Source organism: Ruditapes philippinarum, unplaced genomic scaffold (assembly GCF_026571515.1).
Source record: "Ruditapes philippinarum isolate M1 unplaced genomic scaffold, ASM2657151v2 ctg3086_1_1_1_1, whole genome shotgun sequence".
NCBI classification, from domain to species: domain Eukaryota; kingdom Metazoa; phylum Mollusca; class Bivalvia; order Venerida; family Veneridae; genus Ruditapes; species Ruditapes philippinarum.
The window spans coordinates 54,884-126,972 of NW_026852345.1; the positions used below are offsets into that span (position 1 = coordinate 54,884).

Sequence of the window (72,089 nt, forward strand, 5' to 3'; positions counted from 1 at the left end):
CATCCAAGGCCAAGAAAGTAGGTCACAGTCAAATTATCAAGGCCAGCTAATTTGTCCTTCAAGGTCAAGGTCATTTATAAGTGAAGATCAAGGTCTGTTTGGTTCCTATTCAAGAAGACTGTTGTGTAAAAGTATGAATTAATCCAATCAAAAATAACAAAGTCATAGCCACTAATAGATAAAATCAAGCAAGATTTAGACATTTGACTATAGATGAATGAATTTAAAATTTATTCTGGTCTACTTGAAGGTCTTGTCCCAAGGGTTGTTGTGGTCAAGTATAAAAACAATACAGTACAAACTTAAAAAATAATGATCAATGTTAAAAGTTTAGGAGACAATAACACCAACATGACTTTAACATTACTTCAATTCTTTTCTTTGAAAAATAAATGAGCTAAAAACTGGAATTTACTTCTCTTGTTTGAAGCAATATATCAGTCGCTGTTGTTAGTACAATTTCAGAACAGAGAAGGTAATATAGGCTCTCCACTGTTGTATTGGTATCATTACTTACACTTTCAAACTCATGACACTGAATTTGTAATTAATCACAAATTTCTAAGCAATTAGGTTCAGAATGATATACAAGTGTTAAAGTTTCCAATAATTTTTACAGTTCATAAGATTTATGTTACACATCATACTGCTAGTTTCAGTTAATTATAGAAAATATACACTACCTGTTATTTCTCCAAAGACATGTGCACATGTCGGACATTTCTCAGCAAACTTTGACTGTTGCTCTATGCATTCTTTACAAAAGGCATGGCCACAATATAGACGCTTTGGTTCTGTGATTCCACAAAGACATATGTCACAATCTTCTAACTCACCAGGAGATACTTTTGTCTCAACCTTTTACATAAGTTATTCATATACTATATTCAGTTATACTTCATTTTTTTTCAATATTAAATACTATGTTTCCAAGGACGTTTGTTTTTAACAATGTAGCAGTATTGTATATGTAGAGGATATTGAATGAGTGTAAGTTTAATACTGAATTTATTGAACGAGCAGAATAACATTATATTATGCGAGCCTCTTTTATTCAACAAGTGCATTAAATTTTGTATACAACTTACACAAATTTAATATTCTATTCACACATACCCAAAATAAAAACTGTTTAAAGTGAAAAAGTACATTTTCCATTGACGCGCCTATAGAGTAACGCTAACATTTAGCGCGTCTTTACACTATGTTTGTATAACGCAATTTTTGTCACGTCAAAATATATGCACGGCGGTGCAATACCATTTTTACGGGGTCACAAAATCGGCACGGGTATGTGATAAAAAAAAAACAATATGATTCTCAGGATATTTGTTGGTTTTCTTTTTTTTCAAACAATGTAATATCTAAATAAAACAATGTGATTCTCGGGACATACGGTTTACTATAATATTAATATCATACAATTTGGAAATAAATTTGTTGGTATTTTTAACATTTGTAATTCAGCATTGATGCAAAGCATCAAAAAGGCTACGCCAAAAGATATATTTGATCAAAAGTTGCAACAAAAATACTCAACAAAATATGTGGGCTTCATATAGTACTATTACATGTGACCTCGAAGTTAGGACCCTGTTTAATTTTAAACCAAAAAGAAGACCCAAAAATAAAAGACTATTTCTTGCCAAGATGCAATGACAATTTATTGTCATTAACCAATCACTCATAGGACTCATGTCATTAGAAAAAATTTCTTCAACTTCATATTGTTTATATTAGATACTAGGATAAGGAGTCATCAGTAATGATAATTTGCTTATGATTGCTGACATGTCATTGACATATTTTCAGAAATAAAAGAAGATCTATGGACCCTTCAGTAATGGAACAGTAGTTCAATGAATATCAGCCACATCCATCAGTTGCTGTATATCAGAGAGGTAAGACATGAATCATGCAAGAATTTCATTACCTATGCCAGATGCTTCATGTTTCATGTGCAGAATGTTGTGGTCAACTATATCACATGCCTTTTGTAGATCTAAATTAATATGCCTACAAAATTACCTTAGTACTTTCCAAATCTAATATTATCTAATAAATAAATCAATCATTTGTCAGTTGACAAAAACACTTCTAAAGCCTTACTGAAACTGATGAAACATACCCCTAACTGTCCTTAAAATAAGATACAACTTGGTTATATGCAACTTTCTCGAAATTTATTACCTTGCCATTATCATTTTTATTTCCAAAGGGATTAAGAATGATTTTAATTTTGTTCAAGGGTATCCACAACGAAATTATTTGATTTCTTGATTATTTTTTCTAAAATATTTAGAAATTTACAAAATTTTCACCTCACAATACCGTAATGCAGCTCTACTAACTGAGCTATCCTGCGGCTGGCTTACACATTATCTCCCATAAATACCGAAGAGTTCTTAATCATAATATATTCCCCGCTTTATTAAAATTATTCCTCGAACTTCTCAGGGTAAGAAACGTTTGAAGCCTGAACATGGCTCGAAGCTATGGCTGTCAGAATACCCTACCACAGCTCTACCGACTGTGCTATCCGGCTGCCTACACATATTTTAAACAGTGAAATTAGTTCTAATAATACCCCCTTCTGTTTACAGAGCCATGTAAGTTAAAAGGTTAAAGTAAACGTTATGTGCAAGATGTAGTCACATGATGAGGAAAACATGCAGCCTGACCATGACTCGAGCCCGTGATCCACAGATTAATGTACCACGCTTGTAGCGATTGAGCTATCTGCCCGCGTACACATTTTCTCTTTTAAATAGTGAACAGTTCTAAACCTCGACCGATTGTTTAAGATATTTTGATCAACAGATCAGTTTTTATTAATACAAATATATGAAAAAGAAAAACTTACATTCTCTTAGTCTAAACTGAACAATTTTAATATCTGTATAATTATTTTTACTAAAATGACTGAGACAGTAATTGATAGTGACATTATTTATATCAGGCCAATTTTAAAAATGAAAACTGTATCGATATATGTACTATCATTATCTCATTCTTTGAACAGATAAAACACTTTTTCTAGAATTTTATGGTGGCTGGTTTGTGCCATGTTGTATTTTTGCATCAGGGGGCACCGGACGAAAACATGAAAATACAAAAAAGGAGCCACTTAATCGTCTATTCATGCTTTTGTCTTGTGCCCAGTTTCTTTTCTCACTCTTCTGGTTTTCACGCAGAACAAATCAGACACCATAATATTACGCGCATACATTTATTCAAGTGAAAGTCAAAAATCTACACTATGAAAAGTTTGTTTTAGGGTTGGCTCTGTTCGAGGCCTGGAGATTGAGTCCGGTGTCGTTCCATTACAAAATTAACAAAAAAGGTCTGTCCTTTTTCAAACTATGCACAGAAATTCTTTTAAGAAATAGCATTCAGAATAAAAAAATGAGACTTGATAAATTATAATCCTCGATCTAAGTTTAACGGCATTTTCTTTATTCAAAGGACCAATACTGACCTACTAGCAGAGAGTGCGTAGGATATATATCAAATTTGCATTGCAACGACACGGTGGAAATCCACCATGAACCCTGACATCACTGGTTGTGGGCACTAATTTAACCTCAATTCTGGAAAGGTCATACCTGTCGTATCTCACAAGTTCAGAAATTTTTTTTTGACAAATAAGTTATACAGCTGTCCCAATGTTGGCCATATAGTCACAACAGTCATGATAAGTCACCCTTTACAATATTCCTGTAAATAAAATTATCAGCCAGCTAAACTGGGTATAAACCTATAACCTGTATACTAACCAATACATGTAACTATTATCAAATATAAATTTAAATGTTAGTCTCATCCCTTTGATAATAATACTGTAACTCTATCTGATATTATAGAGTCTCCGCGTATCTGTAGAAAATACACGTATGTATCATTTATAATTTCTAGATATTTTCATTTTATATATATTAATCCTACTAACACTGGTACTTGGATGGAAGTCAAAATCTAGTAGAAAGAAAATTATAATGTATAGAGTAAAAGTAAAACAAAAATCTCAGAAAGTGTATATAAAATAAAGATAGAGTGTTGTCCATATCTTTTAGAGTAACAAACATTGTCGCTCTTTCAACCTTCCGTTAAATTTATTATAACGACTGACTGTATAAACATTAAGTGTTTAAAATCGATAACTTAAGGATTTTATCATATTATGTGCAGCCATCAGCATAGCTGTAATTTTTCTACCGTCATTTTTACCACAGGATATTTTATTAACAATTCTAATACAAAAAAAAAATAAGAAAATAATACTTTTGTAATTAATACCACATAGTGATGAGTAGATTGCTGTAGCAGAATACCTGTAGGTATGCACAAATTAGAAAAATCGAGTCTAAACTAAGATCAAATCAGTATCAGTACAGCTTACGCTACAAATGCTAGTAAATTTACAGATAAGTTGTTTAAAATAAAACATATCAAATAAAGTCTTCGGAAATAACAACAAACACATAATGTTTGTGGTATAACATCACTGTTGAAATCTCCTTACAAAATAGATTCAGTCAAATTGTTATAAGAAGAGCAAACACTATCAGGAATAGTATAAAATTACTTTGCTTAAGGGGTCTATATTAAACCTCGCATAAAACTGGTTTAGTTTTTGGTAGAAGGACTTCAATTCATGTGGCTTCAAGTATTTTCATGCTCAAGACCACTTGGCATGATGAAAGAAATGTCTCTTCGTACATATACAGTCTGACATCACTCTGTTAGTTTCTATTCTTGAGCTGTAAATATAGTTATCTATAGATATTTCTTTGTCGGAAATTGATTCATCTAATCGTGTTTCAGAAATGCATATATAGGCAGCTCTAGTCCTACGTGACAGCATACGTAACTCATCAAGTTTTGGAATAAGTTTTCACGTGTATGAAGTGGAGGCCTCGCTTGCTAAACACAGTATATAATATATCCAAGGAGGTATGTGTTTCTGTCTATATATTATCAAAATCAGATGTCTCATTGAATATGAGGATCTTGATGTTCCATAGATCTCTAGCCTAAGAACTTTTACTACATAAGGTATATCATAGTTTCTCAAATACAGACCAATGAAGTGACTTCACGCACTATCTAAACGTCATAAACGTAAGCAAACATCTAAGATATAATAAGTCGCAACAAGGATGTGTGGGAAAAAAATTGGCATATTGATATTGAGCAAATCATGGGTGTTATTAAGTTAATGCAAGCTGTCTGCATACCAAATGTATAACAAAATACCAGCCATCAAGTTAAAATATACGAGTATTACCATGCTTGTAGGTCTAGTAATATGCATAGATGCATAGTGTGTCTCTCTTTTCTACCTTAAGGGAGAAAATTTTTTTTGGCCAAAACAGTCATGTGACATTAGTCTGCTCAGAAACATATATTCCAAAAGCAGTATCAGAAATTCGGCCTTGACATCTTAATCACATGACAACCTTTATCATGTTATGCACGTTTCAATGTTGAAGCGGAATACAAATTTAAGACATAAACATGAGATCTATAGGTGTTACCTGTGCAATGATATTTTACAAAGCATTATCCCTTGAAAGAATAAATAAGCTAAATGACTTGAAAAATCTGATGATTTTGTAATATTTTTTCAACTTTACTACAAAAGCAAATATATTAAAAGACTTAATTATTCTTTGATTTGCATCTACATTCATTTTAAATGGCTATGACATTAAAAAAAACACACATGTTCAATACTAGGCGACCTTGACCATAGTGACCTTTTTATCAAATTGTCCATTATTTTTGTCCATTAGAATAGCTATCACAAATATAGCATGTACAATGTAAAAAAGAACCATCAAGGAATTTGATTAATCCCCCCCCCGCAAACAGCTTGAATCAAACTTAATTGTAGAAAATTTCATCAAATACCTATAAGATCATAAAATTTTAAATAATATGCACTATAGGCAGTATGATAATGTTATAATATTAATCACATTTTGTGTTTTATGAATAATTATAGATTTTATTAACTACACTTCTTTAGCAAAATTAATTGATTTTGCATCACGGTCATCTTGGATAAAGACATACCCTTTACCTTAAAATGACCTTGATAGTTAATGCAAAAATCATTGAATTTTGCTAAAGTTGTTATTCATAGAGGGGTTTGACTTAAATTTGAACTAGCTTCTATCGAGGATAAAACCGTCAAGTGTAGAAATTTATATATGACCTTGATTTTTCGATTTGACTTTGACCTCTTAAATCAATTATCTATTTTCCATAAAAATTTTCAAACTTTTAAAATAGGAATCTTATTTGAATTTTATAAAACATAAATATGATTAATAAGTATATATAAATACGACTAATATTATAATACCATCAGCCTATTGTAAATGATATATCCCATTCTGATATGACCTTAACCTTAAATAGTCCTAAATATTACAGTCAAATAATTGAACTTGCTGAAATTGCCATTCTTTTTTTAACTTTACTTATGGATTTGCAATATGCAATTTAAATGATAGAATTTAAATGATAAGTTGTGTAAGAAAAAGATAATGTTTCCTAAGATAATTTCTTTACTACAATATTCTTCTGCAGATGCGTATAATGCGAACCTCCGATAGTTTAAGATATTTTTTAACATTTATTTTCTTTCCAAGTTACAACGACCAATTATCGTGCACATCACGTTGACTTTAACCCTTTAATGAAGTTTGATTTTATTATTTACTCATTAAGTATCATAAGTTTTTAAATGCAATGTGTCTTTGAATAATGATAAATGAACTTTGTCTTTGAATAAAACTATGAGTACAGCCTCTACAGGGCAACAACCTTTCAGAGAAAAAAAATATTTTAAGTTGTGACTGAGAGGAGTTACTTTACTTAGGTAAAATTCATACATGCCATAATCCCCGCCGGAGGACAAAATCCCTCGATTTTCAGCCTTGTTATCCGATCTCCCACCGTATGTACAAATTTCCCAGATGTTCAAAAACCCAACAATCAAAATATAAAAAAAAATTGTTACAAATAAAACATTATTTCTGATACACTTGGTATTTTCATATCATATTAACAACTATAATTGATCCCTATATTTCGCAAACATTAACAGAATTCATAAAATCAAAGCACAGTCACCGTTACAAACAGACAAAGAAAACGGGTTCATGGAATAGTTTTAAACAATACCAAAAATAATGTAAAAGAGAATTACGTAAAGCCGAATGGGATCATGAAAACAAAGTCATTCAGGTAGACTTATATCGAATGATTTAACTTGGTCGGATCATATTACAAACATTTGCGAAAATGCCAACTCGACACTCGTTTCCTCAGACAGAACTTGAATGTCGTGAATTAGATTACATAGCACTTGTTAGATCTCAACTAGAATATGGTTCTATTGTTCGGGACCCGTATCTCAAAAAAAAATATTGAAAAAAATGAAAAAGTTCAACGCCCTGGCTCTCGTTTTATTTTGAAAAACTTCAAGTCCAAAGAAGAAGGAAGTGTCACTCATAAGTTTGCATCATATTTGTAACCTGGTTGGTCAAAAATATCTAAGTAATCGCATGAATAGATGACATCCGCGTTAGCGTTTAATAATGTTCAAAAAGGTCATTACTTTACTAGATCCTAGAGAAACGCTGTATTACAAAAGTACTACACAAATATTGTTTATGGTTCAAATATTAGGGTCACTTATTTTCGCGATGCTTTCCATCCAGTAAGTATTTCAAAGAATGCTTAAGATAAGTTTCTTTTGTACGTATGAGCCTGATAAAATGGATAATAAGATGTAACCCTTAGGCATTAAGTAGTTGAAATAAATGTGTACTAGGAAAAAAAATTATTAAAATGTATACAAATATAATAGTTAAGATGCTATACTCTCTTATAAAGAAGAACGTGTTCGACATGGCAATAGTCATTAGAGGCATCTAAAATAATTCGTGTTCAGAAGGGTTTTTTTCTACATATTATGTGACAAAGAGCTAATATTCCGCTAATGTTGATACAAACTTCTGATATATAATTTAAGATTAAAGAACAGATGAGTATAACAAACACAGGAAGCAGACACATTAAATATGTTTGAGGTCACTAGATGACGATATTAGTGTAACATTTTGAGTTTAATCGTTCACAGGGAAGGAAGTGTTACACGAAGCTTAAGGATGGAGTTCTCATGATAACTTGTTCAGGAGTTCTTGTGATAACTGTCACGGAGTTCGTCGGAAAACTTCTGTATATTCTACAAAAACACTTGTTAAAAATGGTTACTACTCGGGTATAAATCTGTTAGCCGGTGCTTTATGTTTGCAATTTTGCATTATAATTAGGTAATTATGTATGGCAAGGATGAAGACCAGAAATGAACCGGTCAAAACTTCTGAATAGGCAAGTAATTTGGACATTTTACTGAAAACTACCAGATTTGAAGCAATAGGCGATGAAAAATGGCCTGTGAATTAGTTTTTGACACATAAAACAAGAGGAAGGACAAACTTAATCATTAAAGTTTAATTTAGCACATAAAACTCATTTTTGAACGATGAAAATAACCAATTTTGACGAGTGTTTTTGTGGTATATACAGTTTTCTGACGAACTTCGTGACAGTTATCACAAGAACTCCTGAACAAGTTATCATAAGAACTCCATCCTTCGTGTAACACTTCCTCCCCCGTGTCGTTAGAAACAAATATGCAAAATGGCAGCGAGGTTAGTGAGAAGTAATCTAAACAAGAAAAGTCTTTGACATACCTTGTATAAAGGATCCTTAACTTTGGCCTCTTCAACAGAACTAGTTTGTTTATATTCCTTTTGATACAGATTACCTGCAAATAATAGTTACTGAATATATTATCTGAAAAAAATCAGAGGCAATTACACCGTGTATATCCAGTAACGCCGAAATATGAAAATAACGCCCGATTCGTGCAATATGTAACGCAGAATTGTGCAATTAATTGCGGATACCTGACAGTATTTCCAACATGGTAAGATAACTGGCCAATATATATTCTATTTAACCGAACTGAATTAACTCAATAGCCGCATACGGCTGCGAAGACATAACTCTTTATCTCTCATCAAAATTATTTCCACTAAAATGTTTATTTTTCAAGATCACACGTAAAAATGATGGCTTGACCATCGTTTTGAGCGGGATTTTGGCTTTTTGTCAGCTCTTGTAAGTTCAACAATGCATATTATTCCGTATAATTTCGATTTTCGGTAGGCAAGTGACATATACGTAACTTCTTGTGATATAGAAAATTGAAAATAAACTGATGAAATGTGATTCAAGCCTTTTTATGAGGAAACGCCGATGTACGTGAAATGTACTTCGCGGTAACGCTGGAAAATGTGATTCTTTTCCTTATATGGTACAGAATTCTAACACAGTTTTAACGCCTTTTATCGGCGTATTATCAAGTTATTTGCGACCTATAGTCTATGTATTTTCTTCGTAACTTATTAAGAAATATATGATAATTAGATTTTGACAAACTTTGAACAATTTGATTGCATATTATAACTTATACATTTTGACAATTGCTTCCTGAAATAAAATTATTATTTGTGAACATGCTGCCCACGTCTGATCTTGTTAAAAATAAGAACAATAAACTTAGTTTGCAATCAGTTGAATAAGAGAAGAAGTGTCTGTATATTTTATGCTTGAAATAATGCACTAGTAAAGCTTGTTGAAAGTCTCCATATGTCCTGTTTTATGTTGGCGTGATGTGAAAAGAACCAAAACAAATATTTGGCTGTAGAAATTTGCCTTGTGGACTTCTGTGAAAATGGATTATTTATTTAATTCATTTTTTCTCTTATATAAGGAATAAATTGTATTCAAAAGATATTTAACTTACAAAAACTTGTAAAAGCATAACCTTATTATCCTCTGGTAAAGTTATATATATTTTAACCCTTGAAGTAAAGATTAACCCTACTCTTAAGGTTTCTTATTACATATTAACTTGTATGGGGAAAACATATGAATCTACCGTAAGAGTTTACTTCTAGGCATTACTAGAGACGTTTACAAAACTAACATGACTAATGACCCTAAAAAGGGCCACCAGTACAGAGCAAGGTCACATCCATACAGAGTGACCATTTGCTCACTCAGGTACATGTAGCTCAGTTTTACAAATATATTAAACATCTAACATCAATCTCTCAGACTTTGAATGAACTGTTCCCGGTTCACAGCTGAGCAAAACCATTTCATAAATTTACCAGGTAAAGGGTAACATAGACTTAAGATAGGTTGAACATATTTTGGTTACTTACTCAATGTACATGTATATGGAGAGCTACTAGAGATGTGTTTGTGGAAGATTTCATCTATCTATGCCATGAAGGTCTAAAAGTGGACTTTTTCATGTCAAATAATTAATAACGGGTGAGAAAAATGAAACAATTCTATAATTTAACAAAGCCCATTTTCATAACTACCATCTCAATAGGTATTATGAAATGGCTACCCCGTTGTTTCCTTGAGTAAGAAATGTTTCATGCATTGCTTCATACTCACTTCAACAAAGACTTTATATTACGAAGCTTATAGCTATGTGGTTTCAGGACGGATTCGAGACAGTGTCTTTTTTTCTATGCTATCAAACTAAAGTAAATTCTGTAAAAAATAAATTAAAGTTTCTCCGCAAAAATATATTTGAAAATTGCTAATACTCGCCGATTAATGGCGTTACCACCTGTGTAACAGTTCAGAACCATATATGAAAAAGAACAATTCACAATTCACATACATCGGCGTTACCTCATTAAAACGGTTTGAATCCCATTTCATTCATTGATTTCAATTTTCACAAGAAGTTAAGTAAATTTCACTTGCCTACCTTAAATCGAAATTATACCGAATAATATGCATTGTTGTTCTTATAAGAGTCGACAAAAAGCCAAAATATCGCTCAAAACGGTAGTCAAGTCACTCATGATCTTTAAAAATAAACAATTTAGTGGAAATAATCTAGATGAGGGATAAAGAGCAATGTCTTTGCAGCCGTATGCAGCTATTCAATTTTTTCAGTTCGGTTAAATGAAAAAAAAAATATTGGCCAGTTTACTTACTGCGTTGAAAATCCTGTCAGGTATCCGCCATTTATTGCACAATTCTGAACTTATTGCACGATTGGTGCGTTATTTTCACATTCCAGCGTTACTGGATATACACGGTGAATTATAAGTAAATTAAATTAACAGTACCTCTTGTTATAGTCCATGATTATGGAAGTCATGATTTTCATGATATTAAATATTTAATTATTAAATATAATCAAACAGTTATTAAATATATGTGAATGTGATAGAGTTAAAAATGTCTATGAAAACAAAGTAAACAAAATTATATATATATTAGATGCATCAAAATAACATGTTTTTCGAATTGATTAATATTTGCCTATTTTTATGCTGTGTCTACGCATTGAATATGTATCATAAAAGAGCTTACAAAAAGAACGTACTTGTTTCCTGGTGTTCAAGAAGTAGTCCGATCCCCTTGCTTTCTTTCATCATTTCCTCTAGTTTTTGATCTCGCTTGAATATATATTTGGTCACAGCGTTTTTCTTCTTTATGATATCAATATTATGTTGCGTCCTTTTCAATTCCGGCTTGACCAGTAGTGAAGTAACAAACAGCTTGTTAGGTTGATCCTTTTTAGAATCTAGTAGACTTATTTGGTGTGATATTTCAGCTATCAAGTCGTTGGTTTCCTTCTGAATATCGTCCATTTTTCTCTTGTTATTCAACATAACGTCTTTAGCTTGATTTAGAACTTTTTTCTTCATCGAGTTTATACGCTCAAGAATTTTTCCTGCAAATGTCTCCACGTCTCGGACAAATGTTTCATATAAGTCGGAAAGCTGTTGCCTGTTGGTTGCTATCAAGGATACACTATCTTCAGCCTCTGTCTTACACTTGTTTAACCCCTCTCTAAGATTTTTACAATCAGGACTATTTTCAAAGGTTTCAGCTTTCTTGCTGATGAACTCCATCTTGCATCCATTGTGATTTAAAACTGTACAATCACCACAGCAAACTTGATCGTGTTTTGAGCAATAAAATTTTACAGGTTCCCCAATATGATATTGACATGTATCATATGTATCATCAACTTTTGCTTTGACTGAATTTGAATCCTCAACATTAACTAGAGAATGATTTCTATTAACTCTTCGTCCTTTATGTTTGACAAAACATGCATCACAAATGTAGACTTCGCATTCCAAGCAATACCCATCAGCATATGTTGTTATATCATAATCTTCACAGAAACTGCAGTGTTCAATATTTTTGTCTTTTAACGCTTTTTGACCGGAGACTTCCATTTTTCGTATTCAAATCGTTCTTGTACTAAATAAATTCAATAAATGATTATTTCTCAAAATATCTATTTGACTTTTTCATTTATATCTGCTCTAAAATTTTTATCAATTAATGATCTACTAAAGATATAAACAAGCACATCTAAATTGTATCAGTGTATCACTACTAAAGGAAATAAATATATCTGTCCGGCAAATAATGATCTTTTTAATTTCACTAATAAGAAAGAAAGTGTTCCGAAAATATGAAAGGTATTGCCACATCTGACTGTTATTTCAGATTCCGACAGTATTCTTTTTACGTCTGAGACCGGTTGAAATAATTCTACATTATACCCTGGAATCCTTATGCATAACAGATTCTGTGATCACAATTTGAATGGTGGTCTGAAATAAGAATAGACAGCACTCTGACGATATATTGAAAATAAAACATCAATGTTAACTTAAATTACTTAAAAGACTAAACTAATCTTAATTTACTCTGGACACAAACGTCACAACACACTAACATTACTCTGATTTTTTATGAATTAATGTACGACAATGTTATAAAAGCGTAAACGTGCATATCATTTTGCATCTATCACAACAAGTCATTTGGAAGGTTTTTATATGTAATTCATACATTGTTTAAAAAAATTAAAAGATATTTTTAAAATACATTTCACCCCATACATGATAAACCTTAAAAAAACGTAAAAGACATTACAACATCAGAATTTTATCAATTAGGCCTTGTATTAGAACGTAAAATAAAATATCTACATCTATATTCTACATCATACACTAATTTCTTTGTTATGTTAAGCTTTTAAAAAGAAAGCTTTAAATTTAATTTCTCCAGATAAAGATAACTTTTCAATCTTCCTTTGTGATGTCTAATTACGGCCTTTCATAATGAATAACGTTGGACAAAACGACGCATTTAATTACTATATGTAGATGCGGAGTATACATATTTTATTGTTTTTATATATAAGACTCATTGTCCTCTGTTATCACAGATAAAAATGTCAAACGAATCCAAACATCTCACTCCAACGAACACATCATGACAAATAAGGCAATAGAAATAAATTATTATTTTATTTACATACTTTAAGATATGTTAAACTTGGCGAGATATCTATCAAAATTGTATCACGTTTATCGACTTGCAGCGGTGATAACCTAGACATAGTTTGTTATGTCGGTACTTTGTCAATTATTTAGTAATTCAATACTTTACAATTCATGTTACCTGAATACTCAATAATTTACATAGATTGATTATAAGTGCGCCATAAAATGCTTTAGTAACAATGACAAATTTACTAATAACAAATTTAAAGAAAGATAAAACACATAAACGATTGTTTCTTTTTAAATGGAATGTAAAACATGTTTAATGAATAACGCCTATTAGACATTTGCGACATAACTTCGTGAACGATTATCGAGGAACAGTTACGCTAATATTGAGGGGTTAATAAATTCGGAACTTTTCTCATAAACTCAGCCAATAGTCGTTTGCGGTGACGGCTGTATTGCCTAGTGCGTTGACGTGCATCAGTAGTTTCGTCCTTTGATGATGTCAAAAAGTTTGGGATATCATGACTTCTTGACTACGGCATAGGTTGTGCAGTTCACCTGGAACTGGTCCGGGTTCGAGTTGTCTCGGGACTAGGCGGGAGCGAAGCTGCTGGTCATCTGTCCATGTTGGTCCTCATTTATACATCTGATAAGGACCTAGCAATGACTGTTGCATATGAACCGCTTAATTGTCTTTGGTTTCGATGCCTGATATTTCCATAGGGACTGCACCTAACTTTTTTTATCGGCACTAAATCTTTAACTCAAAATGACGTCTTTCAAGACGTTGTACGGCCTAAAGCTGGAAATAATTTGAAAATATTGAAGTGTGAAATTGAAATGAAGTAGTTTACTGCATCGGAGTTTTTGTACCATGTCCTGTTTTTGTTTGGGGTCCGCCTGGGCTCATTTGCCACTGGTTCTTGTTGCTGGGTCGTGTGGGGTTGCCCCATTGAACGCCGCCTTTCCTTGTTGATCTTGTTTATCATATTTTAACGCGATATTATACTGTCAAGTGCCGCTTATAGCAGTCGTAAAAAGGTGCCCCGTACTTCGCTTCAGTGTCTATATTTTTCGGGTCATTTAGGATAAATTGAGTTCAGCACTTTTAAGTGTTGAGAGTTGAGTCCCGCTTAAGCCGGTGCTAGGGGCGTAAGAGTTATTGCACTTTTTTAATCCATCATGTACAACCCAATCAAACCGAGTCTGCATTTTCGTGATTTCTTTTGCTGTTTTTAATGCTTCCGAGGGATCACTTTTTCCAGATATTTTAACACTTTTTTCAGTCATATACTGATAGTAGTCCGTCTATTGTAGGATCTGAAGAGGTTCTCTTACCAGTGCACGATCTAATTTCCCACATGAAACAGAGGTGGGCTATCGTTTGCCTTCAATATATTAAACATTACTCACTGCTGTTTTAATGTTGAGCACCAAGCCAGGAGTTGTCAGGCCCATTTTTATGTATTTGGTATCACGTGGCTTGAACAAATAACCTTTGTCGAAGAAGACTGTCTACTAAAAGCCTTATGGAGACAGAAATTATTATGGAATATTAAAAATACATCAGCATAATGCCTCAGTTTAATAGAAAATGATTAATTTTATTTGCAATTCACCCAGGGTTTGAAAGCTATTTTATAAAAATGTCAAAATATATTAAGAATTTTGGTGCATATTTAGGGTATTTGATGTATGATGTAAATACTTATGTAGTTTTATCGTTTCTCTTAATCATGCTTACTTAATATCTGGTTCATTTATTTCGGTAGGATTTTTGTTCGCTTATAATCCCACCACGAGTCTCACTGAAGTGGCAAAAATGTATTTCAAATGCACACATAGATACAAGTTCTTCGAGTTACGTTAAGAGACACCCGAAACACCTTACATTATTATTTAAATAAAACATCACAGAAGGCACTGAACACTATCGTTCAGAACATTATTTGAAAAGGTATAAGTGTATCGTCAGTGAAGACGGGATCCGGGCTTTAATTCCATGTTTTTTATTGGAAACGATGAACATTTTGTACTTTCAACAAATGCGAGTACATATGGCGGTCAGGGCTATAATAATTTGATGGGACATCTCACCTAAGGTAGAACCACAGGAATAATATCATTCAGGATAAAGACAATATCACGTAATACAAACACCAATTATCTTTGACAATTCTGGTGTAATCCGTTACTTAGAAAAAATGTTTATTATAAAATGTAAGATTATTTTGAGATTATCCCTCTATATCACTTGTCCTCGATCCCCAATCCCCGTTCCTCACTATAAGCCGCAAATGTCTATTAGAAGTGTATCTGGTATCTCTATAAATGCCCTACGGTAAATGACCTTTGAAAACGAAAGTAGTCAAAACTAATAACTTTAGACTTACAGTAAGTCAGTCATTTCCCTTTTTATCCCTTCAAATCCAGTGTATGATGTGACATCATTTTCCAAAACAAACACTTTATAAATATGAGAAAAATTGATGTATAAAATTAATGTAGCCGGTAACTTTATAAATTTTCTACGGTACATGACCTATGAAAACGAAAGTAGTCAAAGTTAATAAATGTAAACTTACAGTAAGCCAGTCATTGACGTTTAAGATCCCTTCCAATTCATTGTATGAAAGCACTTTCAAAATGAATATTAGGAAATATTGATTTATAGTATTTCATGTTATGCGCATGCTCATATTAAAGTTTATGGTTTGCTACCACTAAATGTGATATATTAAGGATAGTCTATGCGTACTTACAGTATAGTATGTTTCCGTAAAGTAGCTTTATGCCGATCCAAGAATAAAAGTTATCGATCTAAGAATAAAAAGTTATCGTACAGTAAGAAATTTTAAGAATTGAGACACAGACTCCCACCTGGATCCGCTCTTATTTGTTCCTAGTTTTTTTACGTTTTAGGTCCTAACACAAGATGGACATCTGTCGCAGTCATAAACTTGGTTCGATTAAATTCCCACATGATTTTTAAAAAGAAACCCATTTACCACTAAGTTACAATAAATTTATTGAGACTGAAAGTGCAATGAAATTAATTGTGTTTTAAAATTATTTTTATGATTGAGCGTGATGTCCAATTGGTCTTCTCGTCTGATAACCTCGAGTCACCAGTTTCCGTGCTGTTAAATTTGCATTAACGCGGACAATAAATTAAGGGTAATAGAAATAAATCAATTTTTATAACTGTTCATCAATCAAAATACAAAATACATACGTATTACCTTTATATGGAAATGGTTTATTTCTAAACTGGTTAACCTCAATCCGTTGTGTTTAGAAAAATGAATAATATAACGATACCTAGGCATAAACACAAGAAATAATGTAAGTTTACGAATACATATTGATTATTCTTCAAGTAAACAAAACAATATTATATTACAATAACATGGATGTAATGAATGGTAGCCGATTGGGACTATTTCAGCCCGAGAGACATTGTATCGTTTTATCATAAAATGTCGCGAGCAACTTATAAACCCGCGAGAGTTTCTGCCGGAATCATATAAAATGTCGAGGGGGACGTACAAACCTTGATATTCTTTCCCAGTTGTTGGAAAGAGCAAGGGACATTTTTACACCAGTGGCCGCTAGCGTCCATGTTTTCACATAATATATTATACCTCGTTTGTCTATAAAAAGACGAGGAGGAGACAGAAATCCGCGACAATTTTACAATTATTGTAAAAATTCTACAAAACGTCGAGGGAAAAAATTATAGGCCGCAACATTTTGTTCCTCATCAACGGTTTTATAACATATCTCGGCGAGTTATAGCAATTTTCAGCGCAACCTTTTGCGCAGATACATTTTCCGGCATGAAAAGCCGAGGCTTAATGTTCAACCTCGTTTTTTACAATGAGCATCAAAACAGAATATGGCGGATTATAATTGCCGCAATCGGCGACCTAAAATAATCCTTTGTTTGCGTTTCATAGAGTCTTCTATGTGGGTTATGGGCTAGTTATAATGTAACAGATGGACAAGTCAAATATTAATCTGACATTTATCTGAATGCGTATTTGACAGATGATCACCGTTTTTTTTATACTTTCGTCGTCCTTGCAATCCTAAATATTCAAATATTTTACTATTTATCATTTAAATAAATAATAAATAATATAAATAAATCATTGTCGAAGAATTTCTTCTTTATTTAACACCATTGACAGAAGACGAGCAAATAACACTTCATCAAGCCTTTTTTGTAATCTTTGACATTTGTATAAGTTGGATTTCGCAATAATCTCAAAATAGTTTTGTTCGGAATCAGAACAAACCTTATTAACTTAACACACACGCAGATTGTTTCTAGACAACTATAGTACCTAAGACCCATAATTCAATCGGGTAACATTTTTCAATTGTTTCTCTTTATTTGTTCATTTTCATCTCTAATAATTATTCTTTCCTTCTTATTATTTGTCCAGAGTAAAATTTTTATACCATACATACAAATAAATGACTTCAGTCTTAACATATGATTATCAAGGAAAATGCAGTGACCATCTTATTTTTGAAGCTCATGTATGTCCCATTGTTTAATTATTGTAGTCTTTGCCTTATTTTTTAAGCGCAGTATAAACTTGATTTTGAACATGAGATTGGATTGAAAGTAAAAGAAAAATAAAAGGGCAAGTTCTATCTATGAATTAATCAAGAAATATTATGCTATATTGTCCTATTATTGTGGACTGAATCTATTAATGTCAATTGGCACATGTGTACTACTCTTTGATATTTTGAAATGCTCTTCAAATTCGAAGAAATATAAAAGATTATCAGCTCCAATTTAGATATTTAGCATGGTACGCTTTAAGATATCCCTTGATTTAATTTAGTTTAATCTATATTTTTTATCTAGTCTAGAACTGTCCAAAGGGCGTAATTGGAAATTGAAAAATGAATGGATTACAATTGGATGAAGCGCTATAGACCTGTTCAGCCACATAAAAGTAACTTTAAGAACTTTTTCCGAAAGTTTGAACTTTTTATCCACAGCATATATATACTCACTCACATTACTTAGGTGATAAGCTTTTGCCTGAGGTATAAAGATAAACTAATCTTCCATTATGTACAGCTGGACAAGGCTCTATGATGTTGGTACCTCTTGTTTTGTATTTTGATGTAACAAAAACCCTTAAATTTCTAAAGATTTTAAGAAATGCAAATCCAATACACAAATATAAAAGACTTAAATCAAATACGATGTCACTGATTAAAACATGTGCGTTCGTTTGCTTATTGATTAACGACCAAAGTCTAGTTATCTTTAAATAATAATTTCCACAGACCTCGGAGTTCAGAATATGACACCCTACACACTGTCGTGTAACTTGAATCAGTATGACAATCATTATGCATTGCATCTGTGCAAAATTTGATTTCCCTGTGATCTTCTTAAAAAATATACAACTTTTATGATTCTTAATCGTAAATGCGATTTTGATTTTTAATTCATGTTGAAATTCAACCAAACCAATTGTGTTTACATGTGAATGTTAAACTCATCTCGTGCTAATTATTTTCTCAAGAGTACAATTAAAGGGTATGTACTAAAACATCATATGACAGTACATCATGTTTCCCTATTGTACTTCTTGTAGAGTCTCTTATATTAAAATGCATATTGTGCATATAATTATTCTATGTATATAGGACAACGCTACATCACAACACACCATAGTGTATAACTTTAAGCAATTGTAACGTCTTTTTTCAGGTAAATAACCTTAAGATCAAAAGAAAATAAATACATACACTTACATTTACATAATCACTGTCAACAGTTAATATTTTCTATATTTTACAAGCTTTTCTTAAACAAAACCTGTATAATAGGGGAAAATCAATTTGTTGTACGCCATTGCATATTTTGATGACACAAACTTCCTGTTCAATGTGTGTAATTTAATATTACGGCGAGATATCATTTAAAAATATTGTGATACAACAGCAATTAAGCCCATTATTACACTTTAATATAAACGTTATTTTTTCTGTAACATTGCATCATGCTAAAACTGTTTATAAAAATAGCCACGTTCTTTTTTGTCAGTAATTGTATCTAAAAGAGTCATATATATTAATTTCAGATACTAAATGTTCATCATAAAATGATTGTTTGATTATAGAAAGTCATTCAACAAGGTCTCGCGAAGAAGATATAATACATATACTCTGAAAGCAAGCTCAATTGAACATGACTACATACGTGTTGAACAATCTTGATTTTGTATTATCTTGAAGGAAGATTAGACTACTAGTAATTACTTGTGGTTTTCTTTCTTTAAAATGTAGCAGCAATTAAATCTGCTTCTTCTCCAGTTTAAAAGTGGCCAACTCTGACGGCATGATAACCATTTTTTTACATTCAATATATTGTATATGTTGACCTATTTTAAAACAGGATATTATATTAGATTATGATTATATCTTTAAAGAAGAAATAATGAAAAGATCGGAAAAATGCAACGCAATATTTGGTCTCGCTCTTGTTTTCCTATAAGTGTGTCTGGCTAAATGTAGTAGGTAAAATCTGTATACATTTGAATAATTTGACATCAAATGTGTAAGCAAGCATAAAATAGCTTAAAAGAAACTATTACGATCGTACTTTACTACAAAGGTCTCATCAGGTTAAATAGATTATTGTTACTAAAGAAGGAATGCAAATCACAACGTAATTTGTATCCAAATGCTGAATAAGTTATTGCACAACTTGTAGTAAGTTGTTTTTTGTTTGTTTGTTGTTTGTTTGTTTTTTTTTGCAGAAAAAAAATATACGTCAATTTAAAGTATGTCATCATATTAAAAGAGCTAAATTATCCCTACAACCCCCAAATAACGGATTGTTGGAGTAATCTCCCATATATAGATGATAATATCGTTTAGAACAAAACATGTAGAGGAAAGCAGAAGGGGATGTTTACAAACAATCATAAAACAAATTCAAAACTAAAAATGATGAATAAAGAATAAATACCTTTAAGATTAATAAATGCCAAATACGGTATTTTTATTATATTGTAAAACGAAACTCTCGTGATATCTCTACCTGATTGGCGTCCGCGCCGAAACGCGGCGCCCCTTTATGGAATGAAATCAGATTTTGTGAAAGGGCGACAGCAACTTCTCGAGCCTTTTAGTCGGTCATAATAAAAGCCGATCATTCCGATCGGTATGAGGGTGCTTGATTATTATTAATTAAAAATGAAATGTCGCGATATGTACAATGAATAGCGAACTGGAGGATTTCGCAATGCAAACATTTTCAAATGCGTCTCTTCGGTTTTTTTTATTTATCATTTTGTAGTACACAGTGGGTTATCATGGTATGTTAAAATAGAATGATGAGTTGATGACCTAAATATTCCGAAAATCTATTTATAGAGGGATCTATTTATAGATGGATGTACTCTTATCGGTAATTCCGGTCTCTCCCGGTTTATTTTGACCGGGATACTAGTGACCGGCGAATAGTATCACACGTTTATTGTCCGGTCTCCCCGGTTTTGGAGAAGATGTTTGATATCGTTACAGAACAGAACAAATATTTTACAGATAAATAAGCTTTTTTCCAAAATGAATGTTTGTCACTTAGTTTGGTTACAATAATTAATAAACATAGACCAACTCTCAAATTTATTGATTATTATTATACATAAACATACAATTCGAAAAAAAAAAACAACAACAACAACATTTTATCTATATGAGATAAAAAAAAACAATAAATATGTACAATAATTGTGAAAAAAGGTACATTTTTATGGTTTTAATATGACACTATCAACTTTAAAACATTTTATTTAATTTGTCATACGTGTTAAGTAAAGATGCCGAGGAGTTATTCAAAGTTACAAATTAGATTTTATTAATTATTTAATTGATTGATAATTTAAAAATGATGAAGAAAAATACAAATGTACATGTACATGGTTTAAGAATAAACAATATTATAATTATATTGAAAGATTAACCATAATTTACTGACTTTTTCCAGTTAAGTTTTGACTTATAATCGTCGGTCAATATGACAATTGAATTCTTAAAATTCATTTTACAATTTTAATAAAAACAAGAGCTGTCGGTAGGACAGCAACGCTCGACTATTCTTAGTGCTTGATAGTAAAAAAAATGCTTGATATAGTTACCTCCTCCTGTTTACAGGTTGGGGTCATGATGGTGAGCAAGTGTGCAAAGTTTCAAAGCCATATGTCAATGGACTTTGAAAATATTTGAACTATTACAAAAACTTTAACGTAAATTCTAAGTCGAAAAAGGGGCATAATTCTGTCAAAATGCTTGATAGAGTTACCTCCTCCTGTCTACAAGTTGGGGTCATGATGGTGAACAAGTGTGCAAAGTTTCAAAGCCTTATGTCAATGGACTTTGAAAATATTTGAACTATTACAAAAACTTTAACGTAAATTCTAAGTCGAAAAAGGGGCATATTTCTGTCAAAATGCTTGATAGAGTTACCTCCTCCTGTCTACAGGTTGGGGTCATGATGGTGAACAAGTGTGCAAAGTTTCAAAGCCTTATGTCAATGGACTTTGAAAATATTTGAACTATAACAAAAACTTTAACGTAAATTCTAAGTCGAAAAAGGGGCATAATTCTGTCAAAATGCTTGATAGAGTTACCTCCTCCTGTCTACAGGTTGGGGTCATGGTGGTGAACAAGTGTGCAAAGTTTCAAAGCCATATGTCAATGGACTTTGAAAATATTTGAACTATTACAAAAACTTTAACGTAAGTGGTTACGCCGACGCGGACACCAACGCCGACGCCGACGCCGACGCTCGGGTGACTACAATAGCTCTACTTATTCTTATCGAATAGTCGAGCTAAAAAGAGTAGTAAACATAAAATACTCAGTATTAAAATAGCACATAAAAACACAAAAAAGAGAGGAAAACAATATTCATAAAATCTGTATTTTTGTTATTAAGATAGATATTGCAATTATTGTATAATTAACAAAAATGCTCAACATGACATGGTAATATAACCAGTGTCATATTTTTACTAAGTGTGAACAGATACCTTAAGAGGGGGTCTTCGCTAATAGCGATTACATAATAAGGGACAATTCCACAAGTGTGGTGTTGATCATGCGTTACACATATGGATTAGAAATGATTGTATACATGTATATCCGTTGCTATTAATAATCACGATCATAAAGAAATAACAAGTAATATTCTAATCTCTAGCATGCCAATCAAAGTTCATAATGAACAATGTCTTCCGTCCGTTCATTTTGGGAAAAACCAATTAACCATTGAAAAGTTTATAAGAATATCTTGACATCATATGTCTACTAGTTCATCTTTACTTTCTGCATTTCTTGCTTGGACGCCCTTTGATGCTTTGCATCAATGCTTTTCTTGTTTCAATTGTAATAAAAATATTCTTAGCCAGGTCATTTCTTTCTATCGCGTCAATGAAAATGTACGCGAAAATAAGAGTTACAGCTATTACAGGTGTAGGTTACAATTACCGATTTTACTGGAGGAAGATCTGTCAGTATCATGGATGTTAGGATATGGCAGTAGCAACTGTAAAACTGCATTATTCGTGGTGTATATCAGCAATAAATGGCAATCTTAAAGCTGGAAGTAGGTTGCATAAATGAAGTTTACTGATAGTCAATTATGCTGTGGATGTAAGTTTCAAAATTCCATTTAGAAACACCAACATGTATTGATAAAATGGGTACCAATTTTGCAAATGGTATTCATTTAAGTACAAGTATGAGACTATTATACATTTTAACAAAATGTGGCTGACGTTCAAAAGGTTAACTTTGATCGTTCCAGAGTGCAAAATATTGCATAGACCGACAAAACAGGTTTTCTAAAGACAAACGAAAAATACCAGAATGATTTGTTGGAAGAAGGATTAAGACAGTCCAACTATATTATAAATAGTTACAGGAGTCGCCCTAAATATGCCGATATCAGACATACATGACATAAGTGTGGCGAAAACAAGGTTGTTTACGGTAGCAAATAAAAGAATATTCCTAGAAAAAATAATAATTCAAAAGCAGATTGCACCATTAAACTTCCAAAAGACACTTGATGACGTCGTCCTTATTCACTGGGATCTAACAAAGAAAAACAACAAGGAAGATCTCACGCACTCGGGATAATACTAAATAAAAAAGAATGTAGGTGAACACACATCGCTTTAATGTGAAAAAGTGGTAACTCTTGAAGAAAGACTAACCATCATTAAATCTAAATGCCTGTACTATAATTGATTGGATATCACCAAATTTAAAAGTATTGTTCTAAGTTACGATGCAGGGTCTTAGACTCCACCATCCAAATAGTTTGAGGATTAGTTTCAACATCTTGTTACAATTCAAATGCAGCAACGTTATTAAAATGAAATAGACCAGCTCGGACACTTTACTTTAATCATCTTTAAAGGGTAAATCAGATCAATTGTATCTTATACTAACCAACGGAGTGATGCTTTATATGTTATTTATGTAAAGACAAACGTTTTATCTGCGATCTTTTATTTCTAATAATTATTAGTATAAAACTTCTTATTCAGACAATCAACGTTTCAGTTTTGGATAAAGCTCAGTCATTGAAGTTTCTACTTTTTTTGGATTGATAAGTTATCTAATCAAATCACTTCATTGCACTTTACTTCTTAAAAAATGAATATAAGAAATAACAGACTATCATGAACGTTATACAAATCTGTTGTTTGTTAGAATTTATAAAAAGGTTATGGTTTTCTTACTTCAAGTTGTTTTGATTGGCAATTATTTTAAACAATGGTTTGATAGTAAAATTGCAATTTTTGACACCAACTTTGTTCTTATTTAAAATTTTAATGATAACATTTGAATATTGATCAGTTAATAAGACTCTAATTTGTACAATTTTCGAACATATTTTACACTAATTGTCAGACAACCTTAAATGACGTCAGTATTGGTGCCGCAATTTTGAAAAGGACGTCGTGTAAGGTTTCAACGTAAGTAAACGGTAAAAATTTTATTTTAATATTTTGACAATAAAACTGACTTTTTGAAAAAGTGAAAAGCATGCCTTAGGATATTGTGGTCAGTGTTAACATGACATAAATTAAATGATATTACTATATAATATACTACTAAACTATTGCAAAGTACCATGGTTTGAGTGTGAATATTTTTTGAAATATTTTTAACGCCTATTATCGTCCATTAGAATGAACTGACCGCCAACTACTCCAGCATACAACCTAACCTGGTTGTCTAAGATACCGTCTATGTATCGCTGACCTGTTAATGTGTCTCTATTAAGCACAACCAGGTCGGTTTGTCCATCCCAGATGATGCTTCTCCACACCATTACTGACCCACCTCCGTAGCGGTCATGCTCATAAATATTTGCAGCCTGAAACCGTCATCTCGTCTAGTCTGGCATGATGCAGCAGGGGGCCACCTTCCGCCAAGTTAGTGCAGAGCTTAGTTTACACCACTACGTCATCACCAGAGCCAGGGTTCTCGTTCTGCTCTAAACTTAACAATTTAAAGAACACAGAAGGATGAACATTCCAGATTATGATATGCCTGCGCTAGTTCAATGAATATCATACTTTAAGGCAAATGTACCGAATTATCTCTATCCGTCAGACTGTAAAGGACATACTATATAAATGTACTAATTATATAAATAATGACTTCTTAGCAGCTGACCAACCTATGTTACCTAATAGACCTGACTTCAATCTATTAAGTTATAAAGTGTACTTCTCTGGGACATTACTGGTTCTAGATAGTAAAACGTGTGACACAGTTGAGAACTATGCATGCTTGATAGCATGTGCCAGAAACTGCAGCACTATCAATCTAGCAAAATGCTAGAATGTAAGGAAGAAAGATTTTTGACCATGTTTTTATTACAAGCTTAATTTTACCGGCGAATTCTCTGCTTACTTTTATTATCCGTCTAGATATCGACATGTAAATACATGTATTCAAGTTTACAGTCTGTTTTTGAAATAACCTCAGTCTGCAGATCTCAAATAAGTAATATAGGTAATAAATGATTTACTTTCGTTTAATCAAAGCAAATTAAAAATTAAATGCACATTTTACTCGTTTTTAAACAACTGTTTTTCTTTTTCAAAATATTCATAAATATAAGGTAACAACAACAGATTTGTGTAATTACTATCATGAATAAATGTCGGATTCTGGCGTTTGACATAGCATTTTCTATGTGCAGTATCATACTCAACATAGTGTACTAATTTTAAATGCAAATAACCTTTACTTGGCAAAAAGCACTCATTATATCTAATAATACGTATGTTATTGTTGAGCAATCATTTGTCCGTTCAGCAAAACCACAGTTGTTTTATCTTTAAGACATGTGTAACATGCATTAAGCTGTAACAGTTATGAAAAAAAGAATGCTAAAATAATACTTTTACAATTTTATAACTTCATCAATTTCTTCATTTCCAACATGAGTTTTGCCACGTAAATGAAAAAACACATATGATTGATATCAATACAGCTTTTATTCGGTAATTAAATACGAATATAGCCTTTTTAAAGATAAAGAAAACTGTGTAAATGTCGAAAATATTTGCTGCTTATGTAACTTATACACTCAAGCTTACAACATTTGTACAAAAGTCAGTGAAAGAATTATACATACAATAAAGCTACTGATGTTTAACCAAATGTTGCTTTTATCAGCTGAATTTTTATTTTAGTACTATAAGAGGCTGCTTGCATGAAATATATATTTAAAATCCTACAATTTATAAGTAACTGTAAAGGGAAACAATAGAGACACAATTTGTTCTTTACTATTATTCATTTTATTGTGCTGGAACAAATATATGGCTTTGTGATACATGCATACAGTTTATATTACAACAGACCTTTAATGATTTAGATAACCAAGTTACCAACATATATATTTAAACATATACCGGTATATCGTAGGCAGATAATTCGTCTTCTATCTATATAAATCTGACAAATACCATCTTTTTAAATACTTATTAAAGTTTTCTCAGATAAAACAAGAATTTGTGACAGAGTTACCAACGTCCCCCGCCTAGGGGAAGTTTTACATGAAGCACAAAATTGTGCTTTTTCAAAAGATTGAGGTATGGTCCTTTACTTTCAGTGCAATTTATTTTATAAATGCTAGATCTATTCATGCCAGTAACAATAAATTCATTAAAGAAATATAATGAAATAACTCTCGTGTATGTGTCAACAGAAATGCATTTGTATACTTATAATCACTATTTCAAAGCCACAAAATGTGACAAATACAAACTCAATACATGATATGGCCTGTTATAGGGTATATTTTGTGTCCCGTCATCCAACAAGGTATGTGGGCAATTCTAAATGACATTTTATTACAAAGGCCTGACTTGGCAACACACCTTGTAACAGTCTATTTTATGCTTTGACCTCCAAGTACGACTTTGACCTCTGCTATAGGGGTATAGGTATGGCGTATGTTGTCTTATTATTATTACCATTTGTGCCAAATTATTCTAAAATCCCTTAATTGATGAAAACGGTATATACCGGAGACAAAAAATACTCTTGAACAGACCATCACTCAAGTGTGACCTTCACGTTGAAGGTAGGATTTTGGCTGTTGCATATGATACATGGTCCCATTATTGTGCAAACAACCTTGAAAAATACAAAATATTCTCAATAAAAGACCATGTTAAGATTTGACCTCTAAGTGTTGCCTTGACCTTGGAGATAAGAATCCGGGTGTTGAGCATGACAAGTCATGTTATTATTGCTAAGTATTTATAAACTCCCTTGATGTATGAAGAAGTTTTGGGCCGGACACAAAATATACCATTTAACAGACTTTGTTTATCTTTGACCTTCATCTTTGACCATGACCATTGAGCTAGGCGACTGTTGTATGTGCATGACACATAGTATTATTATTGTGAAGTATTTTCAAAATCCCTTCATGGATAGGAAAGTTATGGACCAGACACCAGATATACCCACAAATAGACAATGTCGACCTTTAATCACCAAGTGTGACTTTGACCTTGGAGGTAGGGATTTTGTGCATAATACATCATCTTATCATAATAAACATTTGTGCCAAAGTATTTCAAATTTCTTTGATATATGACATAGTTATGGACCAGACACCTAAATGCGTCGACGGATAGGCGGACGGACACGGACGAAGCCTATTTCTTTATGACCTTTTTTTCGAAAAGGCGGGAGACTGTTGTAAGCATATTGTGTAACTCTGAAATACCATCAGGTGTGCAATATATATTATGAATAACACAACCAATAAGCTCTCATAATGGATAAACTGAAAACTCTACTTAAGATCTTTCTTAATTGAGATAATAATTTTGAAAAGTAAATAAAATCAATAGTAAATGTATATGAAAGTTCAATCAGATTGATTGCTTAACATAACCAAAATGTAAAGAGTGATATCATTGTCATTAACAACAAGAGGGCCATGATGGCCCTAGATCGTTCCCCTGTACCGTCAATCACATCTAAGCAATGTCTGCATCCTGACCAAATTTGATGACAATGGAGTCAATAATGTGAACTCTAGTGTGTTAACAAGGTTTTTCCATATTTGGGCAGTGTCACCTAGCGTTTGACCCCAGGTGACCCATATTCAAACTTAACCTAAAATCATCAAAACAACCTTTCTAGCAAATTTCCAGAAAATTGGGATCAAAACTGCAGCTAGAGTGTTAACACGATTTTTTTTATTTCTAGCTCCTGTCACCTAGTTTTGACCGGAAATGACCCATATTTTATCTTGACCTAGAAATTATCAAAATAACTTTCCTGACCGATTTCCCGGATATTTGGATCAAAACTGCAGCAACTAGAGTGTTAACAAGCTTTTTTCTATTTCTAGCCCTTGTGGCCTAGATTTTGACTGAAGATTACCCATATTCGAACTTAATCTAGAAATATTTAAAACAACATTTCTGACCAATATTTAGGATATTTGGATCAAAACTGCAGTGTTAACAAGATTTTTCTATTTTTACCTCCTGTGACTTAGTTGTTGACCGGAAATGACCCATGTTCGAACTTGACCTATAAATCATCAAAATAACCTTCCTGACCGATTTCCAGGAAATTTGGATCAAAACCGCAGCCACTAGAGTGTGAACAAAGCTTTTTCTATTTTTAGCTCCTAAGACCTTGTTTTTAACCGGAGATATCCTATCTTCAAACTTCATCTGTATTTCATTGAGACAAACATTTTGACAAAGCTTTATGATGATCCATTTAAACTGTGACAGTCTGCTAGACTGTTAACAACCCAATTGTTGACAACGCACGACGCCGGACATAGCCCCATCACTATACCTCACCTTGACCACTTTGTGGTCAGGTGAGCTAAAAACTGTAAATAAATCATACATGCTCCTGTAATGGTCTTTCAGTGGAAAGTAATTAGAAAATTGAAATTAAGCTTGCAAAGTTAATTCAATGTAAATTGATGGTCTTCTTCATAAATCCACATTTTCAAAACTGAAAATATCAATTTCTTTAAGTTCACTTTCTTTAAAACCTTTGTCATTATCGACAAAACCAGTATTGATAAATTCAAAACTTAAACAAACTTGTAGACGTTGTCACTTGCATATCAACACCATACATGAACATAAAATCAGCATAAAAAATAGTGAGAGTAATCAAATATTCAATGTGTATTACAGAAGAAATTTTCTCTAACAGAATACGCATAATAACTGCAGTGCAAAATCATTTGATAAGCTAAAAAGCATATAGATAAATATACTTACATACCAAAAAATCAGTAACGAAATGAATGCATATATGTATATAAAATATGAACATGATTACATATATAAAAATAGCATGACATTTAAAGGCAATTATCCCACATCTAAATGATATAGCAAGCAACTGACGTAAATCAGATTAATGTCTACATCAGGTTTTGCACAGAAAAAGCTGATGATAGACATATTAGCATAACATGAGAACATACCGCATCAATTCTGATTTTCATATTTTAAACCGCTATTTTTGCTTTTTTCTTTTTATTTATTTATTTTTTTTATTTTTTATGGGGGTGGGGGGGGGCATCCATGGCCCCTAAACCAACCATTGACCCACATGTTTCCTTATGGAAATATTGTTGAGTCAAATTATCAAAATCTTTCTCTATTTATCGAACCTTCAAAGACATAAGTAACGCAAAACAGTTTTAGATATGTGAACAATTAGAAAATTTTGTCTCTGTTTATAAACATTTTTTTCCTTGTTTTGATTAACGTTTAAAATGAATTCAAATTTCAAATAATAGTAATAGAAAGCCTGCAAGTTTGAAAATGAAACAACAGCAAAATGTCTATATAGGCCAGAAAAAGATAAGAGCCAGAAAAAGATAAGACTGTTTGCTGAAAACAGGAAAGTATGATCGAACCACACTTAAAGCGTTAACAAATTGGGAAATATTGTGTCAAACTTTATATAAAATCAACTAAGAATCATACGAATATGTATCCAAGATCAAGTAAACAACTTAACTTTGCATGTTTATGTCATACATTACTCACATATAAACAAAAAAGTAATTCTACTTTAATCAGTTGGATAATAAAAAGAAACAAACACACGTAAAAATAATAGAAATGTATATGAGTTCAGTGTCATAAACCACACAAATGCCAGCATGTAGATAAACTGATGAAATAAGTAGCTAAATACTATGCATTTAAAGAATTGAATGAAATTTGTACAATGCAACAGTGCTGAATCAAAAATTAATGTGACCTTGTTGAAAAATCCGTTAATTAAAAAGATAACATTGCACTACAAGGGATTTTAGGTAACCATTTGCAATAATATCGATTGAGGAATTAATAATGAAAACTGTACCATTCATAATACTTCAAAAAAGTACTCATAATTCTCTAATACTTGTGTTCGCAAGATACCTTACTACATAATTATATATTTATGGTATAAGATATGTTACGTCTTACCGCGCTATCTAACGTCAACGTCACTTCTAACGTATGTTATTTTGTTTATAGTTACTACTGAATTTTCTATACCCTGAATTTAGAATGTCAATACAGAATCAAACCTACACAACACCTTTGAATTTGTACGTTTAATATACGAAGCCAGTTTTACAAATTGATATTAATCTTTTAATAAATTTTGGTACAACAAATACTTGGTACAAACAATTGGCAAATTTTGGTACTAGATAATAGCATCACTTTGTACCATACACTTGGTCCAAAACATTTAGTAATTACAATGTAAAATCACTTAGTCTTTAAAAAAAATAATTAAGACATGCGAAGGTTCAACACCTACCTTTACTCATTTTAATAAAAACTACTTTCTATTATATTGATACACTAAGACGAGTACATTATCAATAGATGTATATATAGATATAGTAAACAATGAAGCAAATACATGTGCCTATTAGTAAATATATTGTAAAGACAATTTAGGTGAAATCGCCAAAAATATATTTATTTATTCGAATAATCCGTTTTATTAATTTACTGTATAAAGTAACATATGCACAAAATGTTGACTTTTAGAGAATACTGAATGACTAAGTTCACAATTTAAAAGTTCAATTAAATGTATTTGGAGTTAAAGAAAACTATCAACAGTTATTACAAAATAATGTATTTTCTTTTATGATTCGCATGCTTCATGCAAACTATGACTGGCTTTGCTTTAGTGTTTTACCCAACTTCAAACTTTTTTTCTAACTAGCAACTACTTTGCATATTTTGACACATTTCATACAATTTATGCGTATCCACAATGACTTGCGCTTGCCTAAAAAGTTAATATGATCAATTGACAGTTAATTCATTTTAAAATGTGAAACACTTTATAGAAAGTCAAAAAGGAATGGATGCAAGAAGCGTCGAGTATTATATTAAATGCAAAGAAGTACAGTACGTATATTCAATTTAAAATGAATAATTTTACAGCTGTTGATATTTAAAAAAGGCACACACTTTAGCTACATACATTGTTTTGTTTTGCTGTTTTACATAATGCACATGACTTTTTTCAAGCATATATATATCTAATATTCTTCAATTGTTTTATGATGTAATTCCAAACACTCCTGTTGCAGCAAAATCACCCTATCGTGATATTTGGTGATTGTGTATATCAATAAACACCTAAAAAATTAAAGCATAGCTTAATTTACATTTATTATGAAATCAGATATTGATAAGTATTTATTTGCCTGTTGCTAATTTGTATTTGGATTGCATGATTTATACTTAAGTAATTATTAAATCTTTTTGGTATACACATTGAAAACATTTTAAGTGCTCTGGTCAACGGACGAATTATAAACACAGGGGTAAAAAACTGACATTTGCCAGATTTATCATAATGTTCAAATATAGATCTCATGATCATTAAAATCATCGATTATTAAAGTATGTGAAAGATGTATCACTATTCACTGAATCTTATTAAAATGACTCGATCAAACCACGTAGTCTGATGTCGAACCATTAAATTGTGTTAACATTGTTCTCGAGAGATCTCCACTTAACAGACACAACGGTGCAATTTTTACAGACTTTTAAACGCATACATTTAATTAAACACGGTACAAATGCAAAAAAAAATATAAATACCTCGGTATTTTACGTCTTGCATATATTTCATGAAGACTTCATATACAAGGTCATGACAATGATCTGACTTGCATACAATTGTTATTGCCATTTGCAATGCATACTTTTCAGTCACTTGTTGCTTACAGTAATCTAGGTAACTCTCCAAAAAGCAATTTGCAGCAAATTGAACCTCATCATCATTGTTTGAATCTGGTGAAATAAGAAGACTTTTCAAAGTGAGCACTTGTAAATTCCAATCTTTAGCAATTATTTACTTCTTTATGTTTACCAAGTGTGAAATATTTCACGCATAAAACGAATAATTAAAAACGCTTAGAAAACAACCTCCCACAGATTATCAAATAATGACATTTATCGTGTAATTTCTATATTTCGAAATAACGTTTCAATTGACACTTATTATAGCTAAGTGCCCTGGATTTTGTTTCATAACTAAATGCACTGTTTTACAGATACAAAGCAAACACTTTTTATCAAACATTTAGCAAATTTAATTTATCATTCTAAACGTCTGTTTAGCAAACATTGTTAAAAAATCAACAACTATACTTAAATTCCAAATAATAAAGACTGTATAAAATTTATTTAAAACAAATGATCTATCCCAATGAATAACAACATATTGTTAAAAAATCACACATATTGATCCAACAGATATTGTGTATACAAAACAGTGAGAGAAAGTGAAGTGTCTAAAACAGTAAACTACTTGCTTATATTTTATTATCTCTCTTTACAAGTTTTTTATTATCTCTTTTCTCGTTATTATAAAAGAACCAAAGATTAAGGAATATTTATATCGTCGGCGAAAGTAACCCGAAAAGGAGGAGTAAAGTTTCAGGCTAAAAAATTATTAATTTGAGAGGTGTATATTAGCCGACAAGAACATTTCAGTCTATACATTCAACTGAAGTGTAATGTAAATTAAGTTAAAATTAAGTTCAAAACGAGTATAATGGTTTTTTACATTGTCTTTATAATTCGAAACTATGCTAGTTAAAATAGAAATGTGGGCTATGTGGAAATCAAAGTACATTCTTATTAATACTTCACAAGTCAAGTATACTAGGCCGTAGATGTCCTGGACGTATGGTCACTGCCTGCCAAGACTGTCTAAAGATGGAACGGGCTAAAATATGTTTCTTCATGTTTGCAAACACAAATAAGGTTATTGTGCGAAACGTAAAGTTTTCCATTTATTAATTGATTTATTGACAAACATTATATTTAGTAACAGAAATATTTAAGAATTAAGCAACGACATTGGTTTTGACATTATTGCCGAAATCTAGGTTCATATATGAAACAAAGTCTTCAACTTCACATTATTCTCAGCGACACCACAAGCTGTGGTTAAAACTGTACAGTTAACATAAAAGTTTATTACTCTTTGACTGAGCACATATAATACAACATTTTTGATGTGATGTCCCATTCTCAACATCAACAGCTTGTCTGTCGCTTTTCATCTTGATGCTTTAGATACGTCTAGCTTTCCTAGCTATGGATACATTACAAAAAGTACTGCTTGATAACCACAACTGTATCCACCATTTACTATAACATCTCCTGTCTTGGATCTTTTATTCATTTTTCTTTCAAGTTCACTTTTGAAATTAGGTAAGTAAGACTTTGGTATTTTGTTTTGAAGTGCTTGTCCAATAGCACCACACTTCCCATTTTTATTTACTGATACAACTATTCCTTCAACTTTCACAGAAAATATGTCTTTTACGCAGTAAATGTTTAGCTTTTCTGACTCAAGGAAGCAAAAAACAATTTGCTTCCAACCTTCTTCATATACAAGTGGCTCTGGCAAATCTCTAATATATTCATTTACTTTTGCTTCATGACTGGTATATCTTACACTGTCTAAACCTTCTCCGCTGCTTTTTAATTCGTTATGATATTCTTTGGTCATTTTAGCAATGAATGTATGCTGAACTTTTTTCAAAGTTTCAGGTTTGATGTCGACGAAGTGTATTTCGTTTAGTTGAGCTGGGTTAACTTTTTTTGCAATATGAAATAATGGCACTTGCATATTGTTCCACACATATATCTATGGGTACCCCAAATATACCTAATAAAAAGACACAAAAAATACACTTAAATCGCTTTTAATGATTTTTTAATCTAGAATATCATTTTCAAGAAAAATGAAACAAAAAGCCCTTATTATAGTCTAGGCATAAGTATCTTTAAGAATATAGACCATTACGAAACAATTCGATACATATTTTTGAAAACATTTTACTACTAAATCAAACATGTACACTTTTCCTTAAGTATATTATGAACAACTTAAACGAATTCCTCATTTAAAATTAAACATTACATGGTATCATATGATATTCATGTTGTTGGCATTATAATTATAATGAGTTTTGCTTCGATATCTATATCCCAATCGGGCATAACTTCAAAAACCTGTTGCTGGTACATCGCTAGTTCCACCTACGGAGAGAATTTTCTTTTGAAGTTGAAGGGTGGGCCCGTATAAAAATAAGTATAATTTGTCTATGTATATAAAACAAACAAAAAAGGCAGCAATGCTGGAGAAATATTGTTTGTATCTCAACTTTTTTGAAATTTCTAATAGATTTTCCTTAAAATATGATTTTTTTTTCAAATTCAATGCTGACCCACCAATAAAGAAATTCAGCCGGTTGGTTTGTAAGAGCAATACAAAAAATAAATCAATATTTATTTAATGATACCAAAAAGGGATACTGTTTGATAGTTTTATGTAAGTATTGTCTATATTTCATTTAAAACTGTTTGGAAGATCCTAATTTTATCATGACAAAAATAACAATAGATTTACTTTAATCCCCCCAATCAATATGTACATTTTGTTATCTTTAACGCCAGTAATAAAATTTAGCTCTGGGTAAATATATATATATATATACACGAGTTCAATCGTTTTAAAAAAATCATAACCTTCACAAAACTAGTATAATGATGAAACCGTAAACAAAAAATGACCGGTCAACATTATTTCAAGATATATATAAGAGCTGTCCTGGAAAATCTAGCTACACTTCTCTCTGTGTGACTAGTACTAGTAAAGAACTGGGGTCCAAGAATACGGAACAAGCAAATCCTTAATTACCTATATGCAAGGTAATGATTGGCCTTAATCAACATGCAAATAAATTAAACATATGTTGACATCACATTCTATGTCGCTTAAAGAGATATGCTCTTTTCTATATTTTTACATCTTTTATAACCTTGACCTTGCATATATTAACCTTCATATGTTTCACACCAGAAGTTATGATAATGACCAATTGTGTTTCAATCCCTCAATTAATAATGGCTAAATGGTCGGAATACACATTTTCATATTTTTATCTGAATCTTGACCCCTATGTGTGACCTTGACCTTCGCACCAAGGACCTGAATTTGCAGGCGACACTCTGCCTTACAACGATTAACAATTGTGCTAAAAAATATTGAAATCCCTTTATGCATGTTAACGTTTTGCTCCGGAAGAGCGATTTTCAATGACCTCTAAGTGTGACCTTGACCTCTGACCGGGAGCCACAGTTCATGCGCATGACACTGTTTCTAATAGTGGTAAACATTGTTATGAAGTTTCCTTAGAATCCCTCTATATGTGTAGGATATATGCTCTAGACAAAATATCTATCTTTTATTATCTATAGTGACCTTGACCATCATATAATGTGACCTGGACCTTGCATTAATTAATCTTAATCACATGTTTCACACCAGTAGTCATGATTATGACCATTTGTGTTTCAATCCCTCAATAAATAATGACTAAATGGTCCGAATACAAATTGTCATACTTTTATCTGAAATTTGACCCCTATATGTCACCTTGATCTTGATCAAAGGGACCTAAATGATGTCGCTACATTCTGCCTATCATTGTTGATTATGTGTGCCAAATTATTTTGAAATTCCTCTATGCATGTACAAGTTTTGCTCTAGAAAAGCGTTTGTATTGACCTCTAAGAGTGACCTTTGACCTAGAGACCTGTTTCATGTGTGCGGCACATCTTCTCATAGTGGTGAACATTTCTATAAAGTTACATGCGTGAAGATGATATGCTCCGGAAAAAAATTGGACGCAGCCCGCCCAACCACCGCCTTCCCGTTAGTTTGCCAGGGGGAAACTATAATATGACCCGTTTTTGAAACGGGCGTATAAAAAGATGTCATATAAGTTTTGAACTTATTGACTGTAAACGAGACCTTAATCAAAAGGTTTAACGACGCTGACGCCGGCCCGCCGAGCTTGTCATGACAGTAGCTCTTCATTTTCTTTCAAAATAACATATCATGCTTGGTTGTCATTCATTCATTTTTCTTCATGAAGATTTAATTCACAGTAATATTCTCTTTATTCTTGCTTTTTGCCCACATAGGCACGTTTCGTACAAACAATACCACCAAAAATATGTGATGATAAACCCAATAAATAACCGAAAAATACAGTCTATTTATAGCTACTATTGCCGCTTAAGTAAGCAAATTCAATATCAAGTAAAAACTAAGCTTATTTATACTTAATTATTCAACTTTTAATTAATTTAAAACGATCCAGCTGATTATTTTGCCGACCTGTTACATATGTGTAAAGGAATTCCTCAGAACAGACTTTTTAATTAACATTTTATCAGAACATAATTTACCGTATTTCGTATTAAATTGAATAATATATAAATATAATTTTAAAGTCATTTGACTTACCATTCTTCTATAACACTCATTTTACTACAAAATCCGTGTGTATTTTCCTAATTTCATTTGGTTTTTGGTTTCAAACTACCCGTACTGACACGCAAATGTCCTCTATAACAAACATGTTATACAAACCTGAACTTATAGCTGGAATTGCGATACTTTTCAGACCCCTTCTTTCAGCAATTACGAAACAGTTGTAAATGGCATGAAAGAGATCATCTTTACATCTTTGAACATCATCATGAGAACGACTTTTATAATCATACCAACTTGGACCGACTGTATGAATCACACATTTATAATGGAGAACTCCAGCAGTTGTTGCAATAGCATGACCAACTGGAATTTCGCCATGTTGAGCAATATAATCATCCCCTTCTTTTGTTAGGCTATAACCTGCTGCTCTTGCAATCACTGCGGATACACCTCCACCATGTGATAAGTTTTTGTTTGCTGCATTTACGATACAATCAACAGGGATGTTTAAAATATCCCCTTTATAAACTTTCACCAGTGTGTTGCTAAATTTATAGCATCCCCCTGATTCGCTATGGTAAACATCTTTTGTATTTGAAGAAGGTTCCGATCTGTTTTCTTGCACCTCCTAAAACAATTACCATTACAATCTCCAAAAACATCATATGATTTGAAACACTCCTGTTTCCTTAAAACAGTTTAACCGCCTAAATTTGATCATTTACAGACAAACGTAGGCAAAGAATTATGAAGCTGATATATTCTTTTGATATAGGAACAATGGCTTTAATTCCATTATATTTCTAAATGACTAATTTGGTAATAATCTGTTTTGAAACGGTAAAATTGAAAATGTCGCAGGCTCAGTTTGATTGAGACCTGTTCATGGACGATATTGGTTATTACAAGTTATTGTCAACGCTCCCTTTCAATTGATTATAAGTACAAGATTTCAACAGTCAACCACGAAAATGCTGATTTTTTAATTTAGAAATACCCGCTGATGTGATAATATGGCAGTTATCATGGAATACTTGATTAACTAACACTCGTGCAATTCCATGACTACCGGCGTATAGTCCCCAAGTAAAGGGAGGATTCTATCGTTAACGAGAAAGCAAAATGCAAAACTATCAAAACAATAATTTATAATGGGGGTCAAATATTGTGAAGCCTGCATATGACAGATAAGGCGTCACACGAGACAAATTTTTAAAACAGGCAACATATCTGCATGTACAATTGTGCCAATCCATGGTTATTGCACATGTGAAAGTCAAAATAAATTTACATTTTGCCATAATTCCTTTCAATATTATAACTAACTTCGCATTAACACTAATAATTCATTTGGCACAAGGAAATTTCTGTAAACATCCATCAGACTTAGTTATTACAAGGGGCAGTCTTTTGATTTTTTGGCAGATTCATATTTGCCCTAAACATTTTCAGCTATTGGTCAATCACTTTTATAACAGTTATATTCTCTTTAAATAGTAAGTGCATTCAGCTCAACTTGACAATAAAAAAACATAAGCGTAATGTCAGTTTAAGGTTGTTATATACTATCAAAGAAGGAATACTGGAACCACCAAACTAGAAATAGAGCACTTATAATGAACTCCACAAACTACAAACACAACAATAACTACCTACTGAATGATCTTCGAAGATATGGAATATAACATCTCTGTAGGAATGTTCGGGGCGTCATTTTGCGGTCTCAATTGGTACAAACCACGCTAATATTGCAATAAAATAAAGTTAAACAAAGTTTGGTTTCATTAGTCAATATCATAGTATTGGAAATACCCAACAACCGTCCACGCCAACTTGAAATGGCAAAAGCAGAATTCACCATTTAAACATTATAAGGGTGCGATTTTGAATTTAAAAACAACCATCGGCGGTTCCACTCTGCTGCATTGTTCTTAAAATAGGCAGAGGTGAAGTTATTGGGAGAACACCAAAATTATCAGGGTTATTTCAGAAATAATGCGATAACAACTCTGTAAACTTTTTTCTTGTTTCTTGCTTTGTCTAGACATAATGTTTAAATCTTGAAATAATTGTTAAAGTCCAGGAATTGTATACCCTAAAATGACTTGAAAATCACAGGCCGACTGCTTCACGAGTGCTATTGCACCTTCCATTTTTTTTTATGCGTTTATTTAAGGTCGCCGCCGGAAAGCCCATATGGGCGACCGTACACTCAAGTCGGGTCATCCTAGAGCGTCCCGCCGAGATTTTTCGTCGATTTTTTCCAGCTTTATTGGTTGAGGAAGACCCCAGGTGCCCCTCCGGGCATTATTTCAGGCACGAGCGGGCACCTGGGTAGAACCACCGACCTTCCGTAAGCCAGCTGGATGGCTTCCTCACATGAAAGATTTCGACCCGAGTGAGGATCGAACCCACAGTGGTGAGGGACCTGTGATCTCAAGTCAGCGACTTTAACCACTCGGCCACGGAGGCACCTTCCAAAGACCAATTATTTCTTTTATAGTGGAAGGAATCATTCAAACGGGAGCAGTTCTTAGTGGATAATCTGTTTTATGCATCAATGCTCGTTCTTTGATTTTACTAACGATTAAAACTAAAATAATACTTGTCTTATACATTGCTATTTGATGCTATTGCGTAGTATGTTTTCAACTGTAGATACACATTCCTGCATTAGTTCTTATCGGGGACATCCTGGATCGAATAATAACTTTAAAATCCAGATCATGTATAGAATATAATTTTCAGAACAAAAGGTTTTTTTCTAAGTATATTCTAAGCTTGTCTCCGAGATAGCTGGGATGCCCATACCTATGAAAAAGTTTACAAACCTGCTTAAAGTAATGTTCACACGTTTAACGTTCAGAAAACTAGTTTTTGTCGTTTCTTGTACAGATACAATAACTGTTTATAATGTTTGACCATCATCGCTTTTGTTCTTTAGACTATTGATGTGGTATACAGCAAGACCAACTCCTATGTGCTTTCAGTTCTTTCTTCGAAATGAAAATAACCACTGCTGATGATATCTAAGAGAGAGAGAGGCTCATAATGTATGTCAATCTTCAAATGGTTCAATGGGTGTACGTGTATGTTTTAGAGGCATTTCCACTCAAAACGACCAGGTGGTAATTCGACCTGATGCCTAACACAGTTGTTAAAACACGAAATCCATCTAGAAACTGGGCAGAATGATATCTCAGTAAGTCTGAAAATATCACATATTTCACAGAATCTGTTTAATTATTATTCTCAGTTTCAACATAAGAGAAAATGTCTGTGCTTCTATGACGCAGTATTTTCATATATTGTAATGTGTAAACCTGTTTTTAAACTTTATAACTTACATCAGTTTTTTTTAAATTTCATGCATTCGTAAAGGAAATGTTTATTTTGATTTGAAAATGGTCTAGAATTAAAATTTTATATTTCGTGTTTCTTTTTTTTTCTTTTTTGATATACATATATGACATTTTAAGGTAGTAAGATCAAAGCTATAAAATGTTATTACATGTATTATAGCTGATAGCATTTATATCTATAAATACGCTTATCCATAAAACTAAATTCGTCCTTAGAAGGACAAAACTTTTACATTCAAGTGTAATTGCTGCAAATATGAGTGTCGCAGGACACACTAGTATACAAATGTGTTTTTAGTCGTATATTAGCATATGCTTTAACTTCCTTTTAGCAAGACCAGTGTCTATTGCAATCGGTGGACATTCATTCAGTAGTATGAAGAGGCGGTTCAAAGACCTTGCTGTTTTCATTTTTTGTACTTTCACAGCAAAACTGATGTGGTTATAGATTCGGATGTAATGCGCAAGAAACACCATCTGGTACTTCTATTTTTTATCTAAATGTCACATTTTTGTCTGTCCAGAAAGATAGGTCGCATTATCGAGGGAATCAATAAATGAACATCCATAACAAAACAAAAATAACAAACAAACCCTTACTACGCAATGTAAAATTTATCTGCAATGTACGAACTCAGTACTAGTCTTTAGCCTCTTGCAGGATAAACACAGCAAATTGCAATATTTTTTGCTACATGTCAATTTTTATTAGAGAATCAAGTAAATATAAGAGTGTATTTATTTTCTTTCCGAAACTTGCATTTAAAGACAAAAACTAAATAAATGCGTTCTACCGGGCGATATTAATTCTATTAGAGTTTTTATTGCATCATATCTATAATATAGGGGGTCACCTATAGTCTGTTTTAAAGCAAAGCAGTCGACGGAGTAAATTCCGTTTAATAATATATAATTCATTAATCAAAACATTTATAGACATCAATTTTAATGTGTAGCGAGTAACTGTTGTTAATTACACAAGTAGCGACTTATTTTTGCCGATTGATGCACTAACTAAGAAGCAGAAATAGTCAACCTATTTGTAATACAATGTAATACGCGTTTAGTTATTGTGATATTTTTTTCTTATGGGCAATATCTCCAAGATTCTGACCTAGAACAAAAATCTATCTTAGCACGTAACAATAATTTGACTAGAACGGAATGGTAGAGTAAAACAAGTGTTTTTTGTTTTTTTGCTTTATGTGTTTACCATAAACAATAAAGAAATAAGGCAAGAATTATATATCATTTCTGTATTCATGGCTGAACGGCGATTTATTTGTGTGTTACGTAGCAAATGGAAACGGGAACGAACACTACAGGAGGCGTGGCACCTTTTGCAAGAATTACGTATTCATTTGTCTTTCACGAATTTTATATTTGACAACTATATTTCAGTTGCTGAAATAACTAAAAAAATAAGTATATTAAAATTCTTCACCTTAAAACGTATATTTATGGATATGCATGTATTAAAATGATAATAATGCTATAATAGCTTTCTAAGGATTTGTTCAAAACGACGTTATTGTTGTGTGTAAACTTATTTTATGTTAGTGGTATTTTTAATTTCCATCTGTTAATTACCTTTTTCAACTTGAGACGTAACAGGATTCCTACTTGATATTGTATAAGCACCCTTAGAATAATGTATAAGCACCCTTAGGATATGGTGACTACTTTTTAAATATATCTATTGACGTCGTATCTGTGACATGCCGGCGTCATAACTTCTAACTCCCTTCCAAATTTCCATTTTGTTTAGTCTCGCCTATTGTTTTCTCGTTTAGGGCATACGCTTTCTTTTACTTGGGGACCATTAATTCGCCGTTTTTCATGGAAAGTGTCACAATGGAGGTTTCATTATAACCGCCGTATGAACACATTTGGGATACTAGTATTTCTAAATTCAAAATTTCACAGTTTTCATGTTTAATTGTTGAATTCTGCTTAAGCCGATGTTAAGGGGCATGGACGGTAACTTGCATTTTCCAGCACCGTCCATGAACAGGCTCAATAAAACCTAGCCTGTAACAGTTTCAGATTTGTCGTTTAAGACGTTCTTAAGGAATTCCAATTTTTTCTCTTTTTTGTTTTCTGCTGCGAGCAGCGTTGACAAATTGATATCTTGTGATCTATTTTGTTTTCTAGTGCAAGCAGCGTTGGAAAATTGATATCTTGTGACACCTAATATGCCATATTTCAATATGTTAAATTTAAAATTGAAGCGAACTACGTTTTCGTAATAATCATATGTTTATATTCTTACCTTTGGTAAAGGATCTTTACTTTGGGCTTTATTAACTAAATCAGTTTCCTTGAACTCGATTTCATCTCGTTTACCTGAAAATTATATTAATAAAAATGAACTTTACGAATCATTTATTCTTATACTATCAGAGCGTCAATTATTGTTTTTGTTACTTAAGTAATTAGTACTATTTGTTTGATAACGTTGACCGAGACTATATATAAATGATGCTATACTTCAGAAGTATTTGTGATAAAGGAATTTTATCAGTTTTTCAAAACATGTGCATATGATAAACATAAATCATTAAATATAGACTACGAAAATATATCGAGTCATGTATAATTATAATAGAATACAATGACATTGCACGGTCTTTGAATATAATTACAAACTATATATGTGAAAACTAAGCATTAACAAAATATAGTAGTAATAAAATTTTGATATAGTATCTTCTAAATATTGCCGATTTCGGCGTCCAATATTTTTCGGAGCATAACCCCTATACACAGGAATGGATTTTAATGAGACTGTGTATAGAAATGGTCACCAGTATCAGAAACTGTGTCGCGCACATAAACCAGTCCTCTTAGTCAAAAGTCAAGCTTACAGTTAAAGGTCATTGAAAAAATGCTTGTCCGGAGGAAATTTTACATGTATAGAGATGTCAATATTACTTCGCACAAATATTCAACAATGTAAGGCAAAGTGTCGCGTTTAAATCCAGGTCCCGAAGGCCAAGGTCAAGTTCACAAACAGAGTTCAAAGTTCAGGTAACAATATGAAGATATGTATAGGGACCATATAGTCATGATTTATGTAAAACAAGTTGTCATTGCCATGACTTTGCTGGGACATATTTAATTTGGCAAGGCCAAGGTCATTTAAGAGGATGACATTTCCAGATTTTGTTTGGAGCATATCTTTTACCTGCATGGATTTTTTAAAATAATTCATAAGAAATGTTCAACACCATGAGGCGTTTTGCTGCACGCATAAATCAGGTCTCTAGGTTATGGTCACATATGAAGTTTATTAAAGCATGCTTGTCAGGAGCAAGACTTTTTACTGGAGGATTGTATAATTGGCACATATGTCCACCATGGTAAGACGGAGTTACGCGGACAAAAGTCAGGACTCTGCAGCCAAGGTCAAGATCACACTTAGAGGTCAACTTTCAGATATAAATGTGAAAATGTGTATAGAGACAATTTAGTCATTATTTATAGAGGGATTGTAATACAAATGGTTATTATCATGACTATGGTGTGAGACATGTAATTTAGATAAATATATGCATGGGCAAGGTGACATAAGATGATCAAATATCCAGATTTTGTCTGGAACATATCTCCTACATGCATAGAAGAATGTTAAACACTTCTGCATGCATTTAGCGTTTTTATACAAATTTGCACAAATTGTCATCATTGCGAGGATCTAACATAAAATTCAGTTCGCTGCATCCAAGGCCAGTGTCACACATAGAAGTAGAATTGCAGATAAAATACGAAAATATGTATAGGGACTAACTTGTTTGCCACCCTTCTTATCGCCAAAATCTCCACCTAAAGCTTTTGTGACGGGAATATTTTGGGACAATGTCACCCTTGTTAAATTGGTAAAAAACGAGAATAAGAATAAAGAATTCCATTAGTAAATTACCATACTTAATATAATAAGGAATTATACAACAATCGCATCTTACTTCGAATAAGAATCTCGATAATTGTAAAAATACACAAACGGTATTTGGTCTAATCCACGTTAAGAACATATACATGTTAACAAAAAGAAATTTAATGAAGTTAATGACTAAGTTTATTTTAATATTATTATTATTTAGTAAATGTCTACCATAATCAAGTAAATTTACAGATACAAAAGTTAAAAGTGCATCATTCAATTATAGTTGTAGAAACAAAGAATATTATAAACGTCTTTCCATTGACAGTAAAGTCGGATTTGTCATCAGTGTACATTCCTAAATTGATTATTGATTTATTTTTGTCAGACCTTTATTTAATCAGGATTTACCATAAAAGACATTTTCTATTCTTTCGATGCCAAATTTATACATTAGTCTTACATTATCGAAGATTACACCCTCTGAAAACAACGAAGCGGACCTACTAGTACGTTTAATCCGATGGTACATGTATTATCTTTTATAGCCGAAATTATGGAACGCCGTGACTGTCTTATGCTATCAATATTTTTTTGCTATCTTCTGAAATGATGATATTATTTTTCATTTAAGCATATTAACATGTGCAATTTATATCATATCTTGTCTAAAGACAATGCTGACTTGTCCAAACAGCATGTTAACTTGTCAAATAATCATTATGACATGTGCAGACAACAAGTTAACTTGTCAAAGTATCATGATGACTTGTGCAAACGACATGTTAACTTGTCAAAATGTCATGATGACTTGTGCAAACGACATGTTAACTTGTCAAAATGTCATGATGACATGTGCAAACAGCATGTTAACTTGTCGAATTATTGTGATGACATGCTCATAATACCTAAACAAATTAACATGTGTTTTGCACAAGTCATCACGATTCTTTGACAAATTAACATGTTATTTGTACAAGTCATCATGATAACTTGACAAGATAACATATCATTTGCACAAGTCATCACGATACCTTGACAAGTTAACATGCTGTTTGCACTTGTCATCATGAAATTTTGACAAGTTAACATGTCGCTTTCACAAGTCACCATGATACTTTGACAAGTTAGCATGTTGTTTGCACATGTTATCACGATGGTTTGACAAGTTAACATACTGTTTGCACATGTCATCATGAAATTTTGACAAGTTAACATGGCATTTGCACAAGTCATCATTACACTTGGACAAGTTAACATGTCGTTTGCACAAGTCATCATGATACTTGGACAAGTTAACATGCTGTATGCACATGTCATAACGATAATTTGACAAGTTAACATGCTGTTTACACATGTCATCATGGAATTTTGACATGTTAGCATGATATTTGCACAAGTTATCATAATACTTTGACAAGTTAACAGTACGTTTTGACATGTCAGCATGATACAAGATAACATGTCATTTGCACAAGTCATCACGATTCTTTGACAAGTTCACATGTTGTCTTCACAAGTCATCATGGTAATTTGACATGTTAACATGCTGTTTGCACTAGTCATCATGATACTTTGACAAGTTAACATGCTGTTTGCACATGTCATCACGATAATTCGACAAGTTAACATGACGTTTGCACATGTCATCACGATAATTCGACAAGTTAATATGTCGTTTGCACAAGTCATCATTATACTTTGACAAGTTAAAAAGGCGTTTGCACAAGTCATCATGACACTTTGACAAGTTAACATGCTGTTTGCTCATGTCATCACAATAATTCGACAGGTTAACATGTCGTTTGCACAAGTCATCATTACATTTTGACAAGTTACCATGTCATTTGCACAAGTCATCATTATACTTTGACAAGTTAACATGTTGTTTGCACAAGCCATCACGATACTTTGACAAGTTAGGATGTTGTCTGCACATGTCATCAATATCATTTGACAAGTTAAATTGTTGTTTGTACAAGTCAGCATTTTCCTTTGACAAGACATGATGTAAATTGCACATGTTAACACGCTCAAACGACAAAATAATATCATCGTTTCACAAAATAACAAAAAACTTTGATTACATAAGACAGTCACGGCGTTCCATACGAATTGCTCCGATTGTACAAACAATGCCCTAAAATTGCTTACAGTTTTATGTCAAGACTGAAATGGGATCATGAGTTCTGTACCTTTTTATTTAGTAGCTAATGAAACATATGATACATTGTAAGTCCATTTTATCACTTGCTTTACATTAGAATTAGTAATATACACTTCTACAGAAGGAAAATATCATAGTTTCCAAAATAACATGTTTCTGTGTAATAACGTCTTTCTTAATCGTTTATAAGATGGAGCTGGCGGATCATATGAGGTTCGATTCTTCAAGACACTTTAAGTGAACCTAAATAAAATCCTTTTCCAATTAAGCATAAAATGTTGAAAAAGCGAGGACCATTATAATAAAAAAGCTTCCTTTCTTTACAACTTAATATGAGATATATTCTTTAGAACATGGACATTTAACATTTAACATTTAACAATTATAACCATATATTAAGCTAACCTTAATTTATATTTGAAGAATGACATAAAATGGAGTCTAGCCATCCATTGACTAAAGCTATCCTTGAATAAAAAAGAAAATCGAAACAAAGATCTGTTCTCTATATAATTTCTTGAATTGTACTGTGTATTTCAATTTAATCTATATTTCAGCTGTTCGGGATATTTTCATCATTATACAAAATTAAACTGATAAAGAAATCACATTGTTAAAATGGCTAAAATTTCATTTAATATTCGTATGTGAAAAACTGGAAACAATGTTCTTGTCCGGTATGCTTACCAAAATATTTGGATAGATACCAATAAGAGATCCAAAACCTTATCAGTCCGTCCGAAAGATACAATCATTTATTTCGGCAGCAACACCTAATTTGTTTCAATTTTGCAAGGTATTTGTTCTTGTTTTGGCTTCCCGTTGCCATCAAAAAATTAACCATCCAAAGTCGATTTTTATTTTAAAATTTTTTGTATTTCCCCCCCTTTTAAAAATTTTTAAATTTAAATTAATTTGGTGCCTTTTTTCAAAAACATAAAAAGCTTTTGTCCCTGGGTCCATAATCTCAGTTTTCCTGAAAGGGGCAGTTAGGGCACCTTAAATATTAAGGGGTGCTTTGAATACAATCATAAAAAGCCCGCGAAAAACACAGGAAGCGTTTTTTATAAAAACTGTGGGATAAATTTTCTAGGTTTTAATATACCTTTTAGATGTAATCATAAAAAAGCTTTAAAGTATACGAATATAACATACCAGTTGTTTCCTTCTGTTCAAGGAGCATCCCAATCCCTCTGTTTTCTTGCATTGTTTCCTCTAGTGTTTGATCTCGCTTGAATATATATTTGGTAACAGCGTTTTTCTTCCTTATAATATCAATATTATGCTGTGTCCTTTTCAACTCTGGCTTTACTAGTAGTGACGTAACAAAGAATTTGTTAGGTTGATCCTTTCTAGACTCTACAAGACTGATTTGATGTGATATTGCAGCTATCAAATCTTCGCTCTCCTTTTGAATATCATCCATTTTTCTCTTGTCGTTCAACATAACGTCCTTGCCTTGATCAAGAACCTCTTTTTTCATCATGTTTATTCGCTCAATAGCTTCTACCGCAAATGTATCCACGTCATAAACAAATTTCTCATAATATTTGGACAGCTGTTGTCTGTTGTTCGCTACCAATGATAAACTATCTTCAGCCTGTTTCTTGCATTTGTTTAAATCCGCCATTAAAGTTTTACTGTCCTGACTGTTTTCAAAGGCAGCAGCTTTGTTGCTGATAAACTCCAACTTGCATTCATTGTGTTTTAACACCCCACAATCTCCACAGCAAACTTGGTCGTGCTTTGAGCAATAAAATTTCACAAGTTCTCCTTTGTGATATTGACAAGTTTCATACGCATCATCAACCGTTATTTTGACTGAATTTGACTCTTCAACATTAACTAAGGAATGATTTCTATTAATTCTTCGCCCTTTGTGCTTTTGAAAACATGTGTCACAAGTATAGACTTCGCATTCTAAGCAGAACCCATCGGCATATGTTGTAACATCAAAATCTTCACAGAAATTGCACAGTTTTAAATTTTTGTTTTTTAACACCGTTTTACCAGAGACTTCCATAATTTGGCATCTACATTTAAAAGCAAATTATGAATTGAATTAAATGAATGTTTCGCATTAAAATCTACTTGGCCTATATATTTATATCTGCGTTATTACTTGATCAGTTTTTATCATCAAAATATGCAAGCGATCTTTATAAGATTATCAGACTGAGTGTATTATTTAGTGTACGTTTTAAATGTTCCAACATTGTCAAATATTGAAGGATATTCATTTTATTGTTGTAAGGGGCTAAACATCCAAGCGAATACATAATGTCATAATCTGGTAAATGGGGAGCTCTTTTTTATTCTGATACTCAGGTCGACTGGTACTTCAAAACTGCATTACTTTTACTAGTAAAGAAAAGAACGCATGAAAACCAACTGGTACCATTCTTCAATCTTTAAATAAAATCAAATGCATAATAGATTCTCTCATCACCATTTGAAATTAGTTCTGAAAATAGATATGATTAAACACTGTATATATATTGAAAATAGCTATCAATGTTTATTACTTGTATAACTGTAAGTAAAGCATTCCCAATACAAACGTCACAACATAATTTGTGTAAACTCTTTTTATTATATTTATATTTATTGTTATAATGAACCAGTGTCAGAATATTCTATTGCTATATACAAATGCCACAATTACAGTCGTGTTACCCAATGGAATAAGTACGACAAAATTATTTAAGCGAGAATGACTATCATAGTCTCATTAACATGTTCCTCTAACAAAGCATGACATACTTCTCAGACATTGAATGAGTTCTCTCCGGATAAAAAGCACTTCATCTGCTATTTACCAGTCGATTCTTCACATAGGCTGACGTAACATTAACTTTGAAGTTACCCTCCTTTAACTTTGATTTCCAGTATAAAATAGCTAGCTATTCATGTAGGGTATGTTTTAATGTTTTGTGATTGAAAGTCTGTGAATATGAATAGATGGTTATAGTAAATGAATAAATAAATGTAGGCAATCGTTTGTCAATAAACTTCTCAATAATCGTGTATATCAATATATCGTATATTTCTTTGTCATGAGTATCATTATAACTTTGACTTTTTTAAATTACCAGACTTTAAAGTTTATTGGTATTGTATGGAAACAACAGGCAATGTAGAAGCTTATTTCATGACAGTTTCGAATAATTTATTATATCTATGATCTTTGCAGCGCTTAGAGTCTCAAACATTTTTTGTAAAAGCTAAATTTCAAATTAAATTTTACAATAACAATCAAAACAATTACACAGATAACATCTGCAAAATGCTTTTATTTGTGATGTATAAAGTTACGCACAATTAGTTAGAAAATGCACTATTTGCATATCATCGATATCGCACATTCATAACAAAACGTATTCAAAAGGGTATAAGACGTTTACTTAAAGTGTAATCTACGGTGGCATAAAGATGACATGTATGTGTTTTTATTTATCTTGTGGGCACGAGATACTATGTCGTGGCCACGAGTCATGAAGCCGTGTGCACGAGATATTTAAGTAGTGCGCAAGAGATACTATGTCGTGGCTACGAGTTACTTATACGTAGGAACGAGATAATTAAGTGGTGCGCAGAGATACTATGTCGTGGTGACGCGCGCACGAGATAATTAAGTCGTGCACACGAGATACTATGTTGTGGTCATGTGTCGCACGTTCTATATAATGACGTCTCGGGACCTAGTAAGTATAAACAAGATAGTTAAGTCGTGCGCAGGAGACAATCAATTAATCAGATAACACTATATATATATATTTGAACTTTTTAAACTTAGAAAATTCCTTGTTTAAGTTTTACATGCAACTTTTTGACACCACTGAAAGCACTCACTTTAAACTTGATACATGTCTTTAAGATTAAATAAGGAGAAAATCATTTTCAAATGCCCATATATCAGACTTTGATTTTGACTAAGTTGTAGCCATTTGTGGGGACCATCCTCTGATAGGGTTGTTCAGTATGTACGAGGGTTGTTCGGGAAGTTCTGAGATTGTTTTATAGCACACGTTGTAGTCGGGTTAGCGTAAATATAAATATATACGCATTTATTTCAATATATACAGTACAGTATCTGAAAATATCATCATCATACACACAGAAACTAAATCATAATGAAAATAGTAAATAACCATATAACACACACCCGGAGCACGCCGACGTCATTTGCAACGTTATGCGACGTTAAAGTCCATCGATCGTCGCACCTTTTCAACGTAGTCACCTGCAATTTCGATGCATTTCCTGTGTCGGCTGATCCACTTATTGTATGTTTTCACGTACCAGCTATCGGTAAAGGACGAGACTATAGCTTGCGTATGCTTAACAAGATCGTCAGCTGAGTCAAAGCGTTTTCCACGCAGCTGTGATTTGAGCTCCGGGAACACACGGAAGTTCATCGGAGCGAGATCCGGACTGTAGGATCGTCTTCGATCGAGTTTCTTCCTTTTTTAAAACGAGCATGCCATCTATACACTGTAGCCGGACTGCATTTCTTGCATTTTCCTGTATAATTGATCATTTTCATTGTTTCTGTGGAAGACTTTTCCAGCGCAACACAAAATTTTACGATGCTTCGCAATTCAACGTCACCTATCGACGTCATGTTATTTACTCAGTGGCTCTGGGCAACAACTTTAAAACAATGTTGATCCGTTGAGAATTTAAATTACGTTATGATATTTTCAGGAAATGATGTCATGACGTTCCGCTGCTGACCAGCGTTTTCGCGCATTTTTTACGTTATCAAAATTACGAAATATTATTAGTGTAGCGCGTTATACCTTTCTTTAGAGTCGGACTGCTCCGGTGCGGCGTTATAGTGTTGCTATGGTTACTGCTATTTCCGGCTATTGTTGTCTGATTCTATTCAATTTTTAGGAATAGTTCCGTGATATGCTAATCTTAGTATGTGCAAAATATTACGTCTTAGAAACAAAAAATATAGGAAATATGACAAAATTCTCAGAATTTCCCGAACAACCCTCGTACGTACAAGCTGCCTGTTAACCTTGTTCACACGATAAATGGAAAAAGAATAAGCCCCATCTTCTTTTATTTGGTATGATCATTGCCCATGGCAAACAGTCCTTTTATGCAATCATTATTCTGGCTGACCACAGATCTCGATGTTCTGTTATATGCATCTTATCTTTATGCAGAAATAGAGCAGCTTGTTTCTATGCATACTCTTTACTGAGCAACTAGACAAAAACTTCACATTGTTTTACACTTTGTTAGTGCTCTTTGGTAACATTAACATATAACATTATATGAGGACAAAAATGTAAAGAAAACTTATATAAATAAGACAGGTGTCAAAGGCTCGAGAAAGTAATGTTCTAAAGGTAATGGGAAACTAATTCGATATATATTTTAGTGCGCGATAAAATGTAACAATAACGAAGTTATTAATAATAAATTTAGAAGAACAAAAACAGATAAACGTTTCATTTCAGAGGGAAAGAAAAACATTTTTAATAACACCCCTTAGAAGTGGGTCAATGATATAGATCATTTTGAAGATTAAATATCAACAATAATATTTGATAATATTCATGGTAACAAGCGATAGGAAAAGTAGAAAAGTAGGGGAAAAGTTTTTTTAAATTAAATTCTACACACACATCGTCCTTATTATAGCTAAATATTGTCAAACGAATCCAAACATTCATATCATTACAAATATAGCAATAGAAATAAAACATATTATTTATTTACAAACATTTATCTTACAAGATTGTTAAATTTGACCAGATATCTATCAAATTTGTAACAAGCATAGTGATGCTTCAAACTAGCCAAGATATATCTTGTACAGAAACGTTAAAGTGTCTCCAGTTAGTGAGATCATAATGTGTTAGTCGACAGATTTTAATTCGATAAACTTAATTAGACGTTTTAACGAAAATCAATGTATTTCAATAACAAAGATTAACAAAAAACGTTTACTTCGCAATTTCTTTTCTGGAAATATGTTTGCTGATTTGTCTAGGCGAAAAGGTATCTTTTCTTCTTTTGTAAAAAAAAGGGTTATTTGACAAAAAAATCGCCTACACAAAAACTTCAAGCATTTTCAGACAAGTAACTAAGAATAACAACAAATGGTCTTGCCTTTGTGAATAATATAAATTGTTTTCTGTTAAAACATCGTAGAAAAAATATCAGTAGTCTTAATTACACCTAATGATCGTTCTAAATGAAGGCCCTTAAACGTTTCCGTAATTTTGTTATTATAATATCTATCTAGCTATTTAATACTTTACAATAGGCCTACATGCTTGCTGAATAATCATAAAATGTTTTTAGTGCGCTATAAAATGTAACAATAACTAACTTATTAATAATTTTTTAAAGAATGAAAAAAAAATATAAACGTTTCTTTTCAGACGGAAAAAAACATGTTTAATAACACCCCTAAGAAGTGGGTCAATTATATAGATCATTTTGAAGATTAAATATCAACAATAATATTTGATAATATTCATGGTAACAAGCGATAGGAAAAGTAGAAAAGTGGGGGAAATTGTTACACATACCTTTAATCCAATTAACTGTCAATTATATGTATTTATTAACTTTTTCAATTGTAAACCTTTTTCTATGGTAAATGACCTTTGAAAACGAAAGTAGTCCAAATAAATCACGAAACACTTACAAGTCAGTCACTGTCATCTGATAGTCCTTTTCGATTCATGGTAGGATCTAAATAGCATTGTTGAAAACAAACAATTTATAAGTCTGAGGATAAAAAAGATTTTTAGTATCAAATCTAACGCGCATTATCATGTTTAAGTTTAAGGTATACTACCACTAAATTTGAAAAAGCTAATCCATCCATTTAGTTTCTGTTAGTTTTTGTTTTGTTATGTTTTGTTTCATTTCTTTTCTTTTTTCTTCTTTTTTTCTTAAAAATCCTGTATGCAGTAAATGAGGTTATATACCTAACTTAAGTGAAGTTATATATACTGTATGTATATAATTATGTTTATAAAAAAAATTCAAACATCGAAGAACATGTAAAATATGTACTGCAAATATGTGTACACATTATATGTAATCATTCAAATATATGCATTCATTTCTTATTGAAATTTGAATTTGACTTAGACTTTATAAAAAATAAATCTTTTTATTACCTCCCTTTATTTACATGAAATGTTAAATTCGGTAATATCTTTATAAATAATGCTTTTTGGAACTTACAAAATTGATAAATCTTAATTTGAGCATCATTTTATGTTACAGGATCTTTAAAATGTCGTTGTACAGAAAAAGAATCATGATAACTTAACATTTTGCTATTGTGATAATTTTTTTCACTTTTATCTACTACTTGACAAGGCTAATCGCTTACCCTCGATAGCGATATAACCCAGTTAAGGTAGACTACACCTTATACATTGCCCAAACTTTGAAGTGTATTCAAATTGGCTGGTATTGCTGCAAACTCTGAAGGGCGTTAAGGTAGACCACACTTATACATTATCTCCGCTTTGAAGAGTATTCAAATTGGATAGTATTACTGTCAACTGCATTGAAACTGAAGGGCTTGAGTTCAATCAACGCAAGTGGCAACTTTTGTTTCCTTTTTTTTTTTTCTTTTTAATATTATTTATGTTTCTCTTATATCCCTTATTGAAAGAAACAAATGTTTAATTTTCATTTATATATTTATTGTAGGTATTTATTGGGTAAATAATGCCAAATTTTGTATAATATCAGATATTTTAAAAGTCTAATAAAAAATACACGGTTAATGTATTTTATATTTTGTAGGATCAACCAATATACCTTTTAAAAATTTAGGCAAACTTTAAAAACAGTCCTCATTGTCGAAAATTTTAGTGATATTTTGAACAAGGCTTTCTAAATAGGGAAATGGTAAAATTAGTGTTTAAAGTGGGTTACGTATTAAAAATATTTTGTGTAGAAACAATCATTGAGCTCTTGTGATTTGTTATCTGAATGCTATTATTTGTTTCTTAACAATGATCAATAGGAAAACATTTTTCATAATGATGATATTAAAAATTATTTAGAGTTTCTTCATTTCTGAAAAAGAACCCTTCTAAAAGCACAGTTTTATTACATAAATGTCCATAACTCATAAATTATACCTTGAATTATGTTTAAATTTTGCATACAAGTGTCCTTCTAGGCATATAACTGTCTTGTGTTGCCAATTTTACAGTTCCTTATAGTGTCAATTAGGAGTAGTCTACCTTAAAATGGACTCCATAGGCCAAGTTCAAACTTTGACCAAAAAACCAAAAAACAATAAAAAAAAACCGGATCAGTTTTCAAAGTTGTAAATTGACCCTGCAAACATTTCAACCTAGAATTTTGGTACAAAAGCTAACCAGCCATTGGAATTTGATCAATTTTGGTTATTTTAACGATTTCTACAATGTAAGATTAACATTGGATACGATATGTTTACAGCAAAGAAACAATAAGAGGCTTCATTAACATGTTTTCACAAGGCCGACGGACAAAATCTAATAATGAATATGTGAAACAATGAATTCGTAATTAAAGTTTAGTACAAACGGGTGTGTGCATAGTCACTCGGAGGTCAGATCCGGACCCGCACCGTGATGTGCTCTTGTTTGTACCCAGTTTAAGCCCTCAACATGATTTTTTTAAATCCCAATATATATCAAGTTGCAATAAATTACTTAAGACTTTGAAGGTTAGAGTAGTTTTCTGTGTTTAAATTAAGTTTTCGGATTTATATTTTGTTATGCATGCGTTCTGGAATGCAAGAAAATTGTGAGAGTTATGTTTCACGCTTTCCACTCAGTGTAACTATGCCTATATATATTGAACGAATTTTAAATCTTCTTTGGGGACTCGCATATAAATGTTTAAAGACGTGCAAGGTCATTATGACAGACAGATGTATTCTTGTTGTGTAAATTTTCTTTTCTTGCTGTTTTATTTAGTAAATTTTTGTTATTTCAGAAGATCGTAATTCAGTTAAATTTTTATTACAAATTCAATTTATAGAAATTTTATTTTGCATTTTGACAGTAATTTTTCGTTCTCTAATTTTTCGTCTTCAGAAAATAAAATCTGTAGATTTATGAATTCATTACTTGAATATTGGTAATCTGTTTATAATCATTGATAGCGGTGTTTTGTATTGAAGGCCGTTAACGCCTTGAGTGCACGTTATTTTATCATGCACATGTTTCATTTATATTTACTAAAACAACTTTTCATGTTCTTGTAAAATACAGTAAAAGTCATTTATAATTAAGTCTGCTGCAGATGTTCTTTTTATATAATTCTTATTTCTTTAAGTAATTTTCATATCACATCATCATCATTTTTTTGTACGAAACAATATAGATTCGGTTCAAGGACGGATTTCGTCGATATTTTGGTGGCATCCGATCTGGCTTCATGTTGTATATCTTACAACGTGCTACGATATATAATAAACGTTGAATTCATTTTACCAGTGTGTGTGGCGTTCCATAAGGGACATTATATTTTTAGAAGCTTTGTTTATAGGAATCCGACAAAGGTCCGGCTATTCTAAAGAGATATACATATACCCTTATATTTGTGTGCCATGGATATTTACTGTGTTTGATATTTTGTAGCTTCTACTCGGTGGTTTAACCCTCAATTTTGAATCACGCATGTGTTCACACAGCGACGATAGTGGAAATTGTGACGTACCGACGCAGTCTTGGATCTACACTCTGTAGACAGTACAAAATCGATCTTTCTGCTTTGAATGGGTCACATCTGGAGATTGTGACGTATAGACCCCACATCCACAGTCTTGAAGACAGTACAGAATCGATCTTTCTGCTTGTGATGGGTCACATCTCGAGCACCATTGAATTTTTTATTTGAGTTTCGCCACCGGGAAAAAGTGCTATTCGACAGGACATTAGAAACTTGACACGGAACTTTTTTTTTCATTCAAATTCATATCATTTACTTTTATTATAAATAATCATTTATTTTTGTAAATAAAATGTTAAATAGTTTGTACTGAGTTGTGCTTTGTTTTGTATGGTAGTTGTGATCAGGAGTGTTCCATCGTAGTCCATATTGTGACAAATATGTCCTTTTATTCAATTTCAAAATAACTTTTTTATTCAAAGCATAGGTCACCATACAAAGGGTGTTCTTGAAATTTGCGCGTAGAAACAACTCGTAGAAGTGTAATAAACCTGTAACTTTTTGCCTAGATCATATTTATACTCACTTAAACCATTAGTGTTCATTACCAAAACTGTAAAGCATTAATTATACTCTTAACCTACTGGAACGGAAAGTCAAATGCCTTTGCCGCTGAAATACAGTTGCACCTTTTCATTATTCCTCATGTACAGACTCAATCAAACCGAGTAAATTTGTTGTTATTAATGCTTCCGAGGGATCACATTTTACCAAGATTTTTATACATCACAACGCAGGTATCAAGTGCTGGTAGCAGCTGTAAAATGTTGCCCCGTACGTACTACACACTTTAGTGTTGTTATATTTTTCTGGTACGTTATAATTGGCTCTTACGTTTTAAGTGTTGAAAATTCAGTACCACTCAAGCGGGTGCTAGGGGGCGTGAGGCATGTTGCACTTTTTCATTTTCCTTCATGTACAGACTAAATCAAACCGAGTCTGCAGTTTTCATGTAATTTTTTTGTGATTAATGCTTCTGAGGATACAGATTTTTTTTACACATGTGTAATCTAAAAAAGGTCCTATGCTGTTGGAAGCTCATACTTTACATTAATTAAAATCCAAAATCTTCGGACTTTTCCAAATTGAAGGAAAGGCACGATCAGACGACTATAGCAGGCCAAAATCAAATACGATGTCAACGTTTGCTTTCAAGTTGCGTTCGTTTGCTTACTAATTCGCGACCAAATTCTAGTTTGCTTTAAATAATGATTTTCACAGAACCGTGGGGTTAAGATTCTGTCACCCCACATCCCTCTTTCGAGACAAGTGTCATGTCTTAGTAACTTTTATCAATATAACAAGAATTTTGCATCTGACCTAATCAATTCTATTTCCAGATAAATGTAAAAAGTCATACACCTTCAACTTTTATGATACTTGTTAGTATCTCTATACGATTTTGTTTCCTATTCTGTTTCCTATTCACGTGGAAAATTGAATCAAACCACTTATGTTTACATGTAAATGTTTAAGGATACTTAAAGTTAATATTGGTTTCGCAAGGTGCGGTCAGGACCGTGTCAGTGATAATTTCTACATACGAGGGATGATCCAGAATCACTTAGACGTTTGCAATATCTGTTATACAAGGCAAGGTTTCATATATAAAATGCATGTAACATAACAGCAGGATGCATCACTTTCATGAAAGTTATGAAAATGTAATAAAAGTAAAACAATTATCGAGTCAATAAAGAAAGTGCATGTGTGTAATTTACTTTTTACAAACTGCACTTTCCATCCACGTAAATTACCAAATAAATGTCAAAATATGCAAAATAGTCCTTACATCGTTAATCACGCAGTAAATATGGCCACACCGTGTAAAAACTGCGAAATTAGTCATTCCATGAATCAGGCATATAACAATTTAATTGTTACATGAATTGTATTTTACTTTCGTTAAAAATCTATATAAATTTTTCTTAATGTTGATTTTCTTAAATTGTTTTTGCTCAAAGGTTAGTCAGACATCGTTAACATTACAGACAAACGGTAAGACGTATTTTCTGTTCGCTGATGAATCCGTGCACAGCGAGCAGCTCAAGACATTGCCTTAAAAATAATATTAAAAATCTGGTCGTGTAAATTTTTCATTTTGGCTCAGTATTTATATAAACTGTGAATGTTTCAAAGCTAGCGAATATTTCAGCACATGGATGCTGAAAAAGCGATGAATCTGTGTATTTCATCTTAGTCCAGCACATTTAAACAAGAGGGCCATGATGGCCCTGAGGTCGCTCACCTGTATATACCCCCCCCCCCCGGGGCCAATTTTTACCCAAGGGCTTTTATTTGAACAGACTTGGTAGACACCCATAAGAAGATGTTTCATGCTAAACATCTAAGTTCTAGCTCATTGGGTTTTTTAAAAGAAGATTTTTAAGTTTTTACTATACACATATAGTTAAAAACAATGACACCCCTGGGGCAGGGCCAGTTTTGACCCCCTGGCTTTTATTTGAACAAACTTTGTAGATATTTACTTAAAGATGTTTCATGTATAATATCTAAACTCAAGCTATTTGGGTTTTTTCAAAGAAGATTTTTAAGTTTTTGCTATACACATATAAGGAAAATCAATGACCCCCGGGGCAGGGCCAGTTTTGACCCCAGGGCTTTTATTTGAACATACTTGGTAGACACCCATTAGAACATGTTTCATGCTAAATATCTTAGCTCTTTGAGTTCTTTAAAAGAAGATTTTTTTAAATTTTTACTATATGCATATAGGGAAAATCAATGACCCCCCGGGCCGGGGCCAATTTTGACCCAGGGCTTTTATTTGAACAAACTTGGTAGACACTCACTAGAAGATGTTTCATGCCAAATATCTTAGCTCTAGCTCTTTGGGTTCTTTAAAAGAAGATTTTTTAAGTTTTTACTATATGCATATAGGGAAAATCAATGACCCCCTGGTTCCGGGCCAATTTTGACCCTAGGGCTTTTATTTGAACAAACTTGGTAGACACTCATTAGAAGATGTTTCATGCCAAATATCTAAGCTCTAGCTCTTACGGTTCTTTAAAAGAAGATATTTAAAGATTTTTCTTTCGGTTGCCATGGCAACCAGAGTTCTGCATGAAATGGAATTCTTTGAACAATCTTGATAAAGCTTCATACAAAGAGTATTCCTGCCAAGTTTCATTAACATTGGCCTTGCGGTATTATAGAAGATGTCCTTAGAATATTTAAAATGTGGACGGACGACAGACGACGGACGCCATTTGGTTGGCCATCCTAAAAGCTCACCTGCACTTTGTGCAAGGTGAGCTAAAAATTTAATACCCATTTTTCTTTTAGTTTAAAATTGCAAACAAATTTAACACGTGAAGATCTTAAATATTTTTATCCAAGAGTCACTTTGTAAAAAGTAGTGTTAAGTGGGAAATATGAAAAGTACTTATTAATAAGATTTAAGCCAGTAAATAGTTGCAAGCAAAATGGTCCGTGGCAGAGTGGTTATGCCGTTGACTGTTCACCAATTGCCCTTCAAAACTATGCGTTCACATCCTACCAGGTACTAAAATTATTTGATGTGAAGCAGATATCCAGATAATGGAACGTCAGTGGTTCTTCTCTGGTGCCTGTTTCTGTGTAAAATAATTCACAGAACGCCACTTGAGGTATTCCTGTACCAGTAAAGCTGAAAAGTTGCCTCTCATGATCTCTACTGTTAGTGCGGCGTAAAACCCAAGTAAAAAATTCGTTCACATTGTCAATGGTTAACATTTCAGCTCTAGCCACCGCTGTATTACGCATACCAAGAAGTAATTGACTGCAAAATTGATACCGGACCACCACTTAGCAATGTAAGATATCTAGTGCTTATATGATGCAAACAGTTACAAGATGTTAAAATGTTTTGTTACTTCAGCAAATATGGGCTTACCATTATTATACTAAATAACTGCATGGGAAATCAACTAAGAATACTTCGAAGCATATTTACAGTTGATTATGCTTATTTTATGGAAAAAGTCTCTCTCTATAACTTTTCCATCTTAAACTTCAAAACCTTTAGAAAAAAAACATGTGTTCAAGCTAAACTTTATATTTGCTTTTCAACCAATTTTAAGTATACTTCCAGATTTTAACTGTAATTATCTGAAAATGAAAATAAAAACAAGTTATATTCTATGGTGTTTATTTCACATCAATGGACTCCAAGTGTAAAGAAATGTCTTCATTTTTACATTCACACAAATTGTGATGGACAGTTAAATGATTAAAGGATCATCCTTAATTATGCCTCAAAATATTTTTAATTCTTTGTCTTAAAAGCACTTTTTTCAAAAAAAGTTGCTTATTGGCCAATTAACAATCTGTTATTTCTGTTACCTTTTTGCAATTAGTGCAGTTACAGTGTTGTATAAAAGTCAAAATATTACTTTGTTTACATTTCGCTACTTTCATGACAAAAAAATAAATAATTTTACCAACTTTCCTCAGGTAACAAGCATCTAAAATGCTTGTTATACATTATCTAAAGGTATTCTTCTCATGTCTACTTTGTCTAAAGAAGTAAAAAATTAAATCGTTTTTGAGGCATAATGTGCGTTTTAAAGATCCTGTTACACAATTTTTTAATGGTTTTATATCATAAATTTAATTTATCAATATTTTAAGTTCCAACTAGAAATGTGTCATCATGCCACGGATGCCCCCGCATGCAGCCAAAATTTCAGATGTTATAATATTTAGTTCCAAATTTTTTTGCACAAATTATTGTTTTCATTTTAAGTTCAAAGCCCTTAAAACTTTTCAACGTTTACACAAACCATTTTCATACAATGTTCAAGGCACTGAAATTATTCAGTCTTAACCTTTTGAAAATAGCATATTTCATATTTGTAGCCAAAATAATGGCTACATACATTTTCACAAAGGTATGAGTGCTGAAACTGAAAGTTCAAATTTTTTCCAATATTCAAGAAAGATAAGTTTGTCGAAAATCATTGAACCATGACCAAATTCAAACTTAAACTGCTTATTCCTAAGATGTATCTATATTATTTTCAAAGTGAAAGGGACATAACTCTGCCAAAAAATCATCGAACCATGACCAAATTCCAACTTGACCTGCCCATTCCTTTGACATATCCATATGTCAAATTTGAGTTGAATATGTAACACTGTTGGGTAGATAATGAACAGAAACTGTAAATTTCATATTATTTTCAAAGTGAAAGGGGCATTACTCTGCCAAAAATCATTGAACCATGACCAAATTCGAACTTGGCCTGGGCATTCCAAAAACATATCCATATGTGAAATTTGAGTTGAATGTGTTGTACTGTTGGGGAGATAATAAACAGAAACTGAAAATTTTCATATTATTTTCAAAGTAAAAGGAGCATAACTCTGCCAAAATCATCAAACCATGACCAAATTCGAACTTGACCTGTATTTTCTCATGACATATCCATATGTCAAATTTGATTTGAATGTGTTGTACCGTTGGGGAGATAATGAACGGAAACTGAAAATTTCATATTATTTTCAAAGTAAAAGGGGCATAACTTTGCCAAAAATCATCGAACCATGACCAAATTCAAACTTGACCTGTATTTTCTCATGACATATCCATATGTCAAATTTGAGTTGAATGTGTTGTACCGTTGGGGAGATAATGAACAGAAACTGAAAATTTCATATTATTTTCAAAGTAAAAGGGGCATAACTCTGCCAAAAATCATCAAACCATGACCAAATTCGAACTTGACCTGTATTTTCTCATGACATATCCATATGTCAAGTTTGATTTGAATGTGTTGTACCGTTGGGGAGATAATGAACGGAAACTGAAAATTTCATATTATTTTCAAAGTAAAAGGGGCATAACTCTGCCAAAAATCATCGAACCATGACCAAATTCGAACTTGACCTGTATTTTCTCATGACATATCCATATGTCAAATTTGATTTGAATGTGTTGTACCGTTGGGGAGATAATGAACGGAAACTGAAAATTTCATATTATTTTCAAAGTAAAAGGGGCATAACTCTGCCAAAAATCATCGAACCATGACCAAATTCGAACTTGACCTGTATTTTCTCATGACATATCCATATGCCAAATTTGAGTTGAATATGTGCAACCGTTACTAAGATAATGAACGGAAACTGATGATGACGGAATGACAGAATGACGGAAGGACGGAATGACGGAAGGACGGAAGGACGGAATGACGGAAGGACGGAACAGGGTAACACTATATGCCCCGGCCATTACATGGCGGGGGCATAAAAAGCATTATTTGTAAAGATATTACCGAATTTACATTTCAAGAAATATTTAGAAATATATCATAATAATAATTATATAAATATAATTAGATTTTTTTTCTTAAAAGTCTAAGTCAAATTTCAACAAGATATGTTTGTAAAACATGTATGCCCCCTATCGACAGCCAATTAGTCATGTGATCAGGTTATTATGAATGACTTCTGACCCAGTGAACAAACAATAGGGTTATCAAGTATCTACTGGTCATGACTAGTCACAAGGTAATAATCATTGTGGCCCAATAGGTTGTGTGCAGCAATTTAAGTTATTACAAATCTTACCAAATAATATATGCATAAAATTTATGAATCATGTAAGCCTCATTAATGACAGCCAAGTTGTTATATTACATTAGACCTTCAAATGTGTATACCAAAAGCATTTTAAGTTTAATATAAAAATATCAACCAAGGCAACTTGAGTTGTTGAGTTATTGGTCAGAAACGGTCATTAAGTACAAGGTCAATATGACATTGACCCCTTGAACCCAAAATCAATAGGGGTCATCTACTGGTCATGACCAATCATCATACAAAGTTTGAAGTTCCTAGGCCTAAGCATTCTTAAGTTATTGATCGGAAACCGTTTTTACCTACAAGGTCAATGTGACTTTGAAATTGGACCCCTTGACCCCAAAATCAATAGGGGTCATCTGCTGGCAATGACCAATCATCATACCAAGTTTGAAGTTTCTAGGTCTAAGCGTTCTTTCGTTATTGATCGGAAACCGTTTTTACCTACAAAGTCAATGTGACCTTGACCTTTGACCCCTTGATCCCAAAATCAATAGGGGTCATCTGCTGGTCATGACCAATCACCATACCAAGTTTGAAGTTCCTAGGCCTAAGCGTTCTTTAGTTTTTGATCAGAAACCATTTTTACTTACAAGGTCAATGTGACCTTGACCTTTGACCCCTTGACCCAAAACTCAATAGGGGTCATCTGCTGGTCACGACCAATCACCATACCAAGTTTGAAGTTCCTAGGCCTAAGGGTTCTTAAGTAATTGATCGGAAACCGTTTTCACCTACAAGGTCAATGTGACCTTGTTTTTTGACCCCTTAACCCCAATATCAATAGGGGTCATCTGCTAGTCATGACCAATCACCATACCAAGTTTGAAGTTCCTAGGCCTAAGGGTTCTTTAGTTATTGATCGGAAACCGTTTTTACCTAAGAGGTCAATGTGACCTTGACCTTTGACCCATTGACCCCAAAATCAATAGGGGTCATCTGCTGGTAATAACCAATCACCATACCAAGTTTGAAGTTCCTAGGCCTAAGCATTCTTAAGTTATTGATCGGAAACCGTTTTTACCCAAGAGGTCAATGTGGACTTGACCTTTGATCCCTTGACCCCAAAATCAATAGGGGTCATCTACTGATCATGACCAATCACCATACCAAGTTTGAAGTTCCTAGGCCTTAAGGTTCTTTAGTTATTGATTGGAAACCGTTTTTGCTTACAAGGTAAATGTGACCTTGACCTTTGACCCCTTGACCCCAAAATCAATAGGGGTCATCTACTGGTTATGACCAATCACCATATTAAGTTTGAAGTTCCTAGGCCTAAGGGTTCTTTAGTTATCACTCGGAAACCATTTGGTCTACGGACTGACGGATAGACGGACCGAGAAGTGCAAAGCAATATACCCCCTCTTCTTCGAAGTGGGGGCATAATAAGAAATGAATGCATATATTTTAATGATTACATAATAATGTGGACCATTATTGCAGCACATAGTTTACATATTCTATTCTTCAATGTTTGAAAATTGTTTTAGAAATATATATAATTACAACATACAGGATCTTTAGTAAGATGTACAAAACATAATTAATAATATAATACATTTCACCCTATTATTATAGAAAGATATTTTAACATTTGTTAGGATAAATGTAAAACATTATTCAACTCATATAAATACAGTAAATATAATTACAATCAAAGGCATACAAAAATCAAAGTCTGAATAATACATAGATAGCTATTTATAAAGCAAAATGTTCCATGCAGCCATAACTTTTAGTTTTTAAAATAAAATATTGATTCATTATAAAATATTTATTCATTAAAAACTTTATTTTTAACTACATGTTTTTAAAATAGCTTTTTATGTTTATTCAAATGAACAATATAAAATGATTCCAACTGAAAACATAAAATTTGATATTCTTACAATGATCAACTAAACCACTTAAAATAGAAAATCTGCAAAAAAAATAATGTAATATACTCATAAGTTAACAGAAGATAAATACTAAGTCAATCTTAAGCCTGATTTGAATGAAAGGCATTTTTTTTTTATTATGCCCCCGGGACATATAGTGTTACCCTGTTCCGTCATTCTGTCATTCCGTCATCATCAGTTTCCGTTCATTATCTTAAGAACGGTTGCACACATTCTACTCAAATTTGACATATGGATATGTCATGAGAAAATACAGGTCAAGTTCGAATTTGGTCATGGTTCGATGATTTTTGGCAGAGTTATGCCCCTTTTACTTTGAAAATAATATGAAATTTCAGTTTCCGTTCATTATCTCCCCAACGGTACAACACATTCAATTCAAACTTGACATATGGATACGTCATGAAAAAATACAGGTCAAGTTCGAATTTGGTCATGGTTCGATGATTTTTAGCAGAGTTATGCCCCTTTTACTTTGAAAATAATATGAAATTTTCAGTTTCCGTTCATTATCTCCCCAACGGTACAACACATTCAACTCAAACTTGACATATGGATACGTCATGAGAAAATACAGGTCAAGTTCGAATTTGGTCATGGTTCAATGATTTTTGGCACAGTTATGCCCCTTTTACTTTGAAAATAATATGAAATTTTTAGTTTCCGTTCATTATCTCCCCAACGGTACAACACATTCAACTCAAACTTGACATATGGATATGTCATAAGAAAATACAGGTCAAGTTCGAATTTGGTCATGGTTCGATGATTTTTGTCAGAGTTATGCCCCTTTCACTTTGAAAATAATATGAAATTTACAGTTTCTGTTAATTATCTACCCAACAGTGTTACATATTCAACTTAAATTTGACATATGGATATGTCAAAGGAATGGGCAGGTCAAGTTGGAATTTGGTCATGGTTTGATGATTTTTTGGCAGAGTTGTGTCCCTTTTCACTTTGAAAAAATAATATGATACATCTTAGGGAATAAGCAGTTTAAGTTTGAATTTGGTCCTGGTTTCAATGATTTTTAGACAAACTTATCTTTCCTGAATGTTGGAAAAAATTTGAACTTTCAAGTTTCAGCACTCATACTTTTAGCCATATTTTGGCTACAAATATGCAATATGCTATTTTTAAGTTAAGACTGAATAATTTCAGTGCCTTGAACATTGTATGAAAATGGTTTGCGTTAACATTGAAAAGTTTTAAGGGCTTTGAACTTAAAATGAAAAAAATAATTAATGCACCATCTGAAATTTTGGCTGCATGCGGGGGCATCCGTGGCATGATGACACATTTCTAGTTTATTTGCATCATTTTGCGCAATACAAATGATTATTCTGGTAAAATGGTTAAAAACTTGCTCACAGGTTACTGGTTCAGACCTTTATCAGAAATGTATACAAACCACTAAATATTTCCTGTCCTGTAATGTCAAATAATGATTTTAATCATTGCCAACTCTTAGCTGCATACCTTTGTGAGACATAAATATCATACTACTGTCATAGAAATAAACATTCTCTTGTAACAGACAAATATTTAAGGGATACGTTTACAAAATCTAATTATAATTCTAATAAATACAAAATGAATTACGATAAATAAACAGAATAATTCTGAAAATACTAATACAAAATGAATAAGGTGCTTCCGAGGGATCACTTTGTTCCCAGATTTTTATAATGAACAACAGCAGGTGATAAGTGCTGTGTGGCAGCTGTAAAAAGTTGCCCTGTACTTCACTTCAATGTTAATTTTTTCTAGTCCTTTGGGATCATTAAGTATTGCGATTTGAGTACCACTGAAGCTGGTGCTAGGGAGCTTGAGGGATGTTGCACTTATTCATTATCCCTCATGTACAGACTCAATTAAACTGAGTCTGCAATTTTCATTTAATGTTGATCCATTTGTTTCCAGATTTTTTTTACCCTTTTACAATTACATATGCACTAGAATAAAGGCCCCTGACAGACTTAAAAATACTCGTTTTAAATACAAATCAAACAGAGATGGTGACATCAAACTATGTGTGTTTCACAGCTCTCAATGTATTCATATTCTCAAGAATTTCATTAATTAACATATCTTCATAAACTTAAGGCAAATGTTATTACTACTATATAAAAACATGTTCTGTATCATAAACAAATAATTGATCTTTTTACTTAATGTTAGAATCTATATTATCAAAGTGACAATATGTTTGCTTGTTCATTGCCAAGCTGAGCCTGGGATCATAAGTAGAACTGAAATGGCTATACATGTATATTTAAAAAGATTGACTCTGTTAATGGGGACTGACCAAAAATTTATCATATTAACAAAATAAGAAAAAAATATAACAACTCTCTAAAATATTTTTAAGTTTTTGCTATACACATATAAAGAATATCAATGACCCCCGGGATGGGGCCAATTTTAACCCCAGGGCTTTTATTTGAACAAACTTTGTAGACACTTACTAGAAGATGTGTCATGCTTAATATCTAAACTTTAGCTATTTGGGTTTTTTCAAAGAAGATTTTTAAGTTTTTGCTATACACATATAAGGAAAATCAATGTCCCCTGGGGCGGGGCCAATTTTCATTTGAACAAACTTTGAAGACACTGACTAGAAGATGCTTCGTGCTTAATATCTAAACTCTAGCTTATTTGAGTTTTATAAAGGAAGAATTTTTTTAGAAGAATTTGTTAATTCACATTTAAGGAAATTGTTGAATGACCCCCGGGCGAGCCTAATTTTTGACGCCCAGGGCTTTTATTTAACAAAACTTGTTAGACAACTCACTAGAAGGATGTTTCATGCTAGCCATCTAAACTCTATCTATTTGTTTTTTTTCAAAGAAAAATTTTTAAGTTTTTGCTTTACACATATAAGTAAAATCAATGACCCCCGGGGCGGGGCCAATTTCGACCCCAGGGCTCATATTTGAACAAACTTGGTAGACATCCATTAGAACATGTTTCATGCTGAATATCTTAGCTTTAGCTCTTTGGGTTCTTTAAAAGAAGATTTTTTAAGTTTTTACTATATGCGTATAGGGAAAATCTATGACCCCCTGGGCGGGGCCAATTTTGACCCGGGGCTTTTATTTGAACAAACTTGGTAGACACCCATTAGAAGATGTTTCATGCTAAATTTCTTATCTATAGCTCTTTGGGTTCTTTAAAATAAGAATTTTTTAGTTTTTACTATATGCATATAGTGAAAATCAATGACTCCCTGGGGGCCAATTTTGACCCCAGGGCTTTTATTTAAACAACTTGGTAGACACTCACTAGAAGATGTTTCATGCTAAATATCTAAGCTCTAGCTCTTTGGGTTCTCAAGAAGAAGATATTTAAAGTTTTTTCTTTTGGTTGCCATGGCAACCAGAGTTCTGCATGGAATTGAATTATTTGAACAATTTTCAAAGTTGAGCACCAAAGAAACATTCCTGTGAAGTTTGGATGAAATTGGCTTAGTGGTTTATGAGGAGATGTCATTTAAAGTAAAAGTTTACGGACGCCCGGACGGACGCGGACGATAAAGCGATCACAAAAAAGCTCACCCTGTCACTTTGTGAACAGGTGAGCTAAAAACTGCCCCCACTCTTTTTATCCATTGAATAGTGAACTATATATCCCAAGGATATTTATAGAAATTGTGTAAGTCACATTGGTTTTTGATTATACACATTGAATTCACAAATGCAGTTATGGCATAACCTAATTTTTTTTGCCATTGCCCCTTTACCAACACCATTAACACTTGATGGGCATAATGTCCCTTGAAAATTTACATAAATTTATGTTAAGCATCACAGATAAACAACGAGTCATAAAAAAGTCTATTTCATCCAATGTCATTATCTATCGTCTTCTTAAACGATAGGCGGGAAGGGTTTTGTATATCATCAACAGTGACACCCTTAAATTTTTAGTTCGGCAGTCACTCTGTCTAGATATGTATGGTCAGGATAACCAAATCTGTGAAATATAAAAAAGTGTAGAATATCATTGCAATTTTACCCTTTTTATTACACTATATTATAAACATGCGCAAGATACAAAAGTAAACAAGAGGGCCATGATTGCCCTGAAGTCGCTAACCTGTATATAGGCCCCCAGAGCGGGGCCAGTTTAAACCCCAGGGCTTATATTTGAGCAAACTTGGTAGACACCCATTAGAAGATGTTTCATGCTAAACATCTAAGGTCTAGCTCGTTGAGTTTTTAAAAAGAAGATTTTTTAAGTTTTAACTATACACATATAGTTAAAGGCAATGACATCCCCAGGGCGGGGCCAGTTTTGACCCAAAGGCTTTTGTTTGAACAAACTTTGAAGAAACTCACTAGAAGATGTTTCATGTTTAATATCTAAACTCTAGCTATTAAGTTTTTTTCTAAGAAGATTTTTTAAAGTTTTTGCTATACACATATAAATAAAATCAATGACCCCCGGGGCGGGGCAAATTCTGACCCAAGGGCTTTTATTTGAACAACATTTGTAGACACTCACTAGAAAATGTTTCATGCTGAATATCTAAACTCTCGCTCTTAAGTTTTTTTCTAAGAAGATTTTTTAAGTTTTTGCTATACACATAAATAAAATCAATGACCCCCGGGGCGGGGCAAATTCTGACCCAAGGGCTTTTATTTGAACAAACTTTGTAGATACTCACTAGAAGATGTTTCATGCTTAATATCTAAACTCTAGCTCTTTAGTTTTTTTCTAAGAAGATTTTTTTAAAGTTTTTGCTATACACATTAATAAAATCAATGACCCCCTGGCGGGGCCAATTTTGACCCAAGGGCTTTTATTTGAACAATCATTGTAGACACTCACTAGAAGATGTTTCATGCTTAGTATCTATACTCTAGCTATTTGTTTTTTTTTTTTTCAAAGAAGATTTTTTTTAAAGTTTTTGCTAATTTACACATATAAGGAAAATCATTGACCCCCGGGGCAGGGCCAATTTTGACCCAAGGGCTCTTATTTTAACAAATTTGGTAGACACCCATTATAAGATGTTCCATATTAAATATCTTAGCTCTTTGGGTTCTTTAAAAGAATTTTTTTAAGTTTTTACTATATGCATATAGGGAAAATCAATGACCCCCTGGCGCCAGGCCAATTTTGACCCCAGGGATTTTATTTGAACAAACTTGGTAGACACCCATCAAAAGATGTTTCATGCTTAATATCTTAGCTCTATCTATTTGGGTTCTTTAAAAGAAGACTTTTTAAGTTAATACTATATGCATTTAGGGATAATCAATGACCCCCGGGGCCGGCCAATTTTGACCCCAGGGCTTTTATTTGAATAAACTTGATAGACACTCACTAGAAGATGTTTCATGCCAAATATCTAAGCTCTACCTTTTTGGGTTTTTTAAAAGAAGATATATTAAGTATTTTCTATCGGTTGCCATGGCAACCAGAGTTCTGCATGGAATTAAATTCTTTGAATAATTTTAAAGGTGACCACCAAAGGAACATTCCTGTGAAGTTTGGATGAAATTGGCTGAGCGGTTTATGAGGAGATGTCATTTAAAGTAAAAGTTTACGGACGTCGGACAACGGACGGACGACGGCCGGACACCGGACGGAAAGCGATCACAAAAGCTCACTCTGTCACTTTGTGACAGGTGAGCTAAAAATAACCAAAAAGAAATTCATCAACTTATAATTCTGTAAAATCCAGAAAACATGACAACATGTTTTGAAAAGAATTTTTAATTTTTGCTAATATGATTGCCAAAACTATGTTCAGCAAGCATTGAATGTCATCAACTTAAACATTTAAATGAAAATTCCTAGTTTGATTATATATTTTAAGCTTTTTTTATTTGTCTGAGTTTTGTCAGGGTATTTTGTCTAGTTTTACCTGTAAAAAAAGACCTAAGATGCCCATTCCAGCGTTATTTCAGGCACAAACCAGCATCTTGGTAGAACTTTCAACTTGATGGTTAAAGATATTTAAAGTTTTACTGCCTAGTTTAGTCCTGAAAACTGAATAAAGTTTATTTTCCTAAATGAACTGAAAACAAAATTTATCCTGTTTACAGGCTTAAATCAGACAGTAAAACTAAAGTTTTGTGCGCTACATTTTTTTTGGTATTCTAAAGATTTCCTAGAATAAAAACATTTTATCTTCGAGTTGACAGGATATCAGTCCAATTGGGAGCATTTTGCAGGTGTGCGATTAGGTAGTATCCTACCATAGGTGTACGATGAGGTAGTATCCTACCATAGGTGTACGATGAGGTAGTATCCTACCATAGGTGTACGATGAGGTAGTATCCTACCATAGGTGTACGATGAGGTAGTATCCTACCATAGGTGTACAATGAGGTAGTATCCTACCATAGGTGTACGATGAGGTATTATCCTACCATAGGTGTACGATGAGGTATTATCCTACCATAGGTGTACGATGAGGTATTATCCTACCATAGGTGTACGATGAGGTATTATCCTACCATAGGTGTACGATGAGGTATTATCCTACCATAGGTGTACGATGAGGAAGTATCCTACCATAGTCTAAGCTAGCTGGAAAGTTTCCTCACATGAAGGAAATCCAGACCCTGGAGGGATTCGAACCCACAGCAGTGAGGACAAGATTGTCTTAACAACTATGTAACAGACACCTCTACTATCAAATAGAAGGTACATGAAAGAAGAAAAGTATGATTAGGCAGATGGAAAACAGACATAACTCAGTTTTACTTACAAACGTTTGTGTGCATATTGTATGATGTGGATACTGTATGGTGTGTTTTGAGCTACATTACAATTTCTTGCATTTTAGTGGATAAGAGTTTGGATACATACTGTGTGTTTGGTTTTTGATCTGTTTTATGATGAATATCATTCCAAGTGATTACACCTTCAGCTCCAGTTGTGCGGGAGTTTCCAATTGTGAAAACAAGTTTTCTCTCAAAGGCAACCTTCAGCATTTCACAGATTTCCTGGCCTCTTCTGTTATTTGGCAGGTATGCTTTTCTCGTGATACCTTTGAACCTTGCATTTGGACGCGGATGGGTAGGCTGTCAATACAGATCACGAAAATCATTAAAATGTTATTTAAATACAAACAATTCACATACACAAAAGGTATAATAATATTCATCAGATCTGCTCTATGAAATTTTGTAACCAGTAGAAATTGTTATTCATTATGATAAATTATCTACTTATAGAATAATAGCATTAATCAAAATACTGTTACTTTATGTAGTATATTACCCCTTGTGTTCCATCAGGAAATTTGTATGTTATTTCTATTCTACCACACCCTTCAAAACCTTCACATGAAGCCCTGTCATTAACAAACACATCCATGTCACCTAATGGTTGGTCACCTGAAATAATTCATTTGGTTATCATTAAATCAGCTCAACAATGAATCATTACTTCAGGAGTCTTCTGTCAATTTAATTATTATACCTTATATACAATAACATCAAATAAAAAGAAATGATCAAACCTTTTTTGTGGATATTGTGAGAAAATATTTTCTCAGATAAAGTGATTCATTACCAACTAAAAATATCAAAGACAAAACTTACATAAAAATTGAGGTGATTACTTCTAAGAAATACAGAGATTTGTAAGACA

The 72,089-nt window shown here is 32.6% G+C and overlaps 3 protein-coding genes and 1 long non-coding RNA gene across 11 annotated transcripts in view; all 4 read right to left on the reverse strand.

The window, feature by feature from the left end:
* LOC132757368 (E3 ubiquitin-protein ligase DTX3L-like) overlaps nucleotides 1-16,221 on the reverse strand; it is a 21,841-nt gene extending 5,620 nt beyond the window's left edge. Inside the window, exons 1-5 of one of the 5 annotated variants that reach the window (XM_060748642.1) lie at nucleotides 16,028-16,221; nucleotides 12,705-12,755; nucleotides 11,507-12,396; nucleotides 8,772-8,845; nucleotides 684-858 (exon numbers count right to left, since the gene is read on the reverse strand). In XM_060748642.1, coding sequence (XP_060604625.1) covers nucleotides 684-858; nucleotides 8,772-8,845; nucleotides 11,507-12,371 — 1,114 coding nt within the window. In that variant the 5' untranslated portion in view covers nucleotides 12,372-12,396; nucleotides 12,705-12,755; nucleotides 16,028-16,221. Of the gene's footprint in view, nucleotides 1-683; nucleotides 859-8,771; nucleotides 8,846-11,506; nucleotides 12,756-15,835; nucleotides 15,993-16,027 lie in introns of those variants that run through there. The other 4 variants (XM_060748658.1, XM_060748651.1, XM_060748625.1 and 1 more) reach the window with 4 other exon arrangements.
* A 13,361-nt stretch (nucleotides 16,222-29,582) lies between these two features.
* On the reverse strand, nucleotides 29,583-32,723 carry LOC132757394 (uncharacterized). The gene is made up of 2 exons (XR_009629445.1): nucleotides 32,153-32,723; nucleotides 29,583-31,681 (listed from the first exon to the last, which is right to left on the reverse strand). It is a non-coding gene; the product is annotated as an uncharacterized LOC132757394 (long non-coding RNA).
* Nucleotides 32,724-33,663: 940 nt separating this feature from the next.
* Nucleotides 33,664-53,109, reverse strand: LOC132757401 (protein mono-ADP-ribosyltransferase PARP14-like). 4 transcript variants are annotated; one of them, XM_060748675.1, is made up of 5 exons: nucleotides 52,943-53,109; nucleotides 47,422-48,299; nucleotides 42,489-42,562; nucleotides 37,011-37,482; nucleotides 33,664-34,235 (listed from the first exon to the last, which is right to left on the reverse strand). In XM_060748675.1, the coding sequence occupies exons 1-5, from the start codon at nucleotides 52,957-52,959 to the stop codon at nucleotides 34,159-34,161; spliced, it is 1,518 nt and encodes a 505-aa protein (XP_060604658.1). In that variant the 5' UTR covers nucleotides 52,960-53,109; the 3' UTR covers nucleotides 33,664-34,158. The 4 variants fall into 4 exon arrangements, with proteins under 4 accessions (XP_060604658.1, XP_060604682.1, XP_060604666.1 ...); XM_060748699.1 differs by having other exon boundaries at nucleotides 52,824-53,092; XM_060748683.1 differs by having other exon boundaries at nucleotides 47,422-48,730; nucleotides 52,824-53,091.
* Nucleotides 53,110-68,369: 15,260 nt separating this feature from the next.
* On the reverse strand, nucleotides 68,370-71,828 carry LOC132757345 (probable E3 ubiquitin-protein ligase DTX3). Its single transcript, XM_060748605.1, has 3 exons — nucleotides 71,718-71,828; nucleotides 71,304-71,518; nucleotides 68,370-68,453 (listed from the first exon to the last, which is right to left on the reverse strand). The coding sequence occupies exons 1-3, from the start codon at nucleotides 71,811-71,813 to the stop codon at nucleotides 68,396-68,398; spliced, it is 369 nt and encodes a 122-aa protein (XP_060604588.1). The 5' UTR covers nucleotides 71,814-71,828; the 3' UTR covers nucleotides 68,370-68,395.
* Nucleotides 71,829-72,089: the final 261 nt, after the last annotated feature.

What these genes read in the sequence shown, in the direction of transcription:
- LOC132757401 (XM_060748675.1), bottom strand. An exon ending in TGAACAGAAGGAAACAACTG is followed by an intron (nt 42,563 to 47,421) that starts GTATGTTATATT and finishes TATAATTTTCAG; the next exon opens with GTAAACGAGATGAAATCGAG. An exon ending in GTAAAGATCCTTTACCAAAG is followed by an intron (nt 37,483 to 42,488) that starts GTAAGAATATAA and finishes TAATTGTTTTAG; the next exon opens with GAGGTGCAAGAAAACAGATC.
- LOC132757345 (XM_060748605.1), bottom strand. Translation starts at nt 71,813, where the DNA reads ATGGATGTGTTTGTTAATGACAGGGCTTCATGTGAAGGTTTTGAAGGG. An exon ending in TTCCTGATGGAACACAAGGG is followed by an intron (nt 71,519 to 71,717) that starts GTAATATACTAC and finishes CTGTATTGACAG; the next exon opens with CCTACCCATCCGCGTCCAAA. An exon ending in GATCAAAAACCAAACACACA is followed by an intron (nt 68,454 to 71,303) that starts GTATGTATCCAA and finishes TATATTTCACAG; the next exon opens with ATTTGGTTATCCTGACCATA.